The sequence below is a fragment of the Cordyceps fumosorosea genome, assembly GCF_001636725.1.
Source record: "Cordyceps fumosorosea ARSEF 2679 chromosome Unknown scaffold_12, whole genome shotgun sequence".
NCBI classification, from domain to species: Eukaryota; Fungi; Ascomycota; class Sordariomycetes; order Hypocreales; family Cordycipitaceae; genus Cordyceps; species Cordyceps fumosorosea.
Window position 1 is genome coordinate 50,737 of NW_017387312.1, and position 67,364 is coordinate 118,100.

General features: G+C 55.3%; 17 protein-coding genes across 17 annotated transcripts in view; 8 read left to right on the forward strand and 9 right to left on the reverse strand.

Moving 5' to 3' along the window:
* Positions 1 to 621: 621 nt before the first annotated feature.
* Positions 622 to 2,274, forward strand: ISF_05106 (hypothetical protein; the record flags this gene model as incomplete). Its single annotated transcript, XM_018848711.1, has 2 exons — positions 622 to 1,776; positions 1,843 to 2,274. The coding sequence occupies 2 exons, from the start codon at positions 622 to 624 to the stop codon at positions 2,272 to 2,274; spliced, it is 1,587 nt and encodes a 528-aa protein (XP_018703847.1).
* Positions 2,275 to 11,009: 8,735 nt separating this feature from the next.
* Positions 11,010 to 14,331, forward strand: ISF_05107 (Glycoside hydrolase, family 47; the record flags this gene model as incomplete). The annotated part of the gene is made up of 2 exons (XM_018848712.1): positions 11,010 to 11,120; positions 11,182 to 14,331. The coding sequence occupies 2 exons, from the start codon at positions 11,010 to 11,012 to the stop codon at positions 14,329 to 14,331; spliced, it is 3,261 nt and encodes a 1,086-aa protein (XP_018703848.1).
* A 753-nt stretch (positions 14,332 to 15,084) lies between these two features.
* ISF_05108 (adenine phosphoribosyltransferase 1) lies at positions 15,085 to 15,760 on the reverse strand (the record flags this gene model as incomplete). The annotated part of the gene is made up of 2 exons (XM_018848713.1): positions 15,085 to 15,230; positions 15,292 to 15,760. The coding sequence occupies 2 exons, from the start codon at positions 15,758 to 15,760 to the stop codon at positions 15,085 to 15,087; spliced, it is 615 nt and encodes a 204-aa protein (XP_018703849.1).
* Positions 15,761 to 18,467: 2,707 nt separating this feature from the next.
* ISF_05109 (hypothetical protein) lies at positions 18,468 to 20,490 on the reverse strand (the record flags this gene model as incomplete). Its single annotated transcript, XM_018848714.1, has 4 exons — positions 18,468 to 19,032; positions 19,084 to 19,713; positions 19,769 to 19,986; positions 20,068 to 20,490. The coding sequence occupies 4 exons, from the start codon at positions 20,488 to 20,490 to the stop codon at positions 18,468 to 18,470; spliced, it is 1,836 nt and encodes a 611-aa protein (XP_018703850.1).
* Positions 20,491 to 21,528: 1,038 nt separating this feature from the next.
* On the reverse strand, positions 21,529 to 22,833 carry ISF_05110 (peroxisomal biogenesis factor 2; the record flags this gene model as incomplete). Its single annotated transcript, XM_018848715.1, has 1 exon — positions 21,529 to 22,833. One exon carries the CDS (start codon positions 22,831 to 22,833, stop codon positions 21,529 to 21,531), a length of 1,305 nt encoding a protein of 434 aa, XP_018703851.1.
* A 1,620-nt stretch (positions 22,834 to 24,453) lies between these two features.
* On the forward strand, positions 24,454 to 26,298 carry ISF_05111 (hypothetical protein; the record flags this gene model as incomplete). Its single annotated transcript, XM_018848716.1, has 1 exon — positions 24,454 to 26,298. The coding sequence occupies one exon, from the start codon at positions 24,454 to 24,456 to the stop codon at positions 26,296 to 26,298; it is 1,845 nt and encodes a 614-aa protein (XP_018703852.1).
* A 749-nt stretch (positions 26,299 to 27,047) lies between these two features.
* ISF_05112 (RING finger domain-containing protein) lies at positions 27,048 to 28,910 on the reverse strand (the record flags this gene model as incomplete). The annotated part of the gene is made up of 1 exon (XM_018848717.1): positions 27,048 to 28,910. One exon carries the CDS (start codon positions 28,908 to 28,910, stop codon positions 27,048 to 27,050), a length of 1,863 nt encoding a protein of 620 aa, XP_018703853.1.
* Positions 28,911 to 33,313: 4,403 nt separating this feature from the next.
* ISF_05113 (Heterokaryon incompatibility Het-C family protein) lies at positions 33,314 to 36,329 on the reverse strand (the record flags this gene model as incomplete). The annotated part of the gene is made up of 6 exons (XM_018848718.1): positions 33,314 to 34,073; positions 34,126 to 34,685; positions 34,744 to 35,288; positions 35,340 to 35,519; positions 35,589 to 36,137; positions 36,206 to 36,329. 6 exons carry the CDS (start codon positions 36,327 to 36,329, stop codon positions 33,314 to 33,316), a joined length of 2,718 nt encoding a protein of 905 aa, XP_018703854.1.
* A 3,837-nt stretch (positions 36,330 to 40,166) lies between these two features.
* On the forward strand, positions 40,167 to 41,778 carry ISF_05114 (high mobility group protein; the record flags this gene model as incomplete). The annotated part of the gene is made up of 2 exons (XM_018848719.1): positions 40,167 to 40,328; positions 41,011 to 41,778. The coding sequence occupies 2 exons, from the start codon at positions 40,167 to 40,169 to the stop codon at positions 41,776 to 41,778; spliced, it is 930 nt and encodes a 309-aa protein (XP_018703855.1).
* Positions 41,779 to 42,671: 893 nt separating this feature from the next.
* Positions 42,672 to 45,801, reverse strand: ISF_05115 (urease; the record flags this gene model as incomplete). Its single annotated transcript, XM_018848720.1, has 5 exons — positions 42,672 to 42,992; positions 43,124 to 44,015; positions 44,089 to 45,389; positions 45,611 to 45,697; positions 45,781 to 45,801. The coding sequence occupies 5 exons, from the start codon at positions 45,799 to 45,801 to the stop codon at positions 42,672 to 42,674; spliced, it is 2,622 nt and encodes an 873-aa protein (XP_018703856.1).
* Positions 45,802 to 48,172: 2,371 nt separating this feature from the next.
* On the reverse strand, positions 48,173 to 50,147 carry ISF_05116 (Histone acetyltransferases subunit 3; the record flags this gene model as incomplete). The annotated part of the gene is made up of 2 exons (XM_018848721.1): positions 48,173 to 49,620; positions 49,715 to 50,147. The coding sequence occupies 2 exons, from the start codon at positions 50,145 to 50,147 to the stop codon at positions 48,173 to 48,175; spliced, it is 1,881 nt and encodes a 626-aa protein (XP_018703857.1).
* Positions 50,148 to 52,183: 2,036 nt separating this feature from the next.
* ISF_05117 (Metallophosphoesterase) lies at positions 52,184 to 53,404 on the forward strand (the record flags this gene model as incomplete). Its single annotated transcript, XM_018848722.1, has 1 exon — positions 52,184 to 53,404. The coding sequence occupies one exon, from the start codon at positions 52,184 to 52,186 to the stop codon at positions 53,402 to 53,404; it is 1,221 nt and encodes a 406-aa protein (XP_018703858.1).
* A 2,829-nt stretch (positions 53,405 to 56,233) lies between these two features.
* Positions 56,234 to 59,077, forward strand: ISF_05118 (Methyltransferase type 11; the record flags this gene model as incomplete). Its single annotated transcript, XM_018848723.1, has 4 exons — positions 56,234 to 56,245; positions 56,391 to 56,792; positions 56,884 to 57,201; positions 57,263 to 59,077. 4 exons carry the CDS (start codon positions 56,234 to 56,236, stop codon positions 59,075 to 59,077), a joined length of 2,547 nt encoding a protein of 848 aa, XP_018703859.1.
* A 589-nt stretch (positions 59,078 to 59,666) lies between these two features.
* Positions 59,667 to 60,363, reverse strand: ISF_05119 (succinate dehydrogenase cytochrome b small subunit; the record flags this gene model as incomplete). Its single annotated transcript, XM_018848724.1, has 3 exons — positions 59,667 to 60,034; positions 60,130 to 60,147; positions 60,216 to 60,363. The coding sequence occupies 3 exons, from the start codon at positions 60,361 to 60,363 to the stop codon at positions 59,667 to 59,669; spliced, it is 534 nt and encodes a 177-aa protein (XP_018703860.1).
* A 597-nt stretch (positions 60,364 to 60,960) lies between these two features.
* On the forward strand, positions 60,961 to 62,926 carry ISF_05120 (tyrosyl-tRNA synthetase; the record flags this gene model as incomplete). The annotated part of the gene is made up of 2 exons (XM_018848725.1): positions 60,961 to 61,211; positions 61,288 to 62,926. The coding sequence occupies 2 exons, from the start codon at positions 60,961 to 60,963 to the stop codon at positions 62,924 to 62,926; spliced, it is 1,890 nt and encodes a 629-aa protein (XP_018703861.1).
* Positions 62,927 to 63,149: 223 nt separating this feature from the next.
* ISF_05121 (Nitrogen permease regulator 2) lies at positions 63,150 to 64,624 on the reverse strand (the record flags this gene model as incomplete). Its single annotated transcript, XM_018848726.1, has 3 exons — positions 63,150 to 63,910; positions 63,973 to 64,500; positions 64,582 to 64,624. The coding sequence occupies 3 exons, from the start codon at positions 64,622 to 64,624 to the stop codon at positions 63,150 to 63,152; spliced, it is 1,332 nt and encodes a 443-aa protein (XP_018703862.1).
* Positions 64,625 to 66,220: 1,596 nt separating this feature from the next.
* ISF_05122 (deubiquitination-protection protein dph1) overlaps positions 66,221 to 67,364 on the forward strand; it is a gene marked incomplete at both ends in the record, with an annotated part of 1,414 nt that continues 270 nt past the window's right edge. Inside the window, 2 exons of the mRNA XM_018848727.1 lie at positions 66,221 to 66,655; positions 66,714 to 67,364. The exon at positions 66,714 to 67,364 is cut by the window's right edge and continues 270 nt beyond it. Of these exons, the coding sequence (XP_018703863.1) occupies positions 66,221 to 66,655; positions 66,714 to 67,364 (1,086 nt within the window). The remainder of the gene's footprint in view (positions 66,656 to 66,713) is intronic.

Here is a 67,364-nt window from a genome sequence, read left to right on the forward strand (position 1 = left end):
CCTCTTCCTTCTCCCCATCGTCCTCAGCCACTCACACACCTCTCCTCCTTTTGCACCCCCAAGCCATGTACCATGGACTTTCTTGAGTACTTGGAGAGATCCTTGACCCCTCGCGCAAGGGTGCAGCAAGCCGCCTGGAGCCAGGGACCGCGCCCCCATTCTTGCCTCGATACTAGTAGGCAGATTGTCGCGGCTTATACATACAAAAGACCGCCGCCGCCGGGCCTCTCTTTTCCTGTCCCGCGTGAATCTTTTTTTCAGTCACTCATCCTTCTGCCTCTCTTCTGCCTTACCTATACTCCACTGGGCCTGCTCAGACCTATCCTGGCGGTCATAGTCTCCATAGATAGGCAGACTTGCTGTTCACACATTCTACCAAATTCGAGCAGCCCATCTTGACTTGCTTCTTGCATGATCTACATTTCTCCTCCAGATAAATCTTGCCGATATCCTCTCCAGAGACGCCCTTTTGGAATTGTCTCAACTCCCACAGCGCCTTCACTTGTCACTCATATAGATATTCGAATTGCCGACATCAGTGCAACATCTACGACACTCACCACTGCAGCGCGCCTCAGCTGCTAATACATCAACGCCGACCCTGATAGCTCTGTCGCAACAATGATTGAAGCGGCCTGCATGGACCATCTACAGCCCGCCAGCAGCCTTCCCGATCCAATGGACATCTCTGATTCCGCCACTACGGTAGCTTCTCCGCCGTCTTCCGACTTCCCTGAGCTGCTCCCCTTCTCAGCAGTAAGTATTGGCAGCATGCGCCAGTTTGCCTCAAGTTTGGGCGCCACCGAGCACCCGACTCTCGCTAATACAAGCTCCTCTTTTGCGCAGTCCTCTTCCTATCATATCAGCGCCGACTGCAGCCTGCTTCTCAGCCCCGTTTCATCTGTGGCCTCACCTCCAATGCCGCATGTGGTGAGGCAGTACGCCATCTTCCCCGACAACCCGCTCAACCATCTACCTAGCCCTCCCAATAGCGGCAAGATGTTCTACCCCCATTGGAACACTACCTTCGGCATGGGCCATGGCCCTGGTCCAAACGACGACGTTGCTATCCCCCCAGAATTCTATATGCAAGAGCGCTGTACCCCAGACCCGGAGTCATTCCTAAGCGCATACACTCTCGTGGACTCGCAGAGCCAGCCGCCTCTGAACCAGCCGCCCCCGTACTTTATGCCCGTTCCTCGCCTCGGTAGCAATGGCCCACCAATGATGCACAACTGCAAGCCGAGGACGGCAGAGAGTCCACAGACCCTGGAAACGTTCTCTGAAGTTAGCACGCCGGGGGAGGGGTCTAAAGCCGAGACTACTCCTGCCAAAAGAGCTTCGAGGAAGCGATCGGTTTCTGCCGCTTCAGATGCCAAAAAGGACGAGGTTGACTCTGACGTACAAGACGACGGGGATTCACAGGACGAGGTCTACGGCAGTTCCCAGCGCAGTAGCAGCGGTGGGGTGAGGAAATCGAGGAAGAGAGCGGCCGTAAAGAGGTCTAGCGCTTCGCGCATCCCGCCAGTCGATGCAGGCGAATACCAGAATTGTTTTGGTGACTTGGTCGCTCCTCAACTCAAGGACAATTGCCCCAAAGAGGAGCGCTGCATCTTTTCGTCCCGGTGGAAGCACCGAAACAAGAAAGGCCAGGACATGTGGGATAGTATCCAGGAGGACTACTACAAGGAGTTTGAAAAGGAGCAATGCAAAGAGACGCTCCAAATGAAGCTAACCCGAGGCCGCTCCAAGTACCTTAAGTGGCTTGAGAAGGATGTAAGTGGAAACATTGTTGGTCCAAGTCAGTTACTACAGAATGCTAACAGCAGCGTGCGATTTTAGGAGGAGCTTCTCAGACAAGCATGGCAGAACATGGAGCGCAACCGATACAAGTTGATACTTGAAGAGTTTTACAAGCTAGGAGGCTCACGAAATATGCTTCTGAATCCAAGCGACGTTGAAGTCAAGGTGGTTGTTGACATGGCGCTGGAGGAAGACGTTTATGTGGAAGGTGTCAACGAGATGGAAATCCGGCGCCGTTGCCGATTCTTGACAGGAAAGAAAAAAACAAGCGGTCGAAATGCAGAAGAGCCCGGGATCTCGTACAAGGGCCCGTCGTTGTTTGGACGAGCGGTGGATGAAGATGAAGTGATTGACCAGGTGATGGGCCAACAACTTGATGGGGATCAACGCAAAGGTTTGGCGCAGCGACGCAAGCGCAGCAGCGTGAAGCCAAGCAGGGGACCCAAAAAGGTAAAACTTGAGAAGGAATAACTGGGAAGGCGGAAACTTGTTTGAATGTCATTTTACTTCATTCTTTCTCTTATTTTTGTTTTGTTTTTGTTTTGTTTGGAATTCTTTCTACCACTTGGACTGACTAGACTGCTTCATCTTCCCAACGAAGAGATCCCACCGCTTTTTTTTTCTTTTTTCTTTCGGAATTTTTGCTTGTTTGGAAGGTCGTCTCATTTATGGCCGGGGCAGTCTGCATGTTCGACGAGGGTGGTACGCGGACCCTGTCTATGATGGTTGTGTTGTTGATGACCCGCTCAGTGTTGGCGTCTTGGAAGTTGGGACGGGCTTCAAATGGGATGGCTTTTTTCTTCAGCTATGATGATTCTTTTTACTTGTTAGTCTCAATGCTTGTTGAACATGATTCATAGAAAAATGAAAAATGACTTCACAACGTGACATATTGCTGCGGAGCTATGGCCATAGGGTATGGAGTAGAGCCCCCAAAGTCGGGGGCAGGGCGTAGAGATGGGGCTATCGAGGGTTGACCCCTGACCAGGCTGTGACGCCTGCCGTGTCTGCTAGGCAACAAATGAGAGGAAAGTAGGACCAAAATGGGAGGGGCGAACCTTTGTGCAATATTGTTTACTATTACTGTTACTGTTACTATTATATCTAGTTTATTCTCCTCTTCATGGTGGTATTTCTTGACGGGGACCCTTCGATAGTTGAAGTTGAGCGCCACGCCTCTCCACCGCATCTCCGGAGTTCAGCCACCCCCCCCCCCCCTTGTATGGCTGCGCCCGCTGTCAAAGGGGAAGCAACAAGGGAGCACCCCGTCCCACATCTCACGCCCCCGTTCGTGTCTGATGAGCAGCAACCCGTCGCCGATGAGCCACACTAGCAAAAGGACAAAGAAAAAAAAATGCTGATGGGAAGCTAAACTCAATCTACTGGAGATTGAAGAAAAATGCAGATGGAGTTGTCCCGCATGCGTGACCGAAGCAACCCACCACGAACCGACGGTACCTCTGGCAGTGCGCAAGGCAGCCAGCCGTTATGCATACAAGTGTATGCCCGCTGCAGAAGAGGCAGTGGCAGGTTTTTGTGTTTTATGACTCCGAACGGCGCGATGCGATAGGATACCGATTGTCTGGTAAATGAGAGGGAGCGGTGCCAGCACAGCAAAAAAGGCGGCGGAGCAGAAGACACATGTGGAGGGGGCAGGGTCAGCTATCCGGCCCGTGAATGTGCAGTAATTTGGTGAGTCCCCTCTTTTTCTTTTTCTGTTTTCTTCTTTCGCGGCACGATTTGAATGGAAATCTGATTTGCTTGAGATGATTTTTGTTGTTTATCCGCACTATATCGACAACAAAGCGCTGATACTGCTATTTTTGACAAGCAGCAGAAAAAGAGCGGCATTAGCAGGGAGCTGAAAAAAAAAACCCCCCCAAAAAAAACGGCAAAGCCACCGATGACCTTGGGGGCTGAGATACACGCCATGTTTCCCCTGTGCAAGAAAACAGACGACAAATGGCATGGAAGCGAGAGCAGAGATGCCTGAGTTCTCGTCCCAATTGCCCAATCGTGCGTGCCCAGCTGCCGATGAGCGGATGTATGGATTCGGCTCGAGGACAGCGCTGCATTGGACCATCTTGGGACTAGTCGGATGGCTTGCTGCAAGTCGTCTGTGGTCTATTTGTGGCAGCACGTTGTCACAGGTCACAGGTGGCGGGTGTGTGCCATCTGTCTGCAAAGCTTGCAGCTTTTTGCTGTGACAGGTGCGACATTGCCGGGTACGACGAGCAGCAGCAACAGCAAGGCTGAACTGGGCTTGGGCTCTCTCTCTCGCCCCGGGGAGCATCCGTACGAATAGACCGCTTCGTGTTTACAGTGGGCATTCAACTCGTCACAGCACATCTGACCAAGACAACAGCCTGATTATGATAGCCCTTCCTTGAGGCTACCCATGACGCCCGGCCGCGAACCTGGATGACCCGAGACCACCAATGCGCTCTTGAATGGGAAGAAGAGCGACGACTATGCTGGTCTTGTCATTTTTCTCCTTTTTTTTGCAGTTCTGTTCCCCGCGAGTGCATGCGTCATTCTCAACGCTCACCTGCTATTTTCGATTTCTCCTGCAGCTCAAGCGCGCCACACCAGCCTGGCGCACTTTGGCTGCCTTTTGGCACCTGGCCCGGTTCTTCTCTCATATCTACACACCCAAAAAAGATACTCTGCAATCGTCTGCTCATTGCTTCTTTTTTCTTGGTTTTTGTTGTTGTCACGACCTGCAATCATACTTGGCATCGTTGTTCATCAGGCGCCTGGTTGCTCAGCCTCCCTCCCTGGCACCTCACCCCCCACCACCACGGTTGCCCCCACAAGATGACGCGCTGGCTGGGGCCGAGATCAAAAGTCGCACGAGCCAAGTAGATCGTTGGACTCGGATCCCCTCATTTTGGGCTGAAAAAACGGCCCAAGTTCTTCAGCCAGTGGTTTCGTGCCTACCGGCTACTTCCCCCCCAAGTCCAGCACCTTGGTCAAACCAACCACGGACCTCAAGATCAGGCGAGCGAGGTGAACCTGCACGTTGCTATTCAGCCCCTGGGCGGCCCATACATCTTGATCCTCTTCCTAGCGTCCAGTGGCGTCATCTTCTGGGGCCTTGAGGACGCCGCCGGCGCTTATCATGATAGTATGGCACATCCATGGGGTGTGCGGATGGGCATCGATCCGACCCAAGCCCTGTGTACAAGCAAGCTCCTCGTCGCCGGTACATGGGCTATACACGGCCGTTGTAATCGACGGCTCCAATCCTTGAGGACGGCGAGGCTGCTGTTATTGCCATCTTGTGACCGCGGCGTGCTGCGCTAATCACTGAGATGATGCACAATTCAGCTGAAAAGGGGTATCTTGTGTGTGTTTGTCGCTAGCGTCACTGATGTGGTTCCATTGAAGGCTTGTTTGGGCGGCCACTGGGGAATTTGCGACGGTTTGTTTGGTCCGGCGTCAACTATCCCGGTCCGAGCAAGCAGACCAAAGCGCTGACGAGGACAGGACACCGATAGCACAATAGGTCAAGCGCATGATTACGCACTTGCTACCTACATAGCTAGAGATGAGAACAAGGCTGGCCGTCTATTTTAGCATTTTAGTTGGCACAACTCAGTGGGCCACGTCGCCCTACTTACCCTTTGCGACCCTCTCCCGCTACCACTCTTATTATGCGACAGATCAATGTCCGGCACTGAAGCTCTCGTAGTTCTTCTTCTTTCAGATTGGTGTGTTACGAGGCTGTTGGCCTGAACTGGCGCGCGGGCGGCTCCTTGTCTCCCAGAGGACTGACGGACTATCTACATACATAGGTACCATGTACTTGAACACGGCCGAGCCACAGTTACGCCACAGCCCGCCTTTGCAGAGGGTACCTGGACGCCACACACTTTATTTTTCATCTCCATTCCATCTCCAGCTTGCCATGCGACCAGGCTTGTCTTCCGAACTACGGATTGGTTTACTTACGAGTAGCGTTTGCTGCGCCCATCCTTCTTTTCGTCGAACTCCATTCCTATTTCCGATCCTTTTCCCACGCATCAAAACTCCCGCCTTCAAACTCACCTCGAGCAAACCGATCCCCCCCTCGGCCCCCTTCGAAGGACGTCGTCTCTCCTGCTCAGCTCCGGGAAATTTCAGTCATTCATTGTCTTGAAAACCCGATCCCAGAGCATTCTCCACCAAGTGTTATATCGCTTCAGACTCGGGTTCGCCGTTCTTTTGTCTATTACAAACGCCAGCGCCACGAAATAAACAACTCAAAGCTTCCGAATCGCACCCCCTCACGTCGGAATTATCGCGGCCCTGCCTCATGTCACGTTGCATTTCGTTTCTGACCAAGATCTGTTGCAAGATTGTCGTATAATTGGAGAAATCGGGAAATGGTCAACGGGCGGCAGCCCCTCATTCCAACCGCCCACGATCGGGGATGTGGATCACTAGGCCGCATAAGATTTTCAGCACGTGATTTCAATCAGTTGTAAGCCTTCGCAGTTGCCGTGTCTTTGATATTCTGGCATAAGTAGCTTTACAAACTGACATCCAGTCCGATTGACTCGGAAATCCATCGTGGCCGTATCCGTTGTCACTGATCCTGGGCCGGGTACACAGAATACGTCCCCGAAATTTGTGGTGGAAAGTCAGACCACAACAACCGCACTACTGAGGGCCAAATTATTTCCACCGCGCTCCATATGTGGCTTGCTTCTCAGCCTGTGGGCTAAAGATGTATCGCGTCAGCAACCGGATCCAATATGCCATTGGCACAAGGTGATACCTTGCTATTGCGTTTCCATAGCATGGGGGTTGGTTCCACATGCTGGGGAAGCCACCCTAACTAACACCCAACTAACTAGTTGATGCAGGCGACCTTGTCAAAGGTACAAGTCAAGGCCTTGGCATATCTCGAGGGTAGCCTTGATCTCAACAAGAAGCGCCCGCACTTGGACTGGACAGGTCTAACAAAACTCGGTGCAGAGAGGTAGAAAAGGAGTGGTGGTATCGGCCGAATACAGCGAACCGTATCAGCCGAGGCTACTCCAACCTTGCTAACAAGATTGCTGCGGGCGCCGAGGGTGATTCGCTGCCTACGCACAACCGTTTACGTTGTATACGCAAGTTCATAGCATGCGGCCCACACGCTGGTCCGATGAAATTGCTTCTTCTTTGGGGTGTATGCAAGCACAAATTCAGATGGGGTCGCTGTAACGTGCGTGTGGTTTCTTCTCGTCCTCCAGCTCCTTCATAACCTACTCGTCGGTATGAAGGTGTTGCCCGTCTCAACAAACCCAAAAGATCAGCTTTGAAACCCTGCTTGGTCCTGCATGGCTCGATGGTACAGAGGCGTGATAGGGACATCCCTGCACCAGGCGGAACACTCAATGCCACGCGGTTCAGTAATTTCCTAGCTGATCAAGTCGCAGGCCACGCCCTACCCAAGCATCCGAGTAACATGGAAATGCCGCAAGTACTGGTGACTTATACCAGCCAACTTGCAGGGCGTGCAGACACAAAATTGGCTCCTTGCAGGACGACTTGCGTGAAGCGGATCCGATGCTCGACGAGCAGCTAATAAAAAAACTATTAAATCCAACGTCGTTTTGCCAGGGCTCGTTTAGCGCCCTCTTTCTAGACTCGGCAGCAATTGCGAATCGACTTGGGGCAGCTCCCGTCACGGTGATAAAGGCCGCTAGCATGCTCTTCGGGCTCGGCCCCAGAACTAGGGCCTCTCGGCCTCCCAGCGTTGTAGTGGTGTCTGGACAGGCCTTCAAGGCGGGAATGCAACGGCAGCTGAGGGTCACACTTCAACATCATCAGCCTTGACACTTTGTCTCGCAGCTGATTCTCTCCAGAAACAGTCGAGCGAACGGCCGGGGTGCGCCGTTGGAGCCTTTCTACCCCCAGAGAAGCGGAGTTTCGCGGAGTACTACACTCAGCAGCCGCAGGAGTATTGCCATCACTGTATCCGGACATGGGCCCAGTCTCAAGAAGTCACTTACAACGGCAGTTGGTCCTCCCGAGCTGGTCGCCACGCCATCTATACCTGTCGACACTATTGCAGCGGTCTATAGTAACGAAGCCTGAATGGATCCGGATTACGCAATAATGTCTCTCTTAAGAATCATCACGCCTGCTGAGGGGGCGTCGAACCGGCGTAATCCCAGGCTTTTTTGTGGCTGAGTTTGGTGTCGGGCAGCGGGTCTCGCGTGAGATTCCATCGCAAAATATTGACACGAATTATGATATTCCCTATACTAATGATATTTTATAGAATTTATTTTTGGCTCCTATATCTCGGTTTTTAGCATTGCCAATCTAGGTAGGATAGGCCACGGCCGTTTGTTGTCACCTGCTTAGTTCCCATGCGGCCTCTGAAACCAGCTTCTTCATTGAGCGATCGTGCGTCTGCTAAATTCATCGCTCTACCGAGTATTTTTCTTCTTGGTTTTCTCGCCTCCATCTTCAGTGCTCTATTCTATTTTCTATTTTCGTCTCTCAATAGTTGACGACTTCGCGCCGTTGGCCGTTATGGGGTCACTTGCTCGCTAAACATTTCGGAGACCCCCGATCTTTCAGTGCACCGAGCATGGCCCCTGCTTAGGGCCAGGTATAGTGTACTTGATGCCCAAGTGTGGACAGTATCACTCGGCCATCGGCTTCTCGGCCTTGGTCACGCGGAGGTCGCCGGTCAAGGAGAAGAGAAGGGCTCTTCGGAGTATACAGCGTGCCAGCGCACGCCGGTCCCGTGTTTCAAACGCTATCCAGATACAGATATGGCTTGAGAACCTAGTTAGAGGATGGATGCCTTGCAAGACATGCAGGGAAACCTCTCTCTCTCCTGCTGCTAGTTCACTATTGGCTGCTTTTGGTAAAGCTCTTAACCAGTTCCGCGCTGGCTTGGGAATTGCAGCGCTCTCCCAGACAAAGCTAGACAGAGCGCTATCGACACATAATCCATGGGGGGTGGGAACAGCGCATCTATCGCAGCTTTTTCGGAAACAAGGCTAGCGTTGTTGGGAACAATGGTGGAGGGGGCGTGGATGCAATCACTGGTTTGAGAGGCGGAGCGGCGGGCTAGTTTGCCAATGACCCAGCATCGACTCGTTATGAAGACGAGGATGACAAGTGTAGAAAAGGTCACCAAGGAGTAAATGAATAGGTTACGGTGACTATGGGAAGAGTGGACGAGGCGATATATTAGGATGGGGCGACAAGTGTCTTGCAACAGGGCGCCAGCTGTGGCTGGCAGGCACCAGCAAGGTTTGCCTTGCTTTGTATAGGGTTACTATGGCTATTGACCATATGCTGTGGCTAATTTCCGACAGAAAAGCATTGATATGATGAGTTGGCCGAGAAAGAGTACAAGTGTCAACAGATCTCTTGAGCCAACAAGACGTGTGTCTCGAAGGGGCGGGCGTCACCGGTCCGCTGATCACCATCGTCAAGTCAGCTCTAGCCCTCTCTATCATTCCGCATGCGCGGAAGAGAAGCCGCTCTCTTTCTTCACAAGGTCACAGCAACGTCTTTCTCTCATACGGACGCAATTCCAAGTTATTCAACAACCGAGTTGCAAAGGAAAGTCTTTGTTTGCTCAAGCCTTCTCCTTAGCCCCGTTTTATGTCGCACTTAACGACTTCGGTAGTTGTATGTAAGTGTCCTGCTGAGTTACTTTTTCCTTTATTTTTATTTTCTTTCGAATGATTAAAGTAAAGACTTGTCTTGCCTACGTAATACTTAAGCAACAAAGTTTGCTTCCAAGTCTGCATTCACCCCAAGCAAGTAGCCGCCTTGATACCCAAAGAGGCGGCAACCGGTCGGGCAGTTAGTTGCCTTTGAGGTTGGCTACACCGTGATGTGTGTTGTTGCAAGGGAACCAAGGCAAATAGGGAAGCAAGGATTTGCCTTGCCCTCTCTGACTTTGCCTCTCTCTACCGGCCTGCTCCAGGTACTGAATCTTCAGGCCAAATCCGCCCGGCCGCAATAGGTGGCCGCGAGTTCTCTCCTGGATCGGTCGTTCTCTTGGCGGTCCGCGCTCCATACCTTTTTAGTAGTTCTACAAGTATGTAGGCAGGCTCCGCCCGGCCCATTATGCGACCGGCTGGGTCCTTCTCACGAAAAACGTTCGCCAGGCAAACTCTCGGGTGTGCCGACACCGCCTGGGTCGTTGCATCGTAGAGAGTCATGATCTTCGGGCGAAATGGAAAGGCATCGTCTGCCTCGCCTCGAATGATGAGGGAATCGGTTGGCGAAGGGAGTGGCTTACCGGAGCGCCGCCCCCCCCCGCAGTTGCCCCTTAGGCGACCGGCAGCCCATGTTCCGGTCTGCACAACGGCCCAAAAATGAAGGTCCCGATTTCTCATTTGATACAGTGTTTTTCCATCATTTTACTAGATGAATTTTGACTGCCAATCGGGATGAAACGCCTGCCTGGGGCGTGTAGATACGCCTCTCCATCCTGCCGCATGTACCTGTACTTTCTCGAAGGCATAGCAGGTACATGGCCGCAGTTTTATCTCAGGATCCTTTTTCCACTTTCTATTTCAACTGACGAGCTGAGAACCCCGTCTTGCCTTACTGCAAAAATCAGTCGCAGGCAACTTCGCCGTCTGACTCTTGCGTAGCAATTTGGCGTGTAAGTCGCAAGCGAGGCCCACATGTTGTTACGCAGCATCAAGAGAACATGTGATTTCCCGTTGCACTTCACATAAACAACTACAATTCTAAAGCATATTTTGTACATCCGTCAATAGAAATTTGTTTTCTACAAGTCATAAATTACCAAGGAGGCCTTACTGTGTTAGAAGTGCGTAAGAGACAGAAAGCTCCAAGTCGTGGCATTACCTAATACATATCGAATCAGCCACACTTAACCAGCCACATTTAACCAGCCACACTCTACACGCACCACCAACCAAGGTCTCGTGCGGTGTGGCGTAATTGAAGATGCCACCATTTCCCAACGTTCAGCGCAACGGCTAGTCGCGACAGCGGCTAAAGGACATCCCCGAATTCATACGTCGACCAAGCATCAGAAGATCCAGATGGAATCGCACTCGCATGCGTTATTATAGACTGACATAGCGCCTGTGCGCGCGGGAATCCTGACCTCGACCCCCCGGCGGATCACTCCCCGATTCCGAGTTATCGAGTTCGTTCGAGATATACTTGCATGGACCATGCTTCTTCTCGCAGTTCTGCTTCTCTTGTCCGCTTTACCATGGATGGCTCCAGCCATGCGGTCGGATCACCTGGCAAAGCTGCGGCAGGAGACGGTGGACATGTTTTACCACGGCTACAGCAACTACATGCTGCATGCTTTCCCCGAAGACGAGGTATGAGGGACTGAACGGCCGCACTCCGATAATCATGCTAACAGCTCTCTTTTTATAATAGCTCCGTCCCGTATCATGTCAACCCTTGACTCGAAATCCCAACAAGCCGGCGGATATAGGTCTCAACGACGTGCTCGGCAACTACTCCTTGACACTCATCGACAGTCTGTCAACCCTGGCGATCCTTGCCGGCGGGCCCGCCGACGAGAGGTATACGGGCTCTCAGGCGTTGAGCGATTTCCAAGACGGCGTGGCGCAATTCGTTCTATACTATGGCGATGGAAGGCCAGGCCCGTCCGGCCAGGGTATCAGATCCAGAGGCTTCGACCTCGACAGCAAGGTCCAGGTTTTTGAGACGGTCATCCGCGGCGTCGGCGGACTTCTAAGCGCGCATCTCTTCGCCGTAGGTGACTTGCCCATCCGAGGCTACGATCCGAAACCCGACGGCACCGTGAGGGGCGATGATCCGCTGGAAACGGCGCCCATCTCGTGGCCTGGAGGCTTTCGATACGATGGCCAGCTCCTGCGGCTCGCTTTTGACCTCTCTGGGCGTCTTCTTCCCGCATTTTACACCAAAACAGGGATACCATATCCACGCGTCAACCTGCGCTCCGGCATTCCCTTCTATGTCAACTCGCCGCTGCATCAGGATTCCGGGGACGCGGAGCCCGCGGTCGGCAACGCAGAGATCACTGAAACGTGCAGCGCGGGCGCGGGTAGCTTGACGCTAGAGTTCACCGTCCTGAGCCGTCTCTCGGGCGATCCGCGCTTCGAACAGGCCGCCAAGCGTGCTTTCTGGGAGGTGTGGGAGCGACGGAGCGACCTTGGCCTGATTGGCAACGGCATCGACGCCGAGCGTGGCGTCTGGATCGGCCCCCACTCTGGCATCGGCGCCGGCATGGACAGCTTCTTCGAGTACGCGCTCAAGAGCCACATCCTCCTCTCCGGGCAAGAGACGCCTAACATGACGCGATCCCAGAGACAGAGCACGACGGCCTGGCTCGACCCCAACTCGCTGCACCCGCCCTTGCCGCCGGAGATGCACTCGTCGGACGCGTTCCTGGAGGCCTGGCACCAGGCGCACGCCTCGGTGAAGCGACACATCTACACGGACAGGAGCCACTTCCCGTACTACTCCAACAACCACCGCGCCACCGGGCAACCGTACACGATGTGGATCGACAGCCTCGGCGCGTTCTACCCAGGCCTGCTGGCGCTGGCCGGCGAGATTGACGAGGCCGTGGAGGCCAACCTCGTCTACACAGCGCTGTGGACGCGCTACGGCGCCATCCCGGAACGCTGGTCCGTCCGGGAGAGTAACGTCGAGCCCGGTATCGCCTGGTGGCCGGGCAGGCCCGAGTTCATCGAGTCGACCTACCACATCTACCGGGCCACGGCCGACCCCTGGTACCTGCGCGTGGGCGAGATGGTGCTCCACGACATCAAGCGCCGTTGCTGGGTAGCCTGCGGCTGGGCGGGACTGGAGAACGTTCTCTCGGGCGAGAAGCAGGATCGTATGGAGAGCTTCTTCCTAGGAGAGACGACGAAATACATGTACCTGCTCTTTGACCCGGAACATCCTCTCAATAACCTCGACGCTGCCTACGTCTTTACAACCGAGGGACACCCTCTCATCATCCCGCACCAGGCGCGTGGCTCATCAACACCCAGACGTCGCCCTTCGCGAGCCTCTCAACAAACTAAAAAAGATGTCGCTGTGTATCACTACTACGACAGCAGATTCACAAACTCCTGTCCGGCCCCGCGCAAGCCGTTGGAGCCACTGGCAGGCTCCAACACGGCGGCTAAGCGCAACCTTTTTGACGTTTCCCGCTTCACCAACCTCTACAACACACCCAACATACACGGCCCGCTGGAGATGTTCAACATCAAGGACGAGGACAAGGGCCACGTCATGCAGTACCGCGCAACTTCAAACCACACCGTCTTCCCATGGACACTCCCGCCGACAATGCTCCCGCACAACGGCACCTGCCCAGCACCCGTGAATCGCGTCCTGTCGTGGATCGAGTTCCCCTCCCAGGACGCGGCCTCGTCCGCGTCGTCGTCGCTGTTCTCGCGTGCCAGCCCGCAGCTGCGGTGGTACCAAAACCTTGGCCCCACGGTCGAGACCGTGGACGGCCTGAAGCTGCAGCTCGAGCAGGAGTTCAGCGAGGGCGCCGGCAGCGACGTGTGGATGATCACGCACGTGGCCGGCAAGACGGTTGCGCGCCACGAGAACGTCATGTTCCACGCTGAACACGTGCGCCAGTTTCGCGACGATGCCTTCTCCGTCCTCCGACGCAAGGACATGGTGGACGTGGTGCTGCTCGTCGAGCCGGACGAGCCGGAGCCGGCCCCGTCGCTCCGGACGAGTCACGAGTTACCCCTGGCCTCAATGCCGCTGCCGGTAGCGCCCGGTTCCCTCGACGAGATCACTAGCAGCATCGACGCCGTTGCGGAGAACGCGTCCTCGACGACTCGCAAGCCCGCCGTGCGCGCGAGCGACGAACCGCCCGCGGCCGACCCAGACTCGCTCTTCAAGTCCATCCTGCGCGCCGTCTCGTCGGCCCTCGAGGGCAGTAGCAGTGCAGCCGCCAGAGGCACTCCCGCACCATCCTCACCGTTCCGCGGGGGTCACAGCTCCCTTGACGATGACGGCGACGACTCCTCTGGTCCATCCATCTACAGCTGGCTGGCCAATACCGCTACCGGCGCCGGCGCCTTCCCCCTGCCCGCTGTGCACGACGCGCTCCTCCGCAACAGCCCCGACTTCTCCGCCGCCGACCCCGGCGCCTCGCTTCCCTGGCGCCGCGTGTACATGGCCGGCCTGGCCTGCGACGGGCCGCTCCCCGACGACGCCGCCCGTCGGCACCAGGTCATCGTCATGCAGCGCGGCGGCTGCTCCTTTGGCGAGAAGCTCGACAACGTGCCGAGCTTCGTGCCCGATGACGGCGGCGGCGGCGGCAGCCTGCAGCTGGTCGTGGTCGTGGACGACGGTGTTGGCGATGACGATGTGCCGCGGCCGCTGCTGCCGACGGAGCAGCGCACGCCTCGCGGCGCGCCCCGCGTGCACGGCATCCCGATGGTGCTCCTGGCGGGCGCCAGGGGCACGTACGAGCTGTTCGGCAAGGCGGCGGGGGTCGGACTGCGACGCAAGTACGTGGTGAAGAGCCAGGGCTACGTGATTGAGAATGCCATCGTGCTGTAGGGGTAACAACAGGGTGGAAGGGAGTGGACGTTTTCGTCGCCGTCAGGATTGCTTGCGTTGACTGAGGTTTCGTTGAGCAAGCGTGTTGATTGACATTGTACATATTGTGAAAGCGTTGTCTGCATTTTGTATTCTTTCTTGGTTTATTGAAAGGTAGATTCAAGAACGTAAAAGGAACTGCTTGTATCTTGATGACAGAATTCGTTTGCAGCTCAATTGCGTGCTCGAAAAAAAAGTGCTCAACATCTAATCTACACGCCAGCCTGCTCGTATCGTAGAAGTCACCTATGTACGAAGTGGCCAGCCAGTACATACAAGTGTATAGGTACCTGCTTTGTCTATGGAATCAAGACTGTACACAATCATGACAGGAAAAGAAAAAAAACTAAAATTTGCTACACTTTTCCAACATTTTTTCTCAGATGTTAACTTTTCGCCATCTCTCTCCGCCCCGTTCTGATTGTAATTGCGCATGTGTAGAGATAGCGTAAAAACCAAATTGCATGTCCTCCTTTGCTACCCTCTGAGTAGGGTGCCATTATATGCAGACGGTTGAATGTCGTTAAGGTCGTGGTGTTTGTGAATACCCGTCCCCCCGGATATTAAGTATGTCGGCATTGACGGTGTTTGTATATGTGACGAATGGGAATGTCGCGCCAACGCATTTTGTATTAGGTCGTAATCATGTCTATTGTTGAATGTGCGAATCTCGAGGGTGTTCGTTTGTGCGTGTCATGTGGTGCAATCAGTTGCTTAGGCGTCCTCGAGGAGAATAGTCGTGGGAGCAGCTCCAAGCTTGTCACGGCCGTTGAGGCCAGGGATCTCGAGAATGAAGAGGTAGCCCATGACCTGGCCCTTGAGCTGGGCGACAAGATCGGCAGCAGCCTTAGCAGAGCCACCTGGGAGGACAGTCAGCGGATTGTGGAATGCAGTCGAGCAATTGGGATTGGGATTATTTACCAGTGGCAATAATATCGTCGACGACGAGAACCTTTTGACCTTCGTGAATGGCATCCTCCTGCATCTGGAAGAAGTCCTTGCCGTACTCCTTGACGTACTCGGCGGTGACACAAGGACCAGGGAGCTTGCCCTTCTTGCGGACAGCAGCAAAGGGAACACCGAGACGAAGGGCGAGGCCTGGTCCAAAGAGGAAACCACGGGCATCGAGACCGACAATAACGTCAGGCTTTGTGCTGGCAAAGGTCTGGGCAATCTGGAGCTCGAGGGCGTTGACGAGAGTGGCGTGGGCTTCCGGGTTGGCGAAGAGCGGCATGATGTCGACAAAGTCAATGCCGGGAATGGGAAAGTCCGGGAACTGGCGCAGGTTGTTGCGAAGGATTACCTTTGCACTGGCGAGTTGGGCGGCGGGGGAGGAGGAGGAGGAGGGCTGTCTTCCCGAGGCATCTTGGGCGGCTGAGTGATCACTCATTGTAAGCTTGAAGTCGAGCAAGAGCGAGATTTCGGAAAGGAGGGCGAGTGAAAATTGTAGCGCGGGGGAGGGGAACGAAAAAGCACAAGCCAAGTCTAAGGTGGTGAGGCACAATTCCCGGGGAGAAATGGGAATGATCAAAAGTGAAGCAGTTATGAGTTGATTGATGAGTGAATAAAAAGGGCGAACTGCGCCAGCGCAAAGAAAAAAATAATGCACAGCTGGGTAGCTTGGAGGGGTAATTCGGAGGTGGGCGGGCACGGCAAACGGAGGGGAAATATGCAAGGTGGGATAAAAGATAAAAGCACGCACTTTTCCTTTGGGTGGACTTCAGTGGAGACTGCAGCAGAGGTAGCAGGCAGCTGGCAGCAGCTGGCAGACAGGTTGCTTCAATTCAGCATGCAGATTGGACGCGGCAGCTGGACAGAGGGTCAAATAGGTGCTGGCGTAGAGGTACAAGTGCCCCAGTATAAAAAATAATGGAAATAAAAAAAGATTCGGGCGGCAAGAACAAGCGGAGGTGGGCGGGAAGCTGGCAGCGGGTAGCTGGCAAGGAGAAGTAGCTGATGTTAACAACAACAAGACAAACGCGCGGTTCAAGATCGAATTCGAGAGGATGATGTTAGGAAGAGAAAAAAAAAAGGGAGCTCGAGAGTGGAAGAGAACAAGGAGAAATTAAAAATAGGGCCTTGCTTGATAGGAAAGGAAGGGGCCCAGGACGGACCCAAGGCTGTAGATAGGTAACTAATGCACAGTCCAGCAGGCACGCACCCCAGGCCAGGTCACGCCAGGCCTACAGGTAGGAAGAGTGCATGGTTGGCCATATGGCGCAAGGGGGGAAGATGGGGACGTAATGAGAATGCGCGGGTTACAATTAGAACTGAAAAAAGAAGGAACGAAAGAGGGCATAACAATCAAGCACGACAAGAGACAAGTATACAAGCAGGCGCACTAGTTGCAGCTTGCGGCAACGCGCGGAATCAGCAAAAGGTCGGTGTGAGTCTTGCTGGATAAAAGTACCTCTGGTTGTTCACTCCGGCCTTGCGAGGGATAGCTAATAATGGGATGGCTTGCTTGGGCTGGGCGAGGGATGGACGGATGGATGGATGGATGGATGGATGGATGGATGGATACGCACGGAGAAGGGCATGATTCAGCGCCGAGTCCGAGGAAGCAAGGATGGCGACAGGAAATTTGGTGGAAGGAAAAAAAGAATGGAACTAATGAAACCCGTCCAAGCAGAAATAGAAATAATAGTGAAAATTTTTAAATAATGAAAATAAATCACGGCGCCAAAGAAGTGATGAATCGAAAGGTACTCTGCATCTACACCCAGCTTGGCACATCAGACTGACCCGCAGGCATGTATGTAAGAGGTACCTACCCGTTTGGCCTTGCATCGGCTTGCTTAACACCCCGCGTACAGAGAGAGAGCCGAATCATCTTTTATCAGATGCCTGATTGCAGTTTTGTGTTTAATGCTGAATTAGTCCTCGCCATGCATGTAACCTGCCCGCCTGTCTCGGTTGGCTCTTCGTGTGGCAGGCAGGTAGCGATACTTCGTAGATGGCGCCGCCGCCGTCGCCGTTTGCCTCACCGCAAAACGAGGAGGCAATTTCCACCAACAGTAAAAAGAGATCGTGTCTAGAATCGACATTCTCTGGTGTTATGCAGGTTTGTTCCATAACCAATCCACTCACATAGTTAATTTCTTGGAAAGAAAAAAAAAAAGTCGACTAGAGTCAGCCAATTCTCGGCGCTTCGTTGCCTCACGGGGAAGCTCCATGATCCGTGATCCGCCCATCGTTACATGAGCTCGACGCCGACCTGCCACAGTGGGGTTCGGACAATGGATGGAATGTTGATGGGATGGGTGAACTTTATGTGCCGTGATGCTGCAGGCATTTAACGAGTTACTCAATACGTACAATAACGTCTTCCTTTTCTGGGCATTTACGAGATGGCATTTTTTTTTTCTTTTCCGGTTTCCTTTATCAGGTTGGATGAAACACGTGTGACTCACCACTTCTCCCTAGTTAGTTATCTTTTTTCCTTCTCAAAAACATTCACACCACATTGACGCGGTCCAAACACCAAGAAGCCCACCCTCATACACACGGAAACGGCCCGGCTTACCCACGCCAGCCAACCACGGCCCGGCGATCAAGGTTGTGCCCGTTGATGCAGGGCTCTTGCTCATTGCCATTTGTTGCCTTGTTGTATCTGCAGTGTCTTTTTATTGATTCCACCTCTGCCGTTGGTTCCGCCAAGTAATTTGCATGTGCTCGTGCATTTCGCTCTCTTTCCTCCTGTCTTTCGTCTCGTCCTCTCCACATCACCAACTACCGACAAACACACCCGACGCGTCTCGTCTCGTCTTCTCACAGCTCTTCATCACCATCCGAACATCATTCATTATTCCATTACCTCTATTCAATACTCGATAATTACAAATCTAATAATCAGAAGCAGTCCCATCATTCTCAGGACTCGGGTATGTCCTCTATCATGGTGAAAAAGTAAACAGCAGGCCATCAAACAGGGTCGGGTATCAACGTCAGATCCAAAGCAGACCAAAACGCACCAAGTCAAGCAAGACAGCTTCCACCCCTCTTACCATAAAAAAGGTTCCAGACAACCGACAGTGCAACTCGACTCCTCTTTTCTAGCCCTCTCAAGTCTTTCAAACCTTCCCTTCTTCTTTCCGCTAATGAAACTGCAATCGAATAATCGAAAACATCATATTCTGCAACACATGCAGCATCACCGCCACGCACGTAGGCAGCAGCTCCGGCCACACCGCCAGGTCTAGCTTGCCCTCAAGCCCAACGTCCACCTTGAAGCAGTACCGGATCAGACCCCGGACCGCCACGCTCGCCACAAGCTCGCACAGCCAGGTAATCGCAGAAAAGTACACTGTCAGGTTCAGGTTGTACGGCTCCGAGTCGCGGTCAAACGCAAAGTACGGGTACACGTCCTTGTTGGCGCCGTAGTGCAGCACCAGCACGCTCCCCATGAACGTCGCCATCGACGCGTTTTCCGCCAGGAACCGGATAAACACGTTGCGCGTCTGCAGTTTCTGATACGATCCGTACGTTTGCCCGTTAAGGCCCAGAACGCACATGGCTCTGTGAAACGTCTTGGTCATCATCAGCGGCGTTAGAATCACTAGGCTTGTCGAAGACAGTATCTGCAGCACAATGAACTGCTGCGGTGTGCGTAGTCGAGCATATAGCGCGCGCACGTATGTTTGGTAGGTCAGCATGAAATACCTGTAGATCCATGTTAGTGAAACTCCCATGACTTCACTCAAATGCACCCACAGCTTAAACACCCAGCTCAGCGGGTAGCTTCCCACACGCTCGCCCTCCCTGATCCCCAGCACCCAGCCAGTGAGCGCGTCCAGCAGATGCACCGTAATTATCCAACCATAGACGTACACTACTGTCTCCAAACTGTTGTGCGGCAGCGTCTGCAGATAGAGCTCGGCGTAGGCCTCTCCCAGCACATATGCCATCAATCCGATAAACAATGCCACGCAGAGCCACAGAAACCGAATAAAGCTCGCCGGAAGCCACCTACGCCTCATGGCCACGCCTTGCGGCCGGGTCGACTGCAGCACGTCGTGCTCCCACAAGTCACCCGGCACGTTACGCCGGCGTCGATCGAGGCGCGGCAGGGTATCTGGCTCGCCCGTCCACCAAGACGTGGTGAAGATGCGCTGCGTTTCGGAGAGCGAGTGTCGCAGACCAATGTGTCGCTCGTTGGTCATGAGAATGAGAAACGCAATGGCCACTGGCATGGCCATGACGCAGAATGTCCACGAAATCCACGAGGTGTTGTGATTTGTCAAGAATCGAGTCTCCGGTATTAGGTAGATGGGCACCGGGACTGCCAGAGATATAATGGCAATCAATGACACGGTCACGGGGAAGCCCAGAATCTTTGGCCACCTGGAGCATGTAAGTGATGTTGCCCACGTGCAACTGCAAGATACATTCCACTTACCAGTTGAGATTGTAGAGGTTAAACACCTTTGTAATCCAGACCAAGGCTGTAGCATTGTAAAAGCCATAGTATATAAAGAGAAAGAACCAAAAGTTGACCTCGACGTTGGCAGCGCCATAGCCAGGACGCTTGCCAGGCTTTGTCGGGTCTGGTTGGTCGCCGTCGTCATCTGTTGGCAAGGGATACTGCGGAAACGGAATGGCGCACCACCCGATTGCCTATATAGAATGCACACACACGTTGTTAGAAAGCTGCTGCATTCGCCCATATCCATGCACACACACATCCCGTTAACATACCAAGATGGCAGGCATGAATACCAGTAGCCCGTACCGGCTCCACCACCTGTCGACGACCTTCATGACGGCCGTCTGCCTCGGCTCGACCCAGAGGTCCACCACCCACCGTCGCCAGCGGCGGTCCCAGGCCGTTTCGGGCACGCGCAGCTCGAGGCAGCCATCGCGGCGGATACACTCGTCCTCGCTGTCGCTATCACCTCCGAGGTGGGCGGCGATGAGGGCGCCGTAGCCGACGTGGACGCTCCCGCGCCCGGCGGCGCCTATGATGGCGCTGGTGTCCGAGAGCAGGCCGAGCTGGCTGTTGCGGCGGGCGCCAAACTCGGGGCGTTGCGGCACGGCGCGAAAGCGGCCGAGGAGCGGCGACGAGTCGTTCGGCCGGACGCGGGACTCGGTGCCCTGGGTGAACTGAAAGAAGCTGGGCATGGCTGGCTATGGTGTCGCTCGAAAAGCTCGGGAAGCTCGGGGAGAGAGAAGATTCGAGGCAGGCCGTGAGGACTGCTCATGCGGGCTGTCGGGTCAAGAAAGCTCCCCTTTCTGTTTCCCACTCGAGGGCCGCCGACCTGCGAGCTCAACGCGACTCCAGGAGCTCCTCCACGCGTTGGCGGCTGCCGCGAAACGGGGCGGTGCGGTGCGGGTGGACTCTATCGAGACTTTCGGTTATTTGTTTACTCGGACATGACAAATCGATCGCCTGTGCAGCCTGCGCGAAGGATAGGGTTGACGGGGAGTGTTGAGGCAGGTCGGCAGGTTCGAAAAGGACGGCTTCACGGACATGGAAGAGATATCTCGGGGCAGATTGGCTGTTGCCCACGTTTGTCTCGAGGGAAAGTGCTGGGCAGATAATAATAAGGGTACCTACGGGTACCTCAAACGCTAATAATGGTACCTAAATAAATGTCGAGGCTGCCCCACAAGGGAGGGAAAGCCGCTGTGGATAAGACGCCACAGCACTCAAGGGAGGAGCGTCAAGGGATCAATGTCAAGAGTAAAAAGGTGCCTGATGGCCGCCCAACATCCAAGGTGCAAATAACCTTTTACCGTAAATTATTATTGGTACTTGAACTAACAGATCATTTCTTGTAACAGTGAAGAGATTCGGTGGCCCAGAATCTCCGACGCCCACTGTAGCAGACGTACCTCGAAACATGATGCATCAACTTTCGATGCCTTGCCCCGTCGTGGCATGAGAATGAATCCTCCTCGACGCTACCCAATCACATGCTCACGCATAATCAAGCGATACCAAAGCCATCAGCAGTCCCTTCAAAGACTCCCAAATACAGCATGTATGTACACTGGCCTATTTTCCATTAACTAAAAGTCACAGATCTCCCCGCCTCGCCATGCAAACCAGTAAAAGTGAAAAAGAGCTCTCCTCTCTATATAATATACACAGTCATGCCCTCTCGGCCCGTGTTTCGTAAACGGAAATCTTCATGACTGGATTAAGCACACGCAGCCTCATTCCGCATCATCATCCTCATCTTCCATGCCGCCCGTCACATCCGCCGAAAATGCCACCGACTTGTGGCCTCCGCTGCCGCCGGCCCGCGCTCCCACAGGCTCCACGACGTCGCCGTCCCACGGCCGGCACTCCTTGACGTGCGTGCCGCACCGCAAGCACGTCATGCCCTCGCCCTCTTCGCGCTCCAGCCGCGTCGCGAGGCACACGAAGCAATACACGCAACCGCACGGGATCGTCTCGTACGGGTTCGTCACGTCCGTCTGCGCGGAGCCCACAACGCCGCTCGACGCCGCCGCCGCCATGATCTCGTTTTCCGTCGTTGCCTCGTTCTGGTCCTGGTAGCAGATGGCGCACGTGCGCTCCGGCAAGAACCCGTACTCGCCCTTTGCGGCGTCGCCCTCGGCGTCGCCCGCCGCGCCGCTCGTGTTCACAATCTCCTTGGTCTTGCGCCACGTCCGGGCCAGCCAGCGCCGCCAGCGGTTGATGCCGACGAGCGGCAGCACGAACAGCAGGAACTCGGTGAAGGCGTGCCACACCAGCTGCCGGTTCAGGTACTCAAACGACACCTCGCGGCTGACCTGGCTGGTCGGCGGCGCGAGCCGCATCCGCAGCACCCGGTCAAGCAGCGTGCGATAGCGACCGTGCAGCAGGAACACGAGAAACGACGCGCACGCCGCTGCCGAGTGTGCCGTTGTGACGCGCGACGTCCACCGCGACAGCATCCTCACGCGGGGGCTCGGCTCCTCGTAGCCGTCGTCCTGCTCGAGTAGCCAGCCCTCCCACTTTCCCCACGCGTATGTGCCCACGACGCTGACGAGGCCGTGGAGTGCCTTTTGAGCGCGCGACGGCGGTGCCAGCACGGGGCCGCGCCGGCGCGCATCCGTGTACTTTAGGTTTTGCAGGGCCGCGCCGTAGGTCGCATCGTGGTCCCAAACGGTGAGCTTGAAGAGGATGGCGCGCAGCGCGAGCCCGATCTCGTCGGCCCAGTCGTCGTGCAAGTGGCCCCCGGCGATATATCTCAGGGCGTCGCAGACCTGGTCCCGGAACAGCTCGACGAGCTCCCCGTCGAGCAGCTCGGCGTCGACCTGCGCCACGCGAAACGCGGGCCGCGTGCCCTCGCGGGTCGACACCGCATCCCAGGCTGTCGCGAGGCCGCTCAGAGGGAACGGCAGACGCCGCAGCTGCGCACTGGCCCGCGAGGCCTCGCGCTGGGCGGCGATGCGGGCGGCGGCCTGCACCTCGCGGGCCTGTCGGCGGGGGGCGACCCGTTGCTGGGCTTGCACGAAGCTCGATTCGCTCATTGGTGCGGCATCAGGTATTGTGTATGTGTCGGTTTTCGGTCAAGGGGGGTTGCGGATGTCGATAGAACTAGGTGATGGTTCGTCGGTTGGATGATGAAGGTTGAAGGAAGTCAAAGCTCTCTGGGGTCTTTCCGCGGCCTGCCGTTTTTAGCGTCTTTGCTGGGGCGGCATCGGCGAGCCGAGGCTAACATGTTGGTGCTGTAGCCTGTGCGCCACGCATTCGGCAGACCGCACGCTTTTCCAGCACTCCACTAATCAATAACTTGAAGAACTCTCCCACATGATGTGGCTACGCTGCAACTGCAGGATCGAGATGGGCATCCTCCGTTGTTTAGGCTGATGCTGAAATACCTGCTGCCGACCTGGGCTACGGGTCTTGGCGAATGAGATACGCGCTTCAACACTAAATACGTACTCTCTCCAACTACACCACATATACTCTTGGTCGTTCATGGCTCTCGCGCAAGAATTTCTTGGTCCCGGCAGCTCCAGTAGTAGTACAGTCAGAGGACAAGACAAGGTGCAGTTGATTATAGACGTTTCGAGTCGACTTGCTGTAGAACGAAAGACCCGAGGAATGTCTAAAACAAAATAAATCCTCGTGTTACACATCCATATATAGGTAATGATGATGACATGATAGGATGCAAACGAAAACGCCCATGAGGCTGTCTCGAGGTCACGGCGCCGTTTCACCCCCACTGACGGAGCACGCGCCGCCGGCCCGTCAAATTGGGGCTGCCAGCTGGCGGCCAAGAGGTGGACAAACGGACTCGACGATAACGGGTCAGGTGCGAACATGCCGGCGGCTTGCTGCATTTTGGTCAGTCATGTCATCCTCCCACCCAAGATCTGGTGATGCAATTTCAAGCCATGCAACAGCATCTTCCTGTCTCCGACCAAATACTCAGAGCCCTCGGCACCGCCACATCCGGATACCTACCAAGTAGTTACCTGGTATCAGTGAGCAGCGAGTCTGCATCCACGGGTTGCGTGCACCGTAACACCAGCCGTTGGCCCCGCTACAAATAACAACCCCCTCCCTCCGCAGGTACAAGGCACCAGGATGTCACTGCCACCAATCAATTCCCAGCCAGCCATCAACATTCGCGACACACACACGCTTGCCTTGTCTTCACTCAGTTGGCGCAACACTTTGTCTCTTATTTTTAGCGTCAACAATAACCCCTGCCTGCCTGCCAACTCTTACCTCTTACCGTGACTCATCTGCAAGTCGACCTTTCCGTCTGCCTGGACCTGTGTCAACCCATTTATTTAACAAGCAGCCCGCCCCGTGCACCGATACGCGCCGGCTTCTGGATCTCGGATCTCTCTCTCTGTCCTGCTGTGGCGAGCCCAATACACCTTCCAGACCCGGCGCGTGACTTTTTGGCATAAGCAGGGTGGTCATTGTGCGCAACCTACTTATTACCTTTCTTCCTTTCCAACAATCCTACAGCCAGCAACCTGAGGAGACAAGAAGAAGAAGAAACAGGAAGCGACCTTGCCACCCTCGCTGCAGCCTGCCTGTCTCGCTCAACCAATCAGTCCCTCACTTGCCCCTCGCTCACCCGCTTTCGCTGGCACTGTTTGTTCTGACAGTTTCCTTTGTGCGACACCATGTCCTCGCGAAGACGAAAAATTTCCGTCGAAGACTCGTGGCGTATGGTTGACGGCGAGAATGACAGCTTCGATACGTCCCTCATTCCCGGCGCGACTCCCAACGAAGACGAAGATGACATTCTCATCCCGCTGTCCAGCGAACAACCCTCGTCCGGCTTTCCCTCGCAGCCACCTCCTAGCTCACAGAGTCAGCCGAATTCCAGCTTCGACTCGCAAGATAGCCTCCACAGCTTTGTCAAGCACCGGGCGGATAGCAACGTCATTATGCGCCAGCCGTTCAACCCCAGCATCCCCCCATCCATGGCGGCCAGCAGTAGAGACAGCTCACGCCTGGTCCAGGGCCCTCGCACGCCAGATCCGCAGTTTAGAATGCCGACGGTGGAAGTTATCAGCCGCGATCGCAGGAGCTCCGGCCAGAGCTCACGCACAACTCGCCCCAGCGCGGTGAGCGGCAGTTCCCGCGGCGATGACTCGACAGCCGTGAAACGACGTGGGCATATAACGCAGTCCAGTCCCGTGAAGCGCCGGAGCACACGACACAGACCGGAGCATGATCATGATGACGCGTATAAACGGGACCGAGACGATTACGGGCCTCCCCTCCCTTCCATCTCCGTCGGCATTGCACAATGGGCGGCCGCCGTGGTCGGTCTCGCATTCAACTACGCCAAGCGCCCTCTCGCGCTCCTCCTCGCAGTGTACCTCTCCTGTGGCGCCATCATCGTCACCCAAAACATGCTGCAGAAGTCTGTCTATATCTCGCTATCACCCATTTGTCGGGTGCCTGGCGCTTCCCTTCTGAGCCTGCCGTTCTGCCCCAGCCCTGGAAGCCAGGTCGACAGCGACGCGCCGGACGGGCGCAAGGACCCCGTCGAGTTTAACGACCTGATGGGCGTGCAGTCCAAGTTCGAGGACGTTCTGGAACGGAGCGCAGAGGGTGTGTCGCTGCCGCTCGAGATGAAACGGTCTGAGACGAGCTTACGAGACCTACGCACGCTGGTCAAACGCAGCGACATCGAAGCACGCGACGAGCTGCTCTTCGAGCTCGACGGCTTCATCGACACAGCGCGACACAGCGCCACCGACCTGCAGCGCTTTAACACGCATGTCGGCTCAGCCGTCGACGCCGTCATCATCATCAACCGCTGGACCGTGCGGTACATTGACTCTCTTGCGCCCCTCGAAGGCGGTGGCCCTTCGACCTCCTCCCTCGCCATCTGGCCCGGCTGGCTCTTTTCGCCTTTTCAGCCCGGTGATCACATCTTCAGCGAGCACGTCTTGCGCGACAAGTACATTGAGCACACGATGCTCGTCTCAGAGCGCATCGCCGCGCTGATCCTCGAAGCGCAGGCTGTCCTGCGCCTGCTCACAAGGGCCGAGGACCACCTCTCCCTCATCTACGACGTCTCGTCGCGTTCCACCGAAGCGCTCGAGTCGCGGCGCGACGAGATCCTCAGCAAGCTCTGGACGATCGTCGGTGGCAACGCCGGCCGCCTCGACCACCTCAGGGGGCAGCTCAACCTACTGAGGCGCGTGGACGAGCACCGCACCTCCGCCGTCAACCAGGTGACGGCCCTCGTGCTCGAGCTCGAGGCCATCCAGGCCGGCCTCGGCGACCTGCGCGACCGCGTCGCCGAGCCCGCCGTCCTCCGTGACGCCGGCAGCCCCGCCGCCTCCCTCCCCCTCACCATACACATTGAGACCATCAACAGCGGCGTCGAGCGCCTCGAGGCCGCCCGCCGACGCATCCGCGCTGCCGAGGACGGCCGCGTCCAGGATGCACTGGCCAAAGGCGGAGTGCGTGACGACCAAGGCAGGCTGATCGGCGACACATCGAGTTAGCGGCGCGTTGTTGTCCTATCGAATCCAAGTTCTCGGGTCTCTTCTCCCGTTGAGACTGACTACGTGAAACACGATGATGAACGAAATGGTCAAATCTTTTCCCTTAGGGGTTTCTACTCCCATCTATTGTTTAAAGTTAGGGCTCTTTTCTTTGTTTAGGCGCCAAGAGACGGGTACATTTGCTTTTTGTTTAGGACATGTTCTCTTGTTTTGTAATGTAATTTTTTCCTTGTGTCTGGGCGAGATTTCGACATACCAAAGGGACAAGAAAAGGGAAGCCTTTGGCACAATGTAAAATACCCACCACCCATATAGTTTCCCGCGAGACTACTGGTTTCAGTGGAACGGACAGTCTTGAGATGATTCGATTCACAGTCACAATGTGCAAACATGTTTTGTAAATGAGGCAGTAGTCCCATTGTACCCTATATACCCCTCCCATTTCCAGCCACAATACCAGTGCTCCCGGGTTCAAAAACGTTTTCAAACTTTATAGACATACCTCAAAGGTTGGCCATTATAAAAAAAAGGCCCCAAAATCCTCCACGGTCCCAGAAAGAAGGGGACGAAAGAAATCCGCTATGGATGTTTGCTCCGCACGCAAACATCGCCTCATTAAGTCGTGAATAAAAAGAAAAGAAAAGCCCCAGAATGCCCAGGGACGAACGCCGTCGCCATGCTTTTGCCCTTGCCCGCTAAACCCACAAAACAAAGAACCGCAAAACGCCGAGCCCAGAATGCATGCCTTACTATAACCCCGGAAAGACCTTTGTGACCGCACGGCGCCACTTGGGCCGCGATTGGTCGGGATCATCAAACGGCGCATTCTGGTTAGCAATCTCTCGCATGCGCTCACGCGCAAACGAGGACGGACTGCTACGGCCAACAAAGCCGGCAAACCCTGTTCGAAGTTCTGCGCCTTCGGGCTGCGTGGGCAGAACATGCAAGGGTCGGGCTTTGGACTTGCGCGCGCGGGTCTTCTTCGGAGGCGGGGCAGAAACAGCCGGCTGCGGGACAGCAGGTTGTGTCGCCGGTGGCACGGCTGTCGGCGTCGGCGTCGTCGTCGCGGTCGCTTCCTGGGCTCCAGTTCCAGGGCTCTCATCGCTCCCATTTCCAGGCCGTCCGGTGGAGTCCTCTCCGCTGGGGCGCTCAGGCGGCGATGGTTGTCGCTTCTCGAGCTCAATGTCCCGAGTCTCACCCGACGAGGACGTCGAGTGGAAAAAGCGCTTTCCCCAGCCTGGCTTGCTCCATCCCTTGTACTTGACGTCGCCAGATTCAATAGAAGAGTCGTCAAAATCGACTCGTTCTCGAAGCTTGCGAAGGGCGCGCTCGCGGCGGACCATGCCATTGGTGATCTTGGGACTGTAGCCCGGCGGCAGCATGCACTGCTTGCACATGGGGCAGAGCGAGCTGTTGCGGAGAAGGAACTCGTCGATGCAGATCGGGTGGAAGATGTGGTGGCATGGCAGTTCGCGGATGACACTAGCACGATCTTCAAACTCGACGAGGCAGATGTGACACTGTGGTTGGAAGTTGGTGGCGGTTGTGTCAGCCTTTCCGGTTACAGCAGAGCGCTGGCTACGCAAGGTCTGGACGCCTTCCGAGACGACGGTAGCAGATGAGTTGCTATGGCGGTCGCCTCTGCGCCTCTTCTTACCCTTGCCGGATCGCATAGTCACGGTGACCTCGGAAGAGGGGGTTGCGAGGTCGTGTGCGAGCTCGGGTTGGCTAGTGTAAGTAAAGAGCGGGAAATCCTTGACATGGGACGCGGGGACGGTTAATCGCTTGATGCCCATGGCCTCAAGATCAACTTCGCCAGACTCGACACGTTTGCGCAAAGAAGTGCGGCGGCGGCGCTGGAAGAAATGCATGGTGAGCGATACGGAGGCGACAATGAAGAGGAGGGCGCCAATAACTATAAGAAAATAGACCCATAGTGAAGGTAGGCTGGCTTGACCCTTCATGGTGAGCTGGGCCCAGATTCTGACGTAGTCTCTTTGGCTTGTTCCGTATCGCTGCATGATTTCGGCGCCGTGGGGAACGGTGTCGGCGGTTCCGGAGTAGAGACTCAGTTGAGTCATCATACGCTGGCCCTCGATGCCTGGAATAGCAAAGATAGGGAACCTGGATTCCTTCCAGGCGCCGCCGTCGTCGAGATTCCATACGGCCGAGTCGGGACCTTGGGGCTTATCGGTCGAGTTGTTGGGCTTGTAGAAGATGAAGGCGCGAATGGGATCAAGACGGGCCGAGGCGAGGTAGGCCTGGACGCAGTCTATGCTGAACCAGGGGGCGAGGGCGATGAGGTTATAATTCGCGGGCGGGAGTTGGGCTCTGCGAGTGACGTTGTGGGGGATGAAGTCGTACTGCTGAGCGTTGCACGAGGCGACGGTGGAGATGTCGGGGACGTAGAGGAGGCCTTGGATGACGCCGTTGAGGGTTTGGGCACCGTTTGTCGAGAGCGTGGTGAGGTTGTTTTTGAGATGCTGCTCGTATCCCAGATCCTGAGCAACGTCGGTGATGTTGCGGATGAGGGAGACAGGGACGGTGCCGGCGCCGTTCCAGGAGGGGTTACTGAAGAGTAGCACCCCATTGTAGAGTCCGACGAGAGACATGGTGGCTGTGGCATGCCAATCAGGAGGCGGGGGACATTATAGAGAGCGCATGAGCGGCGCGGTGGTGGTGGAACGGCGGTGGTGGCGGCGGTGGTGGTGACGACGGGGCCCGACCGGACAATTGCTGACAGAGGTGGCAGAGGCAAGACACTGAGGAGCCAAGGGTTGAGTGCGTGTTGAGTCTGAGATTGTGCGCAAGCAACGAACGGGTTGGTGGCGTGGCTGCTGGTACTTGGCCTAGATATCTGTCGCGAAATGTAGGGGCGGGTCGTGCGGCCGTCGAGGAAAGGACCTCGCAACAAGGAGAAGGCTGTCGCTGTCGGGCGGATGAGTCGGCCGAGGAGTGGAGGCTAACTCGAGGGAGGGGAGGGAAGAGAAGAGAGGAAAGGGGGGAAGTGAGCGTGGGCGAGGGGGCTTGTCGAGAGACGATGAAGCGACGTTGGGATGTAGGAGAGAGTAAGAGTTTAAATGGCGAGCGAGAGGAGTCGGTAGGTGAGTAGGACGAGGACAATTTCTGGGGGAGAGAGAGGAGGAGGCGGCGTCGAGTGCGGTGGCGGTTGGTGGTAACGTTAGAAGCAGAGACAGCGGCGGGACACAGAACAGAACAGGAGCAGAAACACAGCAGACAGAGAAGCACCGCAGATTAGCTACTAAGGTTCATACCTGCAGAGCACAGCGTCCAGCAAGCCAACGACGGAGGACAGCAGGAACGAGGAGCGAGAGCGAGACGAGAAGAAAAGCCGTCCCTGTACGGAGTACCTCATACAAACTCCTGATGCTGGATCCATGTACACCCGGCCTTTACCCTGTGGCGTCCCCGGGCGGTATTCTAGGCACAGAGTCGGGCGAATCTCGACAAAAGGTACCTGGCTGTGGGAGGTACGGCGACTTACTCGCAAGTACCGGGTACGTGCTAGCCGCATCCACCAGCTGAGCCCACTTGCTCTTACAGCATGGGCAGATTGCATGGGCACTACCTATGTACATACATAAGATCTAGACTCTACCAAGCTTGTAGCGAGGGCATGCGAGGTAACAGTGAAGAGTGCACAAGGCAAACAAGACGAGGGGGAAAAGGCCCGATATCTGTCAGCTGGATAGTCTGTGGATTTTTGCGATGGTGTATCGTGAGTTGTACTACTAGAAAACGAGAAACAAACTGCCATCTGAATGGTGCTGTTTGTCCAGGTGCTCTCGCTAGGTAATTACCTGCAGACAGGCTTTGCCGCTGCACCACTGGAATTCGACGCTCAGCGGCCGCTCCACCGCACTGTGGCGGCGCCAACCTAGGCGGCCCTAGTTTGCCCGGGCGGGTTCAAACGTTGGGACCTTCCGTATTGGCAGGTCGCTAACTGATTTGCCTGCCTTCAATCTACTCCGTATAGCCACCAACTAAACTCTTTCTCATTTGCATCAATATTACCTCCACAACAGCCTTAATTCCCCTTGATCATTTCACCCCGGCTTGCATTTACTCTATTTTAACTTCATTCACCCACTACCCACTCGAGTCCTCGACCCGATCCGCTCTAACATCAGTCCTCGTCCTCCGCATGGCCGCTACCGAACGAACCCCTCCCCTCCCCCCGTACATCATCATCCGCACCGGCGCCGAGCCTTATTCTCAATGACACGGCTCTCGAACTTCCCCATACCCCGATTATCTTGGTATCACGATGCCATCGCATCGTCGCTCTCTCGGGCCCTCGTCGGGTCCTTTTGTCGTCGCGCCGCCGCGCAAACATGCACATGTCCTCCCTACCCTAGGTAGTACTCCCCCAGACTGTGTCGTCACTGGTGCTTCCTCAGGCCTTGCCTGCGTTTGCGTGTGCGACCGATGACGCTGTCTCTGCGCTCTGTCGTTGCAAAGGTTAGAAACATGTCGGCTCCGCCCGCATCGCTGGTTACACATTCGTCGCTTCCTCTCATCACCACCACACTCAGTCAGTCCATGGCTGCGACACCTCCTCGTTGTGTCTCAATTCTTACTGCAAGCCTATTTTTAAGGAAAAATGACTGTAATTCCCGAAACGATTCAGCTACTCACCACCGCATAAACGGTGACTAGGCCTGTCCTGCCGCCCCCGGGTCTTTTGCCTCGATGCCACGCATCTCGAGCTGGTCATCGAGTCATGCCGCTAATTAGGCTCACCCAATCTCCGTCCCTCATCCATTTAGATGACAAACGAATATGCCATAAAAACGAGAAGAAGGTGCTGCGTAAGGATATACATGGCATTTTCCCGCTACTGTGCGTTGCATGAGACCGTTTGTGACACGAGTTGCCACTGTCCAAGTCCCAGAAGCACACGTTGTCAAGCGGAGATGTCCATCTCGGCAGCTCCCTGACCACATCTCGTAACCCATATCAGCCAGGGCCTAACATTCTCACTGACTAGCCTCCTCCAACTATCCGTTCACTAGTTAAATCCTACATGCCTTGAGGTAGTATTTTGCGTCGCCCTGCCTGCCCCGTCTACCTACATGTGTACTTATCTATGGCGGGTGGGCAGTCTAGATGCGTCCAATTTCGATAGCTCGCTCCAGGACTAGTTGAGGACTACGGCTCTTGGACCCAAGGATCGAGATGGCTCTGCGCGTGGAAATAAGAAGCGGCTCGGGACACGAGGAACAGGTAATCAAAAAAAAAATAGCCTCGATGGAAAGTCTGCAGCACAAACGCCTGCGCGCCCAAGCCACAATATGAGACCGAACTATCCGTACAAATATGCAGACAAGAATATACCATGGCGACAATTATTGACTAGTTTTATTATACGCTCCGGGTTCAATCTGTCATACAGCGGCACTCGCTAGCGCCCTCCAGTACATGATATTCCTCGCGCTTTCTCTGTTCAATGACGGAAATAAACCACTTTGCTTCCACCCATCCATCAACACAGCGGCTATCGCCACACACTCGCCGAAGCCCTCTTCTTCATCTCTCGTCCTTGGTCGCCGATCATGGCCGCGACGAGGAAGACGAAGAGGAAGAAGAAAAACAGGGCAGCACATTTCACACAGGCACCCTTGTGCGCCATGCCCGCATAGCTATCCCCTCTCACTTCTGTTGCACCGACTGTCTGAGGCTGGGACGGAGGCGGGTTGACTGATCACACTGGTCGGTCGGTGTGTGGCTTGCAAGCAGGACCATCCGTTCGTTGCTCTTGCATCCGTGTGGCAGCAACAGCCTTCTTTCTTCTTCTTTCTTTCTAGCAAATGTCAGGCACTTTTGTCTGCACAGGCACAACAGAGCCTATCTAGGGTCATGGACGCGTCGCATGATAGACAGCTTCTCGTCCACCACCTCAACCTGTTGCGAGCTCAGCTTCGGTCGCCAGTCTTGCTGTAAATTGTCACGGAAATCCCTGCACGGCCCGGTCATGGCTTATCATGCATCTGCCTTTGTTTTGCTTTTCCGCCCAACATCCTTTTTTTCTTTTCGCAGACGTGGGCATTGGGGAAGGGATCGGAGGACCCTGGCGTCATATGTCACCGCGGTGGATTCCCAGCCCGTCTCCATACACATTCATTAGGAAGTTGATCATCGTCGCCCATGGAGCAATGCAGGCGCACCATGCAAGGCCAACAAAAAGCGCAACTCGCCGCCAGACATTTGTCTTGCATAAGAAGAGGAGTCGTGTAGTTGCGCAAAAGTACGGTTACGTAGCGGGTGTGCAGGCTCTCAAGGAAGGTCCCCTCCCCCTCCAGCAACTTTGCTCGGTTCTCGCTAAAAACTGGCTTGGATGGTGTGGCTGGCTGATCGCGCAACTCGGCCTGCACTGCATCCGATGAGATGAATCGTCGGCGTCGTGCTTCATGCCTTATCCGGTCACCTTTGCATTGTCGTGGCATTCCCGTCTTGCCTGAATACGAACAGGACTTCAGAGACTTGTGTGATTACGATGGTCACGTGGGAATTTGCCATCGTATTTTCTTTCTGAGCATGAGAAAAAGTGCAAATTGTACCTACAGCTCGCTGTCGAGTTAGTGTATATACATAGCAGTTTCGCTTGAGCTCACCCAAAAACCACGAATATCCGCAACACGAAACCACGACTTACTAAAAAACATTTGTATTATGGATGAAAAACAACCCATTTATAGATATCATGTCATGAGTCAAGCTGGACGTTTTCGGTAGCGTTTGTGCTGTTATGTTTATTTTCGTCGATTCATGCCATGTCCAGGGTAGCGACATTGCGAGACTGGACGCGACACCCCAGTCTTACACGCAACGCGTCCACGAGAACCCCCACATCACATCAACCTCTTCAAGTCAAGTTCAGCCTAAGGAAATCAATTGGATCAATTTGGTGTGTATGCTATACAACAAGAGAAGGCCAGCACCCCTTGCAACCAATATAAACCTGTCGCAATGTCGTAGCATGCAAGGCCTCTCTTTAGTATCGGTCATTGTCATATCCGTCGTCGTCTCGTCGGCGTCGACCAGATCCCCCGTGCTCCCGCCGACCACCATATTCATCGTCCTGGCCGTACTCGTCCCGTCCGCCATACTCATCCCGTCCACCGTACTCATCACGGCCGCCACGCCCCCCCTCGTGTCTGCCTCCGTAGCTGTCATCGCCCCGACCGCCATAGTCGTCATCGCGCCGCGACCCATGTCCGCTGCTGCGGCCATAGCTAGCCTCCTGCCGTCCCCCGGAGCTTTCTTCCCGGCCACCGTAACTGCTCTCGTCTTTGCCGCCGTAGCTGCTCTCATGTCTGCCACCATAGCTCTCCTGTCTTCCGCCGTAGCTTTCCTCTCTTCCGCCATAACTGCTCTCTTGTCTGCCGCCGTAGCTATTCTCCTGTCTGCCACTGTAGCCACTGTCGCTTCCACCTCCATAGCTGTCCTCCTGGCGTCGACCATATCCGCCGTTTCCGCTGCTACCGCCGTAGCTACTGTCGTTTCTACCACCATAGCTGCCCTCTCGGCGGTTGCCGCTGTCATGTCTTCCACCACCATAGTCATCATCTCTCCTTTGACCGGAGCTTCCGTACGAGTCGGAATCCTGCCGACGGCCACTGTCCTGTCTGCCACTGTCCTGTCGACCATAGCCACCCCCACTGCCACTGCCGTAGTCCTGTCGGCCACCGTCGCCGGTTCTACCACCAAAGTTACCCGAGCTCTGATCCGGCCGATTTTCAGTTCGGCCGCTGCTGTATTCCATTAGAGCCTGAGGGTTGCCTGGAAGGAAAGGGCTATTCATACCTGCCCTCTTCCTCGTCCGGGCTAAAGATGGATTTAATGAATCCTTTCAAGCCACCGGATTCCTCCTTCTCCTGCCTACCAGGCAATTGAATACCGGTTTGCTGCTCCACAATATCGGAAACCATACCACTGGCGCTTGTGAAAATGGCATTGGCTGCAGCACTGGCAATCTTGGTCTCCAGAGTGTCTGGCGCGCCATAGAGCTTACGCATTTCAAGCTTTCCAACACAGCCGTGGCCGTGGCCAGTGTCATAAACGCCCTCCTTGTGGTTATTTCCGTTCTGCACACCCTCGCGGGAAAGCTTCTGGCGATAGTCGTCGCGCTGGTCATCGCCCATCTGACCCCACCATTCCTCGACGACCTGGAAGATCATCTGGCGTGCCTCGCTGACACCATCATCACCCATACTTCTCTGGGCAGGGTGGTGAAGCACACCATAAATTAGGCGGTCACATAGACGATTCACGTCGACGTTTTCATCGTCAATGGCCTCCATCAACTGCGGAACAGCCCAAGAGACAGTCTTGGCAGCACCTCGACCGGCAACCTCGTTCAGAATCTACATCGGTTAGCAAATCCATTGCTTCATGGACATGTGCTTTCAAGAGGGGGCTCACGTTGGAAAAATGATCCTTGGAAAGCATGGAGTGGGTGGGGTTGGTGCTATTGTCATCATTGAAAACAACATGCTGCTGGTTCTGACTGCTCGTGATAATCTCCTCGGAACCAGTTTTGAGTTCGTTACGAATCTGTCGAATTAAAGGAACAATGAATGGGGCCATGATGGAGAAGACAAACTGGGTGAGTTGCTCTTCCAGCTGCTCAATGATCTTGGGTAGGACGGGGATCTTGTCGATGGCATTACCGATGGTCTTCATAATGTCATCATGAAGCTTGATGGCAGGCATGATTTGGTCAAAAATATTTTTGACGTAGACTGTGAACTCCTCGGGGTCTTTTGGCGAGACAGAGGTGTTTTGCATCTGGGCCGCATTGGCATTCTCCTGAATTTCGTCGATTTTCTGCTTCTCCTTGCCGCCACCAAGGATGCCGTCGGGGATCTTGTCAAGGAGATCGCGAAGGAAACTGGTATCAGACTGCTTACGTTGCTCCAGTGCTCCTTCGAGCTCCTCAATCTCGTTTTGGGTCAGCTTGTCGGACACTATGCAGCGTTAGTATACAAGCACTGGCGATGAACGGTGGAAGGACTAACCTTCGCCAGTAACAGAGTGCAGAAAGTCGACACCGCCGAAAGTACCTGTCACGATAGGGTATACGGAGTCCTGTGCACCTTCGAGCTGGATCTTGGTGTTAGTTCCACAGTGAGGGAAGATGTCACGCTCGCCCATTTCGATGAGGGCAAGTTCGGTGTAGTTGCTGTGCGCAAAGAAATCTGTAAAGCAGGTTAGACTGTGGAAGTGGTGCGACAAAATTTAGAAAAAAAAAATCATGCCCTCTAAACAGTGCAGGCCGGTGCCCATGAGGCGGAGAGCCTCGTTGCGATCGGCTTTGTCACTATTCTGTTTGTAGCGACGGCCAAGCTCGATGCAGCGGGTGAAAAGATTACGAACATGCTTGGCCGAGGTCATGATGTTATCAGATTCGGAAGCGATGTATTTCTTCATTCCGTTGCGCTCATCGATGGAAAGTTCAGCGTCCTCGTCGACGGGACCTCGGAGGCGATCGTAGTACTCGCGGGCATCGACATTTTCGGCGTAGTCCTTGGGGTTATCAATGTGGTCTTCGGGGCGGTAGCAGCCAACGCGATCGGTCGTGACTTCGAACTCGCCGGAGCCATAACCAAAGGTCATGAAGCCAAGAACGCAGAGGAGTAAACGGATCGCCTCGGCGGAAACAGCCTTGACAGTGCCGACGTCGATGGCCTGAGAGTAGTCGCGAAGCCAGTTACCAAAATAGACACGGGAGACCATAAGCTTGCTGAACTTTTTGCCGTTGAAGGCTTGTGCCATGGCAATGGAGAGCAGAGCATCTTCAATGTCACCGTGGCGCCCTATGTGAAAATCTGTCAGTTACGCCGAGCGGGCGAATGGCGAGGCAGATGACAAGCGAATGACTGACAGTTTTGCCCTTCGACTTTTGAGATGGAAGCGATATTTCCAGCACCGAAGGCGGCGGCCGGGCTTGCCAAGGCGGCAAGGATGACGAGACCCAGCAGCAGACCCGGAAATCGAAAGCTGGACATGGTGGAGGTGTAAACAGTGTAAGGTGTTCTCTGGGGGGTGCAGTGACTTTCAGGAGGTTACGGCTGCGGGTGCGGTTAGAAGGGTTGATGAGGAGACGAAGATTCAACCAGGTGCAAGGAAGAAACAGGAGAAACGAAAGCGTGAAAGAGGGAAATGAAGAAGAAGTGAAGACGGGAGAAGAGGAGGGGGCCGCGAGCAAGGAGGGGTTCGTGCTTGGCGGGGGAGATGGTACGTCAGTCAGTGTACAATAGGCGTTTATGAGGCAAAGCACGCGGCAGGGCACAGCGTAAGCAGTGCACGACTATCAACAGCGAAGTTCTCCAGCGCATAGTTGTACGAGACGTTTTTTTAGCGGAACCAAAAGACCGGTGAAGTTACGCGGCGACTCGGATAGTGGTGCGAGGGGCAGAAAGCAACAGCACTAATCGAGGGGCACGAGCTTTGAGTGGTTGGTGATAGTTTAGAAGGAGAGAGTTAGGCCGCTTGTGGCAAGTTTTGGGAGGGCTGGGAGGGGAATAAAGGGGCCGCTAAACTCGCGAAGCTTATTATTATACTTTAAGCGTTTGAGTAGCATACTAATTGGAGGCCAGTGCCTGGGATAGATGACGATGTGCAGTGATTGATGGCGCTGCGGATGGCAGGGCGGGGAGGTGGCGTACAGAATTACCCAGGTAAGTCAAAGTATGACGAGGGATTGGGCTTGTCAACAGAGCAGTTTGAATTTGATGAATGTTGGTCGAAATTGCATGCAGAGTATGATTTACAAGTATCATCGCTTCAATATTTCCACAGCAGCCCAAGGCCATGGATTTGAGGCATTGACGTTGGAATTGCACAAGCAAGCTGAGACCCTGAATCGGTAAAGCGGGGCTCCTATCAGCTTGCTGGTCAGAGGCAACAAGTGCAGCCTCAGGCCTCCACTAAACTGAACACTGCTTTGTTTATGCTGCGACGCGTAACTGCAGATCATTAACGTGTTTCAGAACGCAGATTCACACCACCTGTCGACGAAGAAGAAACAACGGAGTCTCTGCAGCTTGCAGAATGCTCTTCAATTCTGAATGGTATAGGTGCAAGTTGAAATAGAAGAGATGCGTTATCTCCTGTCGGCATGGCTCGGCGTAATCAACGCCCAGTGATTACTTGCTAGTGACACGACAGTGGTTGAATGAACCCTACCTATTGAGTGAAGCAAATAGAAATGCACAGTCCAAGCCGGTAGCCGCTGAGAGACTGATTAGCAAGAAGACTTTTTTGCCCAGTTGAAACTCCCATCACCAACTCGTTACGGCTGCCGAGGCAGGCTTGACGACCATGTGCTACCCTGTTGGTTTATACACCAGGCATGCACTGGCAAAACAAGTGCGTTGAAAATGCCCAATAATTTCAACATGAATCTACACCGTGATTAAATAATCAGCTGAGTCGTGACAGTTGGGACCGGATGGTAAAATGACAAGTTTGTCGCGGCGGACGATATCAAAACGCAACTTCCGTGACAGAGAGTGCAGACGGAGACCGGCTTTTGTACTCGTCGTTTATCGCGAGCTAGAATGGCTTCAACGGCCTACCTGGCTAACGGCGACTGTAAGAACCGCATGTTCCGCTAACATCATACAGCGTAGCAATGGTGACGTTGTAGGCCCCTGATCGGCCTACGCTTTGTACCTAGGGAACTGGTTGGCAACGAGGAACCAACACCTGGGAGTTGACTAAACTACGGCTTGTGTAAGATTTTGCTGGCTGTTGTCTGTATAGCTCGCTGGTAATGGGCGTCGAAGCTGCAGTGGCCGGTGTAATGTGCTAGCCTGAGTTCAGTAATTTTCGTTGGCATATCGCAGACCTCAGCGCTTCATCATTAATCAAACAGGTTTGGGCACCTATCGTTCTTGCGTTCAGCAGCCAAGCTCAGCAGCCATGCTGAAGGCCAAACGCCGGTAGAGAAGGTTAGCGGTGTCAGGTAGCCAGCACGGGGATACTGGAGTGTCGCAGTGCTGACACGCCGAGTGAAGCAAGTGAGGGGTAACAGAGCCGTGCTGAGAATTACACTCTGTGCATGTGGAAGCCTGAAGCCGCTGGAACGGCAGCAGACTGTCAGCCCAACTGAAGAGCCCGACCGGGAACTCTGGGCTTTTCGGTCAGAATCCTCCCGCCCAACCCAGTCACAGTGCCACAAGGCCGCGCCGCAATTTACAAGGTGCCGATGGCTACAGGGCTTCGCCAAAGTCGCCGCGAGGTCTTGTGAGATCAAAGTCGAGTCCTGGCCAGCGGTCAAAAGGGCCATTGGGAGTCGTGCTAGCATCGACGCGACACCGCAGTGGCTGCAAATAATTCCCGTGTAAGACTGCTGCTCATTGAATCATTCACTAGAGCTGTTTTAACAACTGCAGTAGCAACACAATAGATTGAAGTACACACAGCAGTTAGTCGAGTACACGCTGTATACCGCAGCTGGGCGTAGGCGCACTGGGTGTGGTGGAGAGAAAGTCATTTCGAGAGAGAGTGAGAAACCTCAGAGGTAGGTATGTACAGGGGTTGCGGGAGACAACGGGAGACGGCATAAAAGGAGTGCTATGGCGAGATGGAGGCGATCGTTGGGGACGGACACTCAGAGCAACAGCAGGCACATGCTAGCTTTAATTGCTTCTGGCCTGGAAACTTCAGTGTGCGTGGCGTGTAAAACCAGGGCGTGATACGGAGGTGAACGCGGCCGTTATGCCAGTTAATAAGTTGGTTACACGGCCAGGAACGCTTGTAGTGAGGTCGCTGTTACGAGGCTTCCACGTTCAATTTCCATGCGCCTGGGCTGCTGCAGCTGGTGGGGCATGACCCTGTAGGCCAGCACCTCGGCAAGCGAACTAGCGACTCTGTGGTAGGCCTTTGCAGTGCCACTGCTGTTTGCGGCTGGGCAGCTGCAGGAGAGAGCGCGCTGGAGCTCTGTGATACAGTGAGTTCCGGTAGCGGCGAAGGGGGGGCAAGTGTGCAGGTTCGGTCGACGGTTTGCCCATGAGGGCACTAGGCATGAACGGGACCGAATAGCGAGACACTATTCAAACATACCACCAGAGCTCAAAGCCGGCCAGGCTACAGTACTAATGTGCTATCTGGCCGGCGCGCACAAGAGCGAGCAAGGAGGGAGAGGGGGCGATGTGGGCGATTAGCAGGTACCTGTATGGCCAAACAGAGGTAAGCCACCAGCACTTGTCCAGTGCAAAATTTTCCTGCGCGACACAACCCCCTCCCCTTCTAGGCTAGCTGCGTCCAGGCACCCCCCCTTCACACCAGCGTCACCTCCCTAGGTAAAAATAACAGCGCACACCTCAACCATCCTCAACCATCCCTAACCACCAGGACCGCTGCGCTTACCCCGCTGGCTCTGAGCCGGCGTCGCGCTGATTGTGCACCGCCTGTGGCTCCAGGCTCGAAAGTACTTAATTGGGGCGCCACCCACCCGTTATGCCCCTTGCCCAGCCCCCCCGAATTTTTTTTCCAGATCACTCGCTGTCCTCTGATTTTCCAGCACCCCTCTGATCCCCTCTCCCAGGCTTCACTGAAATCTTCTCTTTCCTCCAGCACCTCACTCTCCCCCAAGCCTCCCGCCCAAAACCTCCAGCTCCACCATCACCACCGCCCGTCAACAGCGTCTTTCCGCTATCGCGTCAGTGGACTTTTTAGGCCTTTGTGATACCTCTGCAACTTCTCTCTGCTCTGGATTACAGTGCCACATCTGAAGCTTGAACCAATCCAACCAGCTTCAATCAAACGGCCAACGCTCCCCCCGGATCTGGCCTGTATATTCTCAACGTTCAACAAAGAACCAAGTCATTCATCACGATATGCCTCGCCCCGCCAAGAAGGCCGACGACAAGCTCAAGGGAGTCATTCCTGCTACCACCATGGTGATGCCACCCGTTATTGCTGGTCTCGTTCCTCCTGTGAACCCCAGCGCCGGTCCTCGTGTGGTTGATAACGAGAGCTTTTTGCGTGTCCGCGACTCCGTGAGTAGCCTCATTTTTTCTTCCCTTTTCAGCTCTGTATATACTTGAATATCCCCTCCTCGCCACCCTGCCTCATCCGCCCAATGTGTGCTGGCCTTGCTTGGGTTGGCGCATCGGACCTTGGTGTAACAGCTTGGTCGCGCCAGAGCAAAGCTTCATTCAGTGCCTAGCTAGCTAGCTACAGCTGGCCAAGCTGTTGCTTGACTTTTTGAGCTACGAGAAGCGGCGGCAACTTTGGCAGCAAACGGCTTTTTTGGAAATTGCAAACAAATGCGAGTCCACGCCCTTTACACCATTTTTCTCTCCCATGCACAAATCGTCAATTTTGCCTACATTTTTCTCCGTTTGTTTCCCTACGCAGCTGTCGCTGGCACGAGACGCGACTGGACTCTGTGTTGTTTACATGCGCCCCGCGAACACCCAAGCCCCAGCGCGTTCCCCCACTGCCCATCGGGTCTGGCTGGTGTCTCTTGCCTGGCCGCTAAAGTACGGCAGCTCTGCCAGCTTGGCCGCTATCCATCACCTTCACTAGCCACCTAGGTAGCTTCACCACCGCTTGCCACTACCAGTACCTATCATCTCATCGCGTCGTCTCCCTTCCCCTGTCCATTCAACCTTGTTCATATTTATTTGGTTATCTTTTCTGGTCTTGCGCTATTGAACAATGGCTTACACTTATCAGGCTGTCAGCCGTCTCTCTACTATTCTGGAGCTCCTCCGTTCCTTCACCAATGATTACATCCGCCAGACTAGCCTGCTTCTCGGTGAGCAGCAAGGTGATGTCAACGAGTTGATCAACAGCTTCGACCCCAGTGCCGCCGCCGCCGGGCTCATGCTTCCCGTTGGTGACCTGGCTGCGCCTCCAGCTGAGGAGAAGAAGGAGCGCAAGAAGCGCACTCATGATCCCAACGCCCCCAAGCGCCCTCTTACTCCCTACTTCCTCTACATGCAGCACGCCCGCTCCATCATCGCCAACGATCTTGGTGCCGAGGCCCCCAAGGGTGCTGTTCAGGAGGAGGGCCAGCGCCGCTGGGCCAATATGACCCCCCATGAGAAGCAGGGCTGGAACAATGCCTACCAGTACAACCTCCGCCTCTACAACGCCCGCGTTCACTCGTACAAGGCGGGCAACCCGGAGGCCAAGAACATGACGGATGAGGGTGCCCTCAAGTACGCCGAGGAGTTTAGCATTCCCATGCCGGACCTCAAGGACGCCTCCAAGACGGAAAATGTGCAGGCAGCCATCGCTGAACAGCTGCAAGACGACTCGGCCAAAACTCCCAAGAAGAGTGCAACGGGTCGTAAGCGCAAGAGCGATATCCCCGTCACCGAGGTCGAGACTCCCAAGGGCGGCCCTGCCAGCCCTGACAAGAAGCGCCGGCGCACGTCCACCAAGGCTGTTGATGACAAGGATGATGGCAAGAAGTCGGCGCGCAAGAACAAGAAATAATGTCTTGAGATGGGACTTGTGCAGCTCGATTCACACGGCGCATTTTTTCTTCGAAGCGTTTGCCTTTTCTTTCTCGCGGTTCTTTTCAATACTCACACTGTTATGATCGGCTGCCGAAGCGGCCACTTTTACATGGTTGAGGAACCAACACGTGTTGAGGCGACATGCCATTCGTGGCTCTCATAGTCCTGCGCGGCGCATGTCCCCTCACGTGTGAGCTGTACTAGCCTCGCCCGTCCTGCGCCTTGTGAGGCAATGCACAGCATGTAGCTGCTTGCTGCCCGCTCTTCTACTTTACTATATTTATCTGTTCTGGGATGGGGGTACCTGGCGGCGGGTCAGGTCCGGAAGACGCTTGTGCGCAGAACCAAAACTTGACGGTATACTATTTAGGGCCTTGTTTTTTTGCCTAGTTTTGTTTATATTTTCTTTCGGCGCGAAGTTTGGCGGGACAGGGGAGGGATATATCTGGTTAGGGCACTCTGGCGAGGTTCGCTGTGAACGAACCTTTTTGATGACTGTACTTAGCGGGAGCACTCGGTTGTCGAGAATGCCCGGTAATGAAAGCAATGATTTTTCTTGAACATTTCCAGTTTTCTAGGCATGCTATTATGCGTAGGAGGATGGACATTTATTGTCACGTAGTTGGACTTTCCATTTCGGTCACGGGAAGCTGCAGGTTTCTTTACTGATGAAATCAAGTTGGTATTTCCGCCAATTCTAGCAAAACTCGCTGAACAAGCCATGAAATGATGAAAAGCTCCCAATGAAATGGCACTGGTGTGAAACCACACATACACCACCACGAACACGGACGGGGTAAGTACACGTACAGCCTTCCCATCCAAGACAACGCATCTGCCGCCTGCCTGGCCGCTGCCCACCCACACACATCAAAACACGTAATACGCCTGCGTCAAGGGTAGAGTCTCGGCGGGCTCGGCGGTGCAGACCTCGCCGTCGGCCTCGACGGTGTAGCTCTCCGGGTCGACGCGCATGCGGGGCATGGCGTCGTTGAACTTCATGTCGGCCTTGCCGACGGAGCGGCAGCCATGGACGGCCTCGACGCGCTTGCGCAGGCCGTACGAGGCGACGGTGCCCGAGGCGACGGCAGCCTGGGAGACGAAGAGCACGCTGGTCTCGGGGACGAGCGGCGCGAACATGGGCCGGCCGATGACGGGCTGGACCGTGGGGATGGACGCGTTGGGGTCGCCCTGGCGGGGAGTTTGCTTGTCAGCGTTCATGCCTTTTTTTTTCCTTGGTGCGTTTGTTGGTCGCAAACTCTACACAATAGACTGGTGGGAAGCTCAACAAAGAAAGCAGAAAAAAAAAAAAAAAAACTCACCATCTGCGACCAGGCTATCAACCCGCTCTTTATCACCTGGTGCGGCTTGGTGCCGAACCAGGCCGGGTCCCAGATGACCAGGTCCGCCAGCTTGCCGACCTCGACGCTGCCGACGAGGTGCGCGAAGCCCTGCGCGAGGGCCGGGTTGACCGTGTACTTGCTGACGTAGCGCTTGACGCGAAAGTTGTCCGCGCCGGACCCTTCGTCCTCGGGCAGCGGCCCGCGCTGGCACCTGTTCTTGTGCGCCGTGTTCCACGTGCGCAGGACGACCTCGCCGCAGCGGCCCATGGCCTGGGAGTCGGAGCTCATCATGCTGATGGCGCCGACGTCGTGGAGGACGTCCTCGGCGGCGATGGTCTCGGCGCGGATGCGGCTCTCCGCAAAGGCCACGTCCTCGGGGATGTCCTTGGAGAGGTGGTGGCAGACCATGAGCATGTCGAGGTGCTCGTCGAGCGTGTTGCGCGTGTAGGGGCGGGTCGGGTTGGTCGAGGAGGGGAGCACGTTGGCGCGCTCGACGACGGAGATGATGTCCGGCGCGTGCCCGCCGCCGGCGCCCTCGGTGTGGTACGTGTGGATGGTGCGCCCGCGGAAGGCGGCCACGGTCGACTCGACGAAGCCGGACTCGTTGAGCGTGTCCGTGTGGATCAGGCACTGCACGTCCATCTCGTCGCACACGGTCAGGCACGCGTCGATGGCCGAGGGGGTGGCGCCCCAGTCCTCGTGGATCTTGAGCCCGCACGCCCCCGCGGCCACCTGCTCCCGCAGCGCCGCCGGCGCCGAGTCGTTGCCCTTGCCCGTGATGCCTACGTTGACGGGCAGGGTGTCGCAGGCCCGTAGCATCTGCTTCATGAGGTGCTTGCCGGGCGTGCACGTGGTGGCATTGGAGCCGGAGCTGAGAGAGAGAGAGAGGAAAAAGGTGAGCAAGGGTGACTGACGTTCAGAAGAAAAAAGGCAGATCATCTTACCTAGGACCGGTCCCTCCCCCTAGAAACGTCGTCACGCCAGATGCCAACGCCTCCTGCGCCTGCTGCGGACAGATCAGGTGAATGTGCGTGTCGATGGCTCCCGCGGTGACAATCTTGTTCTCGCCCGCGATCACGTCGGTGCAGCTGCCGACGACCATGTTGGGCGCGACGCCGTCCATGACGTCGGGGTTGCCAGCCTTGCCGATGCCGACGATCATGCCGGCCTTGACGCCGATGTCGGCCTTGTAGATGCCCGAGTGGTCGACGATGAGGGCGTTGGTGATGACGAGGTCGAGCGCGTCGGCGTCCGGCCGCCCCGTCGCCTGGCCCATGCCCTCGCGTAGCGTCTTTCCGCCGCCGAACTTGCACTCGTCGCCGTAGGCCGTGCAGTCGCGCTCCACGCGCACCCACAGGTCCGTGGCGCCGAGCCGCACGCGGTCGCCCGTCGTGGGGCCGAACATGACGGCGTACGCGGCGCGGTCCATGCGATACGGCCGCGGCGCCCGCGGGACGCGGTTTGCTACCGCGCCTGCCGCTGCCGCTGCCCTCGTCGTCGCCGACCCTCTCCGCCGGGCTGTGCTGCCGTTGGTGATGCCGTTGGTCGTCTTCTCGTCGGGCTCGGGCAGGTGCGCGTATCCCTGCGCCTGCAGCCTCTCGACGATGTCGTCGACGCGCCACCGCTCGACGCCGCCGGTGGCCAGGCCGTTGCCGCCGCGGATGACCTGGTGGCCGGCGATCTCGACGAGCGTGACCGTCTTGGCGTCGCCGGGCTCGAAGCGGTACGAGGTGCCGGCGGGGATGTCGAGGCGGAAGCCGTAGGCGCGGCCGCGGTCGAAGGCGAGCTCCGGGTTGGCCTCGATGAAGTGGTAGTGGGAGCCGACCTGGATGGGGCGGTCGCCGCGGCTGGTGACGCGCAGGCTGATGCGGCGGCGGCCGGGGTTCAGGGTGATCTTTTCGGCCTTGAGCGGGACGAGGGCGCCGGGCTGGCGCGCGGGCGCGAAGGCGGCGGCGTCGAGCTCGGCGGGGAAGAGCGCGTCGGCCTCGGCGCCGCGCGGGACCGGCAGGAAGCTGCCGTAGAGGGCGCGGGCCAGGTCCCCATCGTCGGTGCTGATGGGGTTGTGGACGGTCACCAGGTAGGTGCCGGTGGGAAAGGTGCCCTCGACCTGGATCTCGCGCAGGGTGTGGCAGACGGAGGGCATCACATGCCGCCGGCCGAGCATGGTGGCGCCGAGGGCCATGAGGTCGGCGACGGTGTGGTTGCCATCGCGGATGAGTTCTTGGATGTTGTTGGTGATAAGGGCCTAAGATGACGCCAAGATCTCATGTTAGCTTTTTCGTGTTTTTTTTTTTTTTGCATTCTTAATTTTTTTTTAATCATTCATTGATAGTGTTGGGTGGATAATCGGTAGTAGGGGTCTTGGTGGTGTAAGTCCCCGGCCCCGAGAGTCGGAGCGCCAAGTGGTCGGCGGGTGGATTCGAAAAGATAAGAAAGAAAGAAAGCAAGCAACACAAAGAAACGTACCGTCGCCTCGGCATGGTTAAGCTTGACTCCTCGCGCCAACCTCCGCTGGGCAAGCAGACCAAGCTGTGAGATGACGAGCTTGTCGAGCTTTTTCGCCGCCCAACTGTTAGCCTTTCGTCTCTGTTCTGTCCCTTGCCTTGATCAAGAACAAGAATGCTTGGCAAACGTACCTCCTTGGGTACAAGGTGCATCCTTTCTCTGCGGCTCTTCTTAGTGGTGGGCTGGAGTCCCCCTTTCGTGTCGTCAGCGGTTCCGGATTGGGAAGAAACGTTGGCCAGGGTGCGTGCATGCCCCAAATCGGTACCGAGCGATCGGGGAATGAAACGGTCGAGAGCGAAAAGTCTGGGGAAAGAGAGATTACAGATGGAAAAGGAAAGGAAAAGAAAGGGAGAGGAAGGGAGAGGGAACAGGATAAGAGCAGGTCTGTCTAGAGAGCTACAGGCAAGCTAGAATGGAACAATCGGCACTTAGACAGCCACCAGAGGGCCGGAGTGGCCATCCCGAAGATAACGAGAGACAGACGGACGACGAGAAGAGGTGCGCCAGTCCAGAACGCCAGTCCAGGGGCCGACTGGCCGAGTAGCCGTGCCTGCGGAACCCCCGTCGCAGTTCTGGGGAGAATGCAGCCAGTGCGCCCCAGAGATAAGGACCAGAGCAAGGCCATCCGACTTGAGGCCGTTGTCCCAGACCGGTTAAAGTTGAGAGTTAGACCAGACGCTAGCTACAGTACATAGTTCCCGGCTCGCTCGCCCGTCCAAGGCAGAGCACACGGCCTTGCATTTTGCTGGGTTTAACTTTGTTTTTTTTTTTCTGGTTCTGAATGTTCTCGGGAACTGGATGCTCTCTCTCTCTCTCTCTCTCTCTATCTTGTGCAGCTTTTTGAGGAGGGGGGGGGGGGGGGAAGTCGACTGATACGAGGCTGAGGGGCTTGCTTGATGCACACGCACCAACTCTTCTTTCTGGCAAGCCGATGATCAACAAACGCTTGGGACACAGGCCAGAAATTCCCGCGTCAGAAATATCTAATATTTCTCAACTCTTCTCAATTTTAAATGTCGGCCCCCGCGCGGGTCATGTACATGGACGGAGGTCTCCGGGGAATGGACGCATATACCGGGGCATTCCTATCAACCCAAGCTCCCTTTTCCTTCCGGGTGGGTGGATATTGAGGTTCGTTGGTGCGGCTCTTTCATCAACTCCAGGGCAAGTTATTTCCACGCGACTTGTCAAGATAAACCAACATGCATTCAGAAAAAATCATCATGTTTCAACCTCCATCACCCATGTATGAACTAGCGAGCTTGACCATCAATCTTGACCAGCAGTGAGACTCGCACCGTACTGGACCAGTCTTCTCCGAGGGCTCTCCCAACAACCAACCTTCACACCCTCACTAATAAGAAAATGCACGCACGTACTGGAAAAACACTTGACCATCTGTCTCTCTCGCCACCCGACGACCTGGGCCCTGGCTCCTCGCATTGTCTCATCGTAGAGACGCTGTGTCACCCCGTCTTGCCCTGCCCAGCCTGCCGGGTCTAGACCCCAGCCCGGGAGACGCGGACAGGAAAAGGACGGGTTCGGATACCCAGGCAACGGAAGGAAGGGAAGAACGAGATGACGATGACGAGTAGCTTGGGGTGGCTTGGATAAAGAAGCCAACGGGGGTCCCTTGTGTTTCGGTGCCGACCTCGCTGTAAGTTAGTAGGGTCGGGCCGTCCGCCATCTCCGCCCGCCCCAAGTCGTACGTAGATCGTCTTCCCTTTCTTTCATTACCTAGTATATAGCGTTCCCTCTCCTAACCGGTTAGCCTCATCCATCGTGGCGGTCAGGCCGGCCGCCAACAGCTTCATCCCATATGCGACAACAAAACTAGCTTCCTACTAAACCTAGCCCACGCCTTAGCCGATGCGACTGTCTGTGGCTGCCCATCTTCCTTCCGATACGACATGATGCGTTGTCCAACAACACGTCGGATGAAGTTAGATTTCCATGCTGCCCTTCATGTCCGTTGAGCCTTTCATTTTCCGCCCGTCAGCAAGCCACAACGTCTCAGCTCACCACCACCACATCACTCACAGCCATATATGTCCTTTACTTCACCCCGGCTTTCACGAACTCTTGAGGCACAGCATGACCTCGCTGGAGCCTTGTAAATGTATGTGCGTGTTCCCGATGGGGTGACATCTCTCTGCTGCACCAGTGCCGGGTTTGCCGCGTTGTTTACACGGGAGTCACACGAGCGGGCATCATGTGTGTCGCCAACCGATGTAGTAGTATTCACCGTGTCTCATACCCCCCCTAGTGTCGGCCTCTACGGTAGGCAACCAGTGCAGTAACAAAAGGCCCAAGACGAACCCTACACCAAACTCCGATACAAGAATCTTGCTAACCCAACTGATAATCATACCACGGAAGAGATATCCTCTAAACGCCAGGCAAGACGTATGCCTGCCCTTGTAGTACCCAAATAAACAAACATGACCCCCTCCCTCCTAGACCTTCGTTGGCGTCGTTATCAGCGGAAAAAGAAAAAAAAAAGGCGCACCTCCATGCTAGAGCCTACTCCTCCTCGATATCCTCATCCCACTGTTCCTTTTCCTTCTTCATCAGATCCGCCATCTCAGCAGACTTGAAGATGGAGCTACCTTCGTCCTCCACTCGGGGCACCTTCCGAAGACTCTCATCCTCGAAAACGGACCCGATCGTGTCTATCCAGCGTCGTCGGCGCTCCATCAGCGTCTTGGTAAGATCGCCGATGCCCGGACGAGCCATACCCGCCGCAGCACCGGCGGCGTGGCTGCCGCCGCCTGCACCACCCGGCCGCTTTGCCTTCTTGCTCTTACCCATGGTCCGGGTTCTCTTGAGGTAGGCTGCCTGTACTTGGGAATCCAAGTCCTCCAAAATCGTCTGGTACTCCTGGTGGGCCATCCGCTCCCGTACGAGATCGGTGAGCCGCGCTTTGCGGGCACCGTTGATGAGCATCTGCTCCTTCAGCCGGGTTTGCAGCACACGTAGTCGGGCGGCAACCTCGTCGTCAAAGTGACCGTCATAGTCGCCATCTCCCTCTGGTGGCAGGAAGCCGATGTGTCTGAGTTCCTGCTTGAGTCGCTCCTCAACCTGTGCATACTCCATCTTCGGATGAGTTGCCTTTTTCCAGGCGTCCGTTGAAGACTCGGTCATGTAGGTGGCTGGAGGCATCGCCTTATCGTCGCCCGCAGGCCCATGGTCATCGCCGTCGCCATTTACGCTTGCGTCGCCATTAATCCCGTTCGTCGCCGCTCGTTCTTCCGTCACCTGCTGGCGATTCTCGGGACGCAGAGCCTGCAACAAGCGCGATGCGAGAGGCCCAATAGAGAGCCCGTCAGTCTCGGCGACAGCGTCATTCATGTTCTCAATGGTACCGCGAGGAATGTTGGGCGAGAGCTTGTCTCGCCCTTGCTGAGGCGAGTCCAGAGACATGGCTCCATCGTCTTCCGCCCAGATTTCAGTATAGTGTCGCTTGCCTCGCTTCGGCATAACAAATGGTGAGGCTCGGTCGCCGCGCTCTCGTAGGAAGGCGAGATCTTCTTCGGAGAAGGGTCTAAAGAATGGCTCGATGTAGGTACTGAAGGTTGAAAAATTGATTTGACTGCTTGGTTTTGCGTTGCTGAAATCCTTATCCGGGGGATCGCCTGCAATGAGATCGGCGAGGTCACTCTGCGGGTATACGGCGACTGAGTAAATTTGCTTTCGCAGCTCCTCTGGGATGCCAGGGTAGACTTCGCGAACCTCGTATATGGTCGGGTCGGGGAAAGTGGACGGGTCTTCGCCAAACGTTTGCGCGGCAGGCATCTCTCGCTTTGGTGGCGCGCCCTCGTCTTCGGAACTGGATTCATCCTCATCACCCCCTTCCTTTTCCTTCTTGTCCACATCCATGGCAGTCGGGGAGCCAGCAGCATTGGGGGACAGAGGAGAGCTGGGAGACCCGGCTCGCCTTTGCTTTGAGTCCCGGACTGGCGAGGATTGATCTGTGAAGAAGAAAAGTCAACGTTGGCATATGCGTCTTGAATGCACCGGCTGTTTGCGACGTGTGCAGCGCGAGGATGCCGCAAGGGCACTTACCACCTCCGTCCTGGGCATCGCCCTTCTTGCGCTTATGCTTTACTTTCTTGCCTTCAGGTTCCCCATTGGCATGCATTCGATCAAAGTCATCCGGGCGGTTCTTGCGCTCGTCTGCTAGATGTCGCATGCCACGATCGTAAAAGGTGGATCGCTTCTCCATGATGTTGGTAAGACTCTTGAGCTTCTCGAGCATGGCGTCGACGGTTTTGGAGTCGGGAACGGTCGCGTTGGAGGCTCCATGATCGACCAGGTCCTCGTAGTTGAGGTTTGCGAACAAGATGACACGGGTGTTGAGGTAGTCGGGGTCGTAATACTCTGCTGGCGGGAGGGAGGAGGTGGCGGCGGCGGCGGGAGCGGGGGTTGTATTTCGGCTTTGCTTCTGCATCGCGGCGTTTTTCTTGCTGGTTCCCTTTTGACTGGATCCGGGGGCCATCCTGGCGCAAGACTGGCTCAGCACCAGAGCTTCATGGAGATACTGCCGATGGAATGATGGGAAGATGATGTCGGCTGAGCTTGTCTGCTGTGGATGAGTCGCGCCTTGAAAGCGTGTTGATTGGCGCTGTTGATTGGTGGGATGGGGCGAGATTCAGGATTGGGCTAGACTGGAGGCGGATTATTGATGCGCCGGATGCTACAGTGGGCGCCAGGTATCTGACCTGACCTATCCCCACGATAGTTGAGATAGCCAAAGATACCTAAGAAATGTGAAATGCCTAAAATATGTAAAATACCTAAGATATGTAAAATACCCAAGATATGTGAAATACCTAAGATATGTGAAATACCTAAGATGCCTAATAAGAGAGGGTGAGATACCCAACAGGGGACGAATACATGTTGCCGCCCACTGTAGGCACGGGCTGTAGGTACCGGCTGTGGTCTAAATAGGCAGAGATGTAATCTGCATATTTGTTAAAATGCGTTTCCCGCCAAGTACTCTCCGAGAGTCTAACAACGTCTCTCGAAATTGGGCAACGACTCAGCCTATCAGCTTCGGCCATAGTCGCGAGCAGCCCGCCCAAGGCCATCTGGGGCTCGTGCCTCGGCGGTAGGCCTAACTTTTGCAGCAACTATAAAGACTGCATCGCAGGGAAATCACACGGTGGTGGGCTGCATCAACCTCGCGCTGTACGGCAACAAGGACGTCCGCGCCGCGCTCCATGACACGGCTAGTGGAAGCAGCAAGGGCTGTGACGAGACGGGTTTCCTAGTTACTCAGGGCCGGGGCGCGACGACTACTTTACGCTCGCTTTACTCTACGGCCTTTTGCTAGGCTCTTAGTAAACTTTGAAGTGTGTAGTGTTCGTTACGTTTTGAGTGTGTATATTTTCAAATGGATTAACTAGTATAAGTTGTTTATAGTGTACTTAGCATTTTCAAGCTTCCTTTGTCGCGGAAGAAATTGCAAGTCAAACTTTCGGCAAAATCGTCTTGGTGTCTTCCCGACTAGCAGCTTTTTATCCATAGAAATTCAAGAGTATAACTTACTAGTTGGGTAGAAGACGATCCCCGCCGAACTTTAATAAGGGATGCATTTGAAGGTTAGCTGGAAGAAGGCGCCAAGAGCATTGTGTCTACCTACACAGGCCCGGGGTTATCCAATGCTCTCTCTACAACAACAAATGACTGCCTTTTGTCAAAGAATGTAAATGGAAAGAAACTTTCAATAAGAGACCGCAAAAGGATATGATTTGCTCGGCTTAAGAAATGCCCAAAAAAGAAACGTACAGCACCCGGAATTCGCTGGTCGTCACCGAACCAACTACTACTCGGGCGCTCGAGTGGTTATCGCTCGGAGATCAGACGGGATCCAGATTTATCACTCGGCTATGGCCGTACATACTAAGCAGGTATGTTATTAGAGTCTATATAGGAATTTCCCATCTTACAGTACAAGTAGCTCCTGATTAATTTAATAAACGACCGTGGCTTCTAATATGAATTCTTTCAAGTATGAGGGTCCGTACTTGGAGTGTTCCTGGTAGATACGGAGGAGTGTATTATGACGACTTCTATCACCCTACCGAAAGAAGCGAGGGAATTACGACCAAAGGAACTCATACATGGCGTATTGGATATTGAGCTTTCGAGTGAGAGGCAGAGGCATATTCGGCAGCTCTAAATAAAAATTATACAAGGTGTGTGGCTGGCGCCACCAGGATTAATTACCTTTTTCCAACGGGCCACGAGGCAGCCACCTTAAAAACAGAGCCACACCAGCAGGTCGCGCTCACAAAGTATAAATAATGGCCTTCTCCCGCCTCTGTGATGAGAACAATAAAATATTTCACGCATCTGCGAAACACATTACGAATTTGCACACTATACGACGTACTGCATTCCTGAACTTGACTCTTTATCTAGGCTGGACTGAGCTTAAGATCTACTTTGTTTTCTTTCACAAGATCACCCTTCATAGCATCACCCTTCATAACATCACCCTTCATAACATCACCCTTGCTCGACACGATGTCTACCCAACAGGTGCCAGCGAAGGACGAACCGGTCACAACATCCATTGCCAAGTCCGCCGAACCATCATCGCTAGACAAATCCGTCAAAACATCCATCATCATTTTATCAGACACTCATGGCATGACCCTCGACGGGAGGGTTCTGAGCCAGGTCGCAGACGTCTGTATTCATGCGGGAGATTTGACTGAACAATCATTATTAGAAGAAGTTCGGACCACAATCGCGCTACTATGCAGGATCAAAGCGCCGCTAAAGCTCGTTATTGCCGGAAACCATGATTTTACACTCGACACCTTGAGTTTTCAGAAGAAACTCCAGGCAATCCAGCCACCTCTCGAACCAGATCTAGTGAAGAAATCTTACGGCGATTATGAAGAAGCCAGGCAGCTACTCATTGACGCAAAGGAGGAGCATGGCATCCACCTGCTTAACGAGGGAACGCACGCCTTCGAGTTGCATAATGGCGCCAAACTCCGCGTGTACGCCAGTCCGTACACGCCATCCCTAGGTGATTGGGGCTTTCAGTATCACCCGAATATAGGTCACGACTTCGCTATCAAAGACGGGACTAATATTGTTATCACTCATGGGCCACCGCGGGGCATTCTGGACCGCACTGATTCCCGAGAGCGAGCCGGGTGCCCAGACCTCTTTGCGGCCGTGGCCAAGGTAAAACCACAGATACACTGCTTCGGGCATATTCACGAAGGGTGGGGTGCGAAGATGGTCGCTTGGAGAAGAAGATTAAGCGACAAGCCGTCTTTTCTTTCGGATATTGACAACACAGCCTCCTATGTCATTGAGCAGCTCAGTACACTTCACGAGACCATGTTCGATACCTCCGAAGATGCCAACTGCAAGAAGGCGAAACTTGAGAGATACACAGCGCAGAAGTACTGCAGCGCAAGCTGTTCCGAGAAGGATGTTGGCAAGACGTTGTTTGTGAACGGGTCCATCAAAGGCGACTCCTACGAGGATCTCCATTTACCTTGGCTTGTGGACGTCCTGCTGCCACGGGAGTCGCATTTAGTATCGGTTACTGACCACTTGATCAATGCTGATTCTGCCTCCTCAAGTGGCTCTGGCTTTGGCACGGAAGGGGCTACCCTTACCACGCATGTCAGCAAGAAGCGTGCTTTGGATTGCGAACAGCCATCAGATGCGGAATCACAGCGGGAGCAAGCTAGGAAAAAGACGTGCCCTGAGAGCGACTAAGTAGGCACAGGCACTTATACTGGCTCTTAGACTTGGAAGCATGGCTGTTCTGAGACCAACCAGTCGAGCACAGCGGACTACTGTAGGAAACGTGCTTTCGAAGCTAATTCGACAGCCATAGAACTGCTGCAGCAGCCCTAGGAAACTGCATGTTGAGCACGATTAATCATGTCGCAGGCCCCAAGCCTTCGGCTTAGACGAATGGCTGGGTTGAGGCTGATAAGCCAGTCACGGCAGGTTGGGAGGCAACGACCTTTGAAAGATTGCTGGGCAAGGGCGCGCGTAGCTTCTTGGAAGGGTATGTACCGGCTCCTGCTTCACTTCATTTCTTGATATCAGCCATGTTTCTCCAGGATGCAACTGCCATTTGCGGCGATCAGGGAAGACTGCCCAAGGTTTCTCTGGAATAGGGCCTGATAGATTTGTGTTTCTTCTTGTTCTCTAGGCATTAATAAATCAATGTTATTTTTTATTTTTGCTTGCGCCATCGCCCCAGCTCCCAGAACATCTCCAAAGCCTAAACTACATCCTCCAGTAAGTTTACTTGCATTGACGTGTCGGCATTCGTGCCACGCAACCGCTCAGTACGCTTACACGGCCACAGCTCCCTGCTTCCATCTCTCACCGTCGAAGCAGCCACAAGATGCCTAAACGCACTAGGCTTATAAAACTTTTTTTTTTTTTTTAAATTTTTTATAATAAAATTATTTTGTATCAGAGCATCACCAGGTGTCCAGTTTCAATAAATTAGACTTGCACAGCATCGATTGATTGTTATGGAAAATGCTCACGCGAGGATGCAGCCGTGCCTAAGAACCCTGCATCTGCCGGGGCCTTATGTGAGTACGTATAGTTATCCGTGCTGTTCATTTTATTGACCAACTTGGACACGCGTGTCCTTGGCTGAGGGCATGCTTCTGCAGAGCTTCCCAACAATGTGCTGTAACTAGGCCTTGACAAGGCACAAGCCAGACGCGCCTGATTGGCCGTCTTGGCGTGTAACAATGCGGGATATACCAGTAATAAGTGTACAAAACTTGGTACGGAGAACTGAATTTTGATTTGCACGTATTCTATTCGTACAGACCTAGTCAGTGGCGGGGCTGTCACAAGCCAGAGAGAGAGACAGACAGACAGGCAAGCAAGCTGGCAGGCCCGTCTCCCTGTCACCGATCCCGGTTGACAACTCCCACTTTTACTCAACAACAACAGGGCCCTTGAACTGAGCCAAAAGCCAAAGCCAAAGACTGACGCGCAAAGACAGCGAAACGAAGCCAAAGCCCCCAAAATACCAGCCCACCACACCTTCCGCTGGCGGCCGTTACCATCCACAAACTAGCCGCATGTGCATGGGTCGATGTATCTTATTGGGCGGATGGAGCCGGCTTAGTGTAGTTTGTGGGTGAGTTTATTCCTGGTAACTTGAGGAGAGAGAGTGGGATTGCAAATGTATCCTGATAACTTTTGTTGAGCTTTATCATTACGAGGGAGAGGAGAGGTGATACGACTGACCTGTTGGTGGCCACTGTTATAGTTGTGGCTGTGCAGGCTCATTCAATGACTGCCGACCAGCAACCTCTCTCAAAGCTTCAACGCTTCATCCTCTAACCGACGCCGACCGAGCCAAGTGACAGACAGTATGTATGGCCTTCCTTGCCTTGATCCCATCACCCCCCAAAGCAAGCTCCAGCTCCAGCTCCAGCTCCCACTCTCTCCGCCTCCGCAACTTGCTCGCCCACCACCCTCTCTGCTAGTCCAGGTCCATGCTCTTCTCGCTACCCACTTGCAACCCTGAACTTGCGCGATCTCTTCCGGTAGCTGGGTGGCAAGATGGCCTGCTGCACCAGTTTCTTGAACCGTGGAAGCCCGCCTTGTGGAGTAGCGTTGCTCTTGGACGTGCCTCATGCCTGCGATCGCCAAACAAGGACGCTGCCAGCCTACCAAATCTGCACATCCAACAGCCTCCTCCGCCCCCTGGCCCACACACACTCACTCCCTGGCTCTTGCCTGCAATCTGTCTTTCTCTTTTGCCTTTTCTGCCTGTTGTTAGTAGGCTCAACAAAGCTGGCAACGACTTGTTTCCCTTTTGCCCCATCAGTGTGCATCTACGCACCACGTTGCCCATCCCATGTGGCCCAGCCATTGGTCCACGCCATGCCAACCCCCAACCACTGCCGCAAAATATGTCATGTTGCAGGGGATAGAATACTGGTTACAGTACAGCATGTGTGTACTGGTAGACTCTGGAGGCGGGGCTGTTCTTTTTTGCTTTGCTTTGCTCTGGCCACCTTGTTGCACAGCATGAGACAAGCAGCCCCCTCCCTCTCTCCACGTTCCGACTAACACGTATACTCTTCATGTAAGTTGTAACAGCAAAAGCATCACCGGTCCCTGCGGGTCTGCCTGGCCTGCCCTTTCCAGCAATCAGTGCAGTGCAGACCAGAGTCCCCCACGTCGCCACGCGTGCGGTGTGAATACTGTTAGCCCATCATAAACCGGGTTCGCTCTTCCATTCGTACTAATAACTAGTTACCAGTACTAACTAGGTGGAAAGAAAGGAAAGCATGTGTCCATCCTGTCCTGTCCTATCTGTCCCCTTGTCGGCCGGCGGTGGAAACTCCAGGTACACATGCACAAGAAACCCTTGTTCCGTATATATACGCCACGCTCGACGAGGGGCAGCTTCCTGGCCCGCCTCTCTCTTTCATCCTTCTTCTCTTCTCGTACTCAACGTAATCTTCCTGCTTCAGTTCTGGGCAATTCAACAACGCTCCGAGCTGCACAAACTCCTCTACATAGTATTCTCTCGCAAGACAATGAGAGAATACCATGGCTTTTCCTGTAAGCTTCCTCATCATCAAAGCCTCACCCCCTCCCCTCCTCACCCCTCTCCGCCCTCTCTCTCTCGCCCTCTCTCCCTCCTCACCTCTTACTTATCCCCTCCCTCTATCCTCACGTGCTAACCACTCAATTCCCAACTCCATAGGGTGGTAACATTTTGCCCTTTGGCACCGACTTTGAATTGCGCTCTATGCACTATGCCGGCATAGCTGTTGCTCTCCTCGGCGGAGCCTGCCTCTTCTCCCTCGGCAAGGCCACCGTTGACGATAAGGAAAAGGACGAGTCCTCTCCCGGGCTCCTCAAGTCCTTCTTCCTCTTCTTCTACTCCTCCTTCCTCAAGCCTCACCAGGGCGGATCTAAGGCTTCCCAGCAAGATGCCCTCGAGAGCTTTTACAAGAGACAGGCCGGAGCCTACGACACCACCCGCGGCATCCTCCTCCGCGGTCGCGAGGACATGCTCGCCCTGGTCGTCGCTCAGCTCAAGGCCAAGTTCCAATCGCCCAAGGATGCTCAAAAGGGTAAAACCGAAAAGAGAATTTGGGTTGATGTACGTCTTTGTCCCTGTCCCTTGTCCCCTGATCTGCTTGCCCACCTGATTCTTCACTCTTCAATAAGCATGTCACTTACAACCCCCACAGATTGGCGGCGGCACTGGCTGGAACATTGAAGCCATGGGCGAGCACGTCAATGTTGCCGAATTCTTCTCCAGCGTCTACTTGGTCGACTTCTCCCCCTCCCTCTGCGAAGTCGCCCGCAAGCGTTTTGAGCGTCTCGGCTGGAAGAACGTCACCGTCGTCTGCCAGGATGCACGCAAGTTCCGCCTAGAAGACTACGAGGATGGCATACCCGCCACTCAGAACCTGCTTCGCTCCCCCGCACTCAGCTACTTCAAGCAGCAGCGCCCGGAGCATGGCGGCGCCGACTTGGTCACCATGTCTTACAGCCTGTCCATGATTGTAAGCTTTGACGCACGCGACGCGCTGTGATGAACCGGACCTAGCTAATCTTACTCAACAGCCTGACTACTACTCCGTCGTCGACTCGATTGGCTCTCTCCTCTCTCCGTCCGGTGTCTTCGGCGTCGTTGATTTCTATGTCCAGAACCAGTTCGACTTCTCCTTCCGAAACTACACTGCTGGTTACATTGACCGTCACGTCAATGCCCTCTCCCGCATGTTCTGGCGTGCTTGGTTTGACTTTGACCGTGTCGCGCTCGAGTCTGGACGCCGCGACTATCTCGAGTACAAGTACGGTACCATTCTCAACCTCAACGCTCGCAACCGCAGCCTCGGCTACATCCCTTACTACGTCTGGGTTGGATGCCAGAAGAAGCCCTTCTCCAAGACCGCCCTGCCCCATGAGATTCTGGAGCGAATCGACGCATATGCCACCGAGTCGCCCTACCTCTACCCTGTGAACCAAGGTGACGCCCTCACACGCGCCATTGAGAGATCTGCTCCCGAAATCCGCTCCAAGGCCTTCCTCACCGCTGTCCAGAACCTCTCGGCCAACCTACCTCTGCCCGCCTTCTTCTACCAGAACCACCACTGGCGCATCTACTACGACGACCAGCTCCAGAAGCACAAGCAGTTCAACGATGAGTACATCTATGCCTTTACCTGGGAGGATGCCCGTGTCGATGAGCGCATCCTCAAGCTTGGACCCGAGGACAAGGTTCTTGCCATTACTTCTGCTGGCGACAATATCCTCTCTTATCTGGCTCAGGGTCCTGCTCGCGTCCACGCTGTCGACCTCAACCCGACCCAGAACCATCTTCTTGAGCTGAAGGCCGCCGCTTACACCGCACTCCCCTACGAGGACTTTTGGAAGATCTTTGGTGAGGGCAAGCACTCGGAGTTCCGCACGCTCCTCATAACCAAGCTCTCGCCTCACCTTTCTAGCCGCGCCTTTCAGTACTGGCTCAAGAATGTCCACGTCTTCCAGAGCACCTATGGTCTTTACGACACCGGCGGCTCTCGCCACGCCATCCGCGCCATGCGCTGGGTTTCCCGCCTCTTCGGCATCCAGCGGGCCGTCAAGCAGGTGCTCGCCTCCAAAACCCTCAACGAGCAGCGCGAGATTTGGCGCAACAAGATCCGCCCTGCCCTCCTTTCCAAGCTCGTGTCCAACCTCGTCGTCGCCCAGGAGAGCTTCCTCTGGACCGCACTCGGCGTCCCCAAGAACCAGCTGGCCATGATCGAGAACGACCACGCCGAGTCGGACCTGGTCCGGGGCCCGAACCCGCAGGCCAAGAACACGCGCTCCCACGCCATCTGGCACTACATGGTCAACACGCTCGACCCGGTCGCCGAGGAGACACACATCGGCGCCGACAACCCCTACTACTACGTCTGCCTCGCCGGCCAGTTCAGCCCCAAGTGCCACCTGCGCTACCTCGACCAGGAGGTGCACGCCAAGCTCTCGCGCCCGGGCGCCCTCGACGGCCTCCGCATCCACACGGACGAGCTCGAGGAGGTCATCGCGCGCATCATGCCCGGCACGCTCACCGTCGCCGTCGTCATGGACAGCATGGACTGGTTCGACCCGGGCTCCGAGGCCGCCGCCAAGCAGGTCACCAAGCTCAACCGCGCGCTCGCCATCGGCGGCCGCGTCATGCTGCGCTCCTCCGCGCTCGAGCCCTGGTACCTCAAGGTCTTCGAGGCCCACGGCTTCGCGCCCAAGTGTCATGGAGGCCGCCGCGACGGCGCCTGCATCGACCGCGTCAACATGTACGCGAGCTGCTGGATCTGCACAAAGGTGGACAACCTCCGCCCGCCCACCCCGGAGCTGGACCGTGTCGGCAGCCACGAGATTACGAGCCTCGAGATCTGAGATGCGGTCCGCCAAGCCTCTGCGTGTGTGCTGGGGGTGGGGGAATCTCGAGCCGGATATCGTTGAACACTGTATCGTGTCGGTTTTGATGTGCTCAAAACGGTAAACGGAAGAAGCGAATGTCTAAATGCAGCGAATATGAGAATGCACCAGATTGTCAAGATGGATGGATAGCCTGAGTCCTCACAAGATAACAAGAATGCCGTAAAAATTGCAATGAATACAATACCCAAAATTGAGCGACTCATAGTCGACCATCTTGCAAGTGTGTGTGCACATGTATAGGAAAGGACGGTTTAACAACCCGTTCCGCGTTCATGTTCTTGTCTCGCGTGCTCACCACGGAATTCAAACCTAAGAGGTCATGATTACAAAAGAGAATGCATTCCACGGTAACAGAACCGTTATATCTTACGGACCGAAATACATGTGCCGTCTGCCTAGCAGACCATTCTATACACTGTGACCCAAGTCACATAAAGCCGCCTTGACAAAGAAAATTGAAACAAAAACCACACGTATTTTGGCCCTCATTCGCATTTAAACTCCCTCCACCGCTGTGCTATTCCAAATACCTTTCCGAAAGCCGTTACTCCGATTTGGAGCTGGCCGTCCAGACACGCTTGATAGCCTCGGTAACGCCGACGTCGTTGGTCTCAAACTCGTACAGGGAGACGCCGACGGCGACGGTGGCGATGTTCAGGGCCCACATGAAGATCTTGTGGAGGCCGGCGTACGTGCGCTTGGGGATGTAGTCGATGATGACGGACTGGAAGCCGATGTGGGAGTGCAGCAGCAGGGCCGAGCACAGGACGGCGTCGAGAGTCGGGTTGAGGGAGCCGGCGGCGAAGGGCGCGATGGAGAGGGGGACGAGCGAGGCGGCGAGGAGGCGCTCGAAAGCCCAGTGGTAGGAGCCGTGGGCGGCGTTGGCGTGGGGTACAGGCGCAGGGTCGTTGACTGGGAAGAGGGTCATGTTAGCGAGGATAGGTGACGCTCCGCGAGCGCAATTGAGCGGCGCGGCTTCTCTTTCCACGTGGGCAAGCACTTCGTACCTGTTCCTTGGATGACCTCTGTAACGATATATAGGTTAGAAATTGACCGCAAAAAACGTGGCAATGGGTCGGGAGTGACTGCTTACGGGGAGGCGGAGGGAGGAAAGCAGCTCGCTTGCTGGTGGTGTGCAGAGCGGCGGCGCGGAGGACGGTGTTGCGCATGGCAGGCTGAGCAAAGGCGCTGCGGCTCATGGCCGCCTGGCGCAAGATGGAAGGACGCATGAGGGAAGCCATTGTGACGGAGGTTGTGTGGTTTGTTGCTTGAAATGCCGCGATGACCTCAACCCGAGTCTTGCCGAAGAAAGGTACGGGGTGGTGACGGGGGAGCAGGCTGGCGAAACTCGTCTTAGTGTGATGCTCGAATTGACGATCGGGAGGGCAGGTCGTGTCAATTGAAATGCGCGTTCCGGACACGATGCGGGCTGTCTCGTCGGGTGGGCAAAAAGGTCGAGTGTGGTTTGGATGGATGGTTCCTGGTGGTGCTGGGCTTTCTAGCCTGGTATTGCCGAGGATCTCTAATTAGGAGCTCTGCGATTGGCTGGACTGCTCCCGAGCGTTGGAGCGTTGAGTGAATCGGCGACTGAAGAATGTTTCTCCGGTGTTGCTGCCAGAATCGGCCTCTCGCAGCATGTGAATTGCTGTGCTGGGAGAACGTGCCCCACCGTCTGGACATTTTTTTGGTTCTTGGACAGGAGCTCAACAGATCGCGTCCTCATTGCGCCGCGGGGTTGCTTTCCACCTGTTGTTGATTTCATCGACGATCGTGACTCTTGGATTAAGGAAGAAAAGAGATCTCTTTTCATTGGGCTCGCTTCCTTCCACACCGGCACAATGGCCGCCCGATTCTCGGCTGCTGCGCTGGCCCCCTTAAGACCGACCTCGAGCTCGATTTGCGCCGCCCGCCACCTTAGCTGGGCCCTATCTCGGAATCAGCAAACCCGAGGCGTTGCGCAGACTCATCTGAGAAAGGTCGCTGAGGGCGAAGAGCGTTGGAAGGCTAGGGCAGAAAAGATTCAAAATGGAGAGCTGCGGCACGTGTGGGACATCTTGGACGAGCGAGGATACATCAAGGATGTAGCAGGGTAGGCGCTCACCTCGTGCAGCATTTCCTTCACTGTGAATTCGGAGACTGAATGGTCGGCTAACCGTGACGGACAGAAACACGGACAGAATCAAAGAAATCATGCGAATCAAGCGCATTGGCGCATACGTCGGAATCGACCCCACGGCGGACTCACTACACGTAGGCCACATGCTGCCACTGATGCCTCTCTTCTGGCTGTGGTTTCATGGGTACCCCGCTGTCACGCTCATCGGTGGCTCGACGGCAAGAATTGGCGATCCCACTGGCCGGTTACAAAGTCGCGATCACATTTCCAACTCCGACATTTCTAAGAACATCACCAAAATCCACTACCAATTGACAAAACTGTGGCACAACGTCGTGCAGATGCGCATAAAGTACGGATACGAAGACGATTGGGCGGCCAAAAGAAGTTTGCTTAACAACAACATGTGGCTGCAGGGCCTAACACTATACGATTTTATAAAGAGACTTGCCAGGGACACCCGAATCGGCCCCATGCTGAGTCGAGATACGGCCAAGCGCAAGCTAACAGAGGGCGACGGCATGTCGCTGGGCGAATTCATCTACCCTTTGCTGCAGGGTTGGGACTTTTGGCACATGTACAACAAGATTGGCGTGCAAATGCAGATCGGAGGCTCTGATCAGTACGGCAACATCGTTGCGGGAATCGAGTCGCTCAAGACCATTCGGTCTTCAGAGGAAGCCCCGTACGCGCGCATGGAGACTGGATGGCAACATGACCCCATCGGCTTCACGGTGCCGCTGTTGACAGACTCCACTGGCGTCAAGTTTGGCAAGAGTGCGGGCAATGCGGTCTGGTTGGACGAGTTCAAGACGTCTGCTTTCGAGCTGTACGGATACTTTATGCGCAGAACCGATGACGAAGTAGAAAAGATGCTGAAACTATTTACCTTCCTGCCCATGCCCAAGATCCAGTCCATCATGGAGGAGCACAGCGCGGACCCCTCGAAGCGCATCGCGCAGCACAATCTCGCCTTCGAATTCGTGTCCTTGATCCACGGATCACAAAAAGCCCTGGAAGAGGCCCAGCAGCACTCCTTCCGCTTTGGCGGCCAGCTGCCCAACATCGTCAAGGAGCCCGCCGAAAGCTCCGGCATCATCAACCCCAACACGGCGCCCCGCAGCGACATCAAACTGCCCCGCTCCGTCATGGCCCTGTCGCCGGCCCGGCTCCTGTTCGCGACCGGCCTGGCCCCCAGCGCCGCCGAGGGCCAGCGACTCGTCAAGATGCAGGGCGCGTACGTCGCCGCGCAGCCCGGCCAGAAGCGCGGCCTCGTCCCCGGCAACCTCGACTGGACGCCCATGAAGATGTGGTTCCCCGAGGAGACGGCCAAGTTCCTGATGGACGACCGCCTGCTCATCCTGCGCAAGGGCAAGCACAACGTGCGCATCGTGGAGCTCGTCGAGGACGAGGAGTGGAAGGCCAGCGGGCAGGTGTACCCCGGCGAGCCATACACGGGCGAGGTGCGCCGCCGCAAGCAGGAGATGATGGCGCAGGCGGCGGAGCGCGGCGAGACGTTGACGATGACGCAGGTCAACAAGCGCCTCAAGAAGATGGGTCGTAAGCTGGCCAACAACCCGGACATTGAGCTGCCGAGCAAGGCTGAGGTCCGGGAGCGCGCCAAGCTGACGCGCATGCACAAGGACGAGGAGAAGCGCAAGGGCGGCGCAGGCGAGCAAGAATGGTGAGGCGATGGAGAATATGAACTGTCTATTTCCTCCACATGTAAAATATGAAACAATCATCTTGTAAACTATAGAGTGTACACCACCAGCATCATAAAACGGCGGAAATCAAGCCATTATTCGGCTTCTCATCAAGCTCATTAAAGTAAGAAAGATACCATGAGTCCTAAATGATTATAGAAGTATGGTGAATGTCAGATGATCTTATATGTACCTGGCGGACATGTCATCTGTAGAATACGGCCAAGTCGCCCTTGGGGACTGGTAGCTGCTTCAACTTGTCAATGACTTCGTCGTTTGTCAGGTTGCACTCGGTGATGATCTGGTCAAAGTGGTGGCAGCCGTCCGTGTACTTTTGGATGGGATCTGCGGCGGGCCCGTCGACGGGCCGGGCCTGGCCGGTGGCGAGGGCGGCGATGTACTGCTTGGAGACGACGTACTTGTGGACGCGGTAGAGGCAGCCCTTGATGACGCCGAACTGGACGAGGCGGCGGACGTCGACGTAGCGGAGGACGTCGAAGCCGGCGTCCTGGTGGGCCATCAGCCACTCCTTGACGCTCTTTCCCGGGCCGAAAGACAGCATGAGCTTGACGAGCATGAAGTTGCCGACGCGCGCGGGCCCGTGCGAGACGTAGCCGGCGCACTCGTCGACGATGCCGTCGAGGTTCTCGACGAAGTCGTGGATGCCGGGCCGGGGCGCGTAGCAGGAGGAGAAGAAGAAGATGTCGAGGAGGAGCACGGTGTCGTAGTAGAGGAGGTGGCGGAGGGCCGTCTTGGCGAGCTCGAGGGAGACGGAGGCCTCGTGGGCGATGCGGCGGACGTCGGAGACGCCGTCAATCTTCTCGATGACGCGCTGCAGGGTCAGGTCCCAGGTCGGGTCGACAATGTCGGCGAACTTTGTCTTGGCGACGGGGACGTGCCAGCCCTTGACGGCGGGCGGGGTGAGGTGATGGGGGAAGAGCTTCATGTTGATGGTGTTGGCTTCGTCTGGTAGGTTGTAAGCGGGGGACTTGGTCAGGGGGGTGGAGATGTGCTGAGGCAAAACGTACCGACGGGAATCATGCACTCGCCGTAGTTGTTGAGATCCTCCTTGATAATCTCGAGGAGGCTTGCAATGGGACGGCGGGCGGTGATCGCATCGTCGCTACTTGCGGCGTGGGTGGTCGTTGTTGCTGCCGCTGCCGCCGCCGCAGCGGTAGCAGCAGAGGAAGTGGACGCGACAGGGCGCGCATCTTGACTGGCGCTCAGGTACTCGTTTTGCTTCTCCATCTCGGAAAAGGTGGCGGCGAGGCAGCGGACGACGCGCTCGTAGGCGGCGTGGTCGACGTCGGCCTCGACGAGGAGGCCAAAGTTGAACATGAACTCATTGCGCAGATACTTAGTGTGCGCAATGACAACGGGGTGGCAGAGGATGGTGTACTTGCCGTCGGGCGAGTTGATGGTGACGTAGCGGTTGCAAAAGGCCTGACGGGGGATGATGTACTCCTGGAGGACGTCAAAGTTGATGAGCGGCGGGCGCGTCGAGTTTTCGGCGGCGGTGATGCATCCCGGCGGCGATTGGGCGACGATCTTGGGGCCTGAGAGCGATCAATTTTGGATTACGTTGGATATCATGGGTTTGAGATGCAGGAGGTGCGGGAGGGGAGGGGATGGCATACCCTCTTCAGGGAAGAATCTCGCGTAGAAGATGCCCTGGATCATGACGCTGGCTGCATTGTCGTGGGCGCGGAAAGCCGGCTATGTAAGAAATTAAGAGCTCGGATTGGAAGGCTATAGAGGCTAGCATGAAGTATGAGCGTTAATGAAGTGAGGAATACGCCCTTTCTGATAAGAATGAGGAGGGCCAGCTCTGTCGTGATGAGGCTATCTTGGGAGGTTGAATGGGGTACCTAGGTACCTCTAGCTACAGTGGAGAGGACAGGCAGTGGAGTCACCGTGAAGTAGTGTCTATTTGACAATCGCGTTGGGCTTCTCTCTCCTTTCTCCGAGGTACATACATAGGTCGGAAGTACTACTAACCAAAGCAGAACTGCAGACACGCTAAAGTGAAACAGACTTGAGATGCATCTACATAAAATCCGAACGGAGATGGGGCTGCCGTGGGGGCAGGCAACAACCGCGGCTGAGGGACTGGCGGAGTGATGGGGTATCAATAGTGACAAGTTGGGGATGACAGTTGATGAGGGGAGTGCGGACAATTCTTGGCGTTATCCGGAGCACTGGAATCAACCTTGTGCATGACTACTATGTACATAAGTACCTACTAAGGCAAGTTGGTTGCAGTGGTATGAGAAGGCTGTGGATGCCCATGGAAGTTGTGGCGATGGCTGTAGCGGGCCACTCACTGTGGGAGGCAGCTACATACATACATACATACATACCTTATGTATGTACAAAGAACCAGGCATAGCTGCACCGGACGGCCTTGCGTGGTTTGGCGTGGAGTGTGTGCTGCTTGAATACTGAATGAAGGACACGCTGCTTAATAAAGCGGCTTAATTGCATTTGAAGCTGTACCTATGAAGATGAAGTCTGTTTGTACTGATCTACCTAATAAGCACCTGGTAACTTAACCGGCCGGAATCGGAGCAAGCGGCTTGTTGCAGCAGCCTTGCACTAAAGGTATGTATGTATGTACATACATAGTTAAAAGGTAAAAGGTGTCTACCTCCAATGTCGACACAGTCAGTGGCTGCCCACGTCCGCTCATTGACAGTATCCGTGACCAGTGCAGAGGTCCCAATCAATTCTTTGCAACTCTTCATCAACCATCATTTTCGATCTTCTTGCCCACCTACAAGCTTCAACCGCCTGCATTCAACGTATATTCTCTCCCTTCTTCCCTTGTAAACGGCATTTACTACTCATTATTTGCCGCGCCCGCATCGCATCATTGCCTTCATCTCTCCCCGCCAAACCCCTGCTGCTACAGTACCTACTGTGCGCCCTAAAATTATTGCAGTGAGACAGCGAACAGCCCAGCCCAGCGGGACTTGACGCTTTGCCTTTGCCCCGCCCGCTTGCCGCTCGCCATCCATCCGTCCATCCTGGTCAGCTTCTCGCCTCTCTCTCTCGCTTTCTCTTCTATCCTCCTCACCCCGCCTGGCCTAGTCTTGCCTCGCTTTCCCTTCGCCTTGTCCTGCCAGCCAACAAGTCGACCACAAAAAAAAAAAATTGTCCTCTCTTGCCTAACCATTCGTTCCCTTCTTCCCCCCTCTCCCCCTCTCCCCCTCATCCCCTCTTCCTTCACCCCCTCTTCCTTCATCCCCTCAACGGCTCCTGTTGTCGCACCGCGCCATGGCCGACAACGCCGAAGCTGGCAGTGATGCCCAAATCACCTTCAAGGTCAAGCCCTTGTCCGAAAAAGTCTACACCATCGAAATGCCCGAGAGCACCTCCGTCCTCGAACTCAAGACGAAGCTCGCTGGTGCCGACTTCGAAAACGTCCCTGTTGAACGCCAACGACTCATCTACGCTGGCCGTGTCATGAAGAATGAAGAGACTCTTGCCACATACAAGATCAAGCCAAACAACACCATCCACATGGTCAAGAGCGCCGCCAGCAACCAGACCCAACCGGCTAGTTCCAATGGTTCTGCTGCACCCCAGACTCTGCCGACAAATATGGCCTCGGGAACCGCCAACAACCCTCTTGCCAACCTTACCAGTGCCCGCTATGCCGGCCATCAGCTGAACCTTCCTGGTTTGGATAGCTTCGGCCCCGACGGCGGCGTAAGTTGCTCACCACCGCATCTTTGCCGCGCATCTCCTTACTAAAACCTGCCAATAGATGGGCCCTCCCATGGACGATGAGCGAATGGCCCGTTTGATGTCAGACCCTAACGTCCAGCAGTCGATGAACGAAGCTCTCAACAACCCCGACTTTGTCAACATGCTCATCGACTCAAACCCCATGCTCCGCAACATGCCTAATGCTCGTGAGCTCATCACGTCACCATTCATGAGAGAGATGATGAGCAACCCTGCCATGCTAAGCGGTGCTATGCGCATGCAGCGTGGTATGCGCGGGGGCGAATCGGCTTTCCCTGCCCCCGGCGCGACTGACACAACACCCGAGAATACAACACCCCAGAATCCAGCCGATGCGCCCCGCGACGGTGCCCAGCCGGAGAGACCATGGATGCCCACCTTGTTCGCCCCTGGAGTTCATATCCCACCGTTTTTGACTGAAATGGAGCAAGGCCTTATGAACATGGGGATGGACCCCAATGCGAGTTCTGCCGCCATCCTTGAAATGATCGCACAAGGCGCGAACCAAGGCGGTGCTGGAACAACGGGTGCTGGAACCACGGGTGCTGGAGCAACGGGTACTGGAACAACGGGTGCTGGAACAACGGGTGCTGGAACAACGGGTGCTGGTGCGCCCCCAGGCACAGGCCCGGGCGCAGGTGCCAACGCGCGGAACCCTTTTGCTGCCTTG